A 72,089-nucleotide genomic window follows, 5' to 3' on the forward strand; every position below is an offset into this window, starting at 1 on the left:
TGTCTTAATGAACATATTTCCCTTACTCCAGGGAAGTTTGAAAACCTCTCAATTCAGTTGCCAAAATGCTCAGCGAGTGCGATCAAATTGCCTTCTTGTTCTCTATTGCAAGGATGCATAAGATAATGGAGCAGGCAGGGGTGCAGATGGGAGCTGTGCATTAGTGCCCAATCGTAAGTGCGATGTGTGCATCAAAACCATCAACAAGCTGCATTTTGTTTTGTTTTCATAAATAATGCAAAATATTCCAAGAATCAAGTAAATTTGTACAAAATATGATAAGTGTGACCAGAAAAGACTGAGGAGTTGGATTGTCAATTAACAAATGAATAAATTGTTTCAATATTTCAGGCAAACTTTTTTTTTAACTGAAAAGGCTATGCTGGGGCCGGCATGGTGGCACAGCGGTTAAGTGCCCACGTTCCACTTTGGTGACCCGGGGTTCGCCAGTTCGGAACACAGGTGCGGACGTGGCACTGCTTGGCACACCATGCTGTGGTAGGCGTCCCACATATAAAGTAGAGGAAGATGGGCATGGATGTTAGCTCAGGGCCAGTCTTCCTCAGCAAAAAGAGGAGGATTGCCGGCAGATGTTAGCTCAGGGCTAATCTTCCTCAAAAAAAAAAAGGCTATGCCTTGGACAATGACTGTTAAGAATGAAAATTGTCTCCATATTTCACACACATGTTTGAATTTCATATCAGGGAGACAAGACAACATTATTTTTGTACAGAAACACCTGTGATTGAGGTTTGCTGTATATCATTAAAAAATCATTTAGCTTTTGGAATTTGAATATAAGCTGAAAATTAAAGGGTGAGTTTGCTGTATTTTTAGATTAACTATTAGTATTTCAAAGAACTTAGAATCTTTTCAGCTGTAGCCAGACACTTTTAACAAGTAACATATCTTAGTTCATCAGAAAACAACTCCTTTGAGATACGCCAAAAAATAATAAACATGACACATTTCTCTCAATTATGGACAAGAGAAGAGGAAGCAAGCGTAGAAATCTGCCTCACTATTGTGACTCTCGCATCACAAGGATCTTTATACAAAGAGGGCACAGCCTGCACTGCCTTGGCTTGAACGCCCATCTTTAGTGCAGAATTTCCCGTGCTAAAGCAGATCTGGTCAGTGGACTGTAGTCTCTACAGTGTGGAAGAGCTCAGAGACAATCCACTTATACCCTCTATTATGTTTTATCATTTGCTGTTGTCTTCATTTCCTTTTTCTACTTAAAACCATTCTTTGCGGGGCCAGCCTGGTGGCCTAGTGGTTAAGTTCAGCGCATTCTACTTCAGCAGCCTGGGGTTTGGTTCCAGGACACGGACGTACACCACTTGGTGGCAGCCATGCTGTGGCAGTGACCCACCTACAAAGTAGCGGAAGACTGACACAGATGCTAGCTCAGTGCAAATCTTTCTCAGCAAAAAATTTTAAAAAAACATTTATTTGGATAAGGAAGTAACCATGTAGCCTCGGGTATGTCCACCCAGCACAGCAACACTAAAATATCCCCCTCAATAATCTTCCTGATCCATTTCAACCTCTTTGGGGTCACGTTATTATTATTACCACCCCTAAGGGTTTAGGAGAAATTCCTTGAATTAAATTCACTGTCCTCCTTCTCTGCTGGAGATTCCTTAAAGATCCGGGCGACCCTCAGACCAGCTTGTTTTCCACACAGACTTGTTTGTGCTGTTGAAGAAAATGCATCTTCTAAATTTGCCCAGGGATGTTGCTGGTAGAGCCTTCCTATAAACACTTCACTTCTTTATTTTCAGTGTGTGAAATCTTCTGTTCTATTTAGTTGGCAGATTTAAATAACTAAAGTTGATAACCAATACTAAAGTTGATAAGCAATAATTAAACTTAGTGCCGGTTTTAAAGTTATTTTTATTAGATCAAAACACATAAAATTGCCATATTTAAACTCAAAGTTTATCCAGTATCAGTCGTTTTATGTTTTGACCTAATAGTTCCTTCTTTACCATGAGAGAGACAGAGCAATCCGAGGCTTGGGTTCAGGAGTCAAACAGACTCCTGGCCTTCAAACTATAGCCCAGTCATTTACGAGCTTTGTGATCGTGGACAATTATTTAATTTTGGTGCAGCCTCAGTGTCTTCGTCTGAAAATTAGGGCTATTAATAGTATGCACTGCATTAAATCCTTGTGACTAGTAAAAGCATTAATGCGCACACTCTCCTGTTGGAGAGCGAGTGCTCCAAAAACATCAGTGAAAGTGATTATTACTAACATAGGATTTAATTAATTTTTTTTTTTAAAGATTGGCACCTGGGCTAACAACTGTGGCCAATCCTCTTTTTTTTTTCTCCCCAAATTCCCCCCATACATAGTTGTATATCTTAGTTGCAGGTCCTTCTAGTTGTGGGATGTGGGACGCCGCCTCAACGTGGCCTGACGAGCGGTGCCATGTCCCCGCCCAGGATCCGAACCCTGGGCCACCGCAGCGGAGCACGCAAACTTAACCACTCGGCCGCGTTGCCAGCCCCCTAATTAATATTTTGATTGTCTTTGCCACTTTTGCTTTTTCCTCTTCAATTTCCTGACTGGAGCTCCTGGTTTCTATGCACTGTTTCTGCACTCCTAGCCCATTGTGTTTTCTGGATTATCTCATTTGACGCTAGGAACACTCTGAGGTTTATGGGGTAGGATTTACTATCCCCTTTTCCAAACGAGGAAACCGTCATGTTACCTCTTCAGAGAGCACACAGTGAGTGAAAGCAAAGCCACAATGAGAATTCACAAATCTTTTCACCATGCCGGCTCTTATAAGGTCATTTGAAATGGACATCCCTGGGCTGCAAATATTCTAACGTTGATGGCACTGGGTCGACATGATCATTCTGAAGAAGTCTTCTTTTCATTTGTCATAAACTTCCATAGTAGCCGACATTTATTTAGGAATTAATTTGTACCCCACACGATATGCATAAACTATGTGCTTCTACCGTATACAAAAGAACTCCTTGAGACGGGCACTCTGATCATCCTTTCTTTAGGAACAAGGACACCCACCGAGAGCTGGTAAGGGGGGGAAGCCAACTCCTGACCGAGCAGCCCGCCTCCTGGTCCTGTGCTCTTAACCAGAGTGCGGTTACCTCCTGGATGGTCAGCTACACCGCAAGCTTTACTGCCTTTCAAGTTTCCACTGCTCCTCAAGCAGGAAATGTCAACACATCACATGGTTTCCGAAAAAAAAACAAAAACAAAAAATGAAAACTTGGCCTCATTGAAATTTGACACGCTGAATAGAAATCGTGTCCTAGGGGATTTGTACTTTCACGGGCAAGACTGTTAGATAATTTGCAGCGCCCAGAACTAAATGAAAACACAGGGGCCCCTTGTTAAAATATTATTAAGAATTTCAATTAGAATGCGAGTGTAGAGCAGTAACTGGAGAGCTGGGTCCTCCAGGGTGTGAGGGCCTGTGTGACGGACAGATGGCCCTGCTCACACAGCCCATGCTCCTGAATCTGGCCTTGCCCCTCTGCCGCTATCTTCTGCGAACCTGAATAAAGCCTCATCATACGAAAAGAACAGAAATACTGGAGATCTTTTATGAAGTCTGACCCAGAATCACTCTGGTTTCTCCATCGAAAGCATCCTGAGGCAATGGACTTTTGCTAAAGTAGGAATTGAGAGGAAGCCAGGCTGCCAGCCCACAGGTCTGATTTCACATACTGAGAGTAAGGAGAAGTACGGGACCAAGTTTCTTCTCAGCAGTCCAGAGTGACACGTAGTCAGGATGTGGGGAAAAGAAAGAGGAAGCTCTGGGGAACTCCCACCACTCCACAAAGATAGCCCTTGTTTCTTATCAGAGTGGTGGCAGGAACACGTAACACATGTCCGTGAGCCTTGCTTGTTTGGAGGGGTCTGTGTTAATTTACGTTTAAAATTAAGCCTGGTGTTGACCATCCAAATGCTTTGTTTTTTTTTTCTTTTAAAATTATAGACAAAAATGATGTTTTTAGTCTTTCTTCCTTTTAAAAGTAAAAAATATTTGCATTTCTGAAAAACAGTTGTCATTAATTCTTGGACTTCGATTCCGTCTGTGGTGTACAGCAAAGGTGTTGTCTTTCGATCCTGTAAGCAGTCAAGAAACAGAGCAGGTGCTTTTACAATCAAAATATACAGATTCAAACTCAGGTCCCTCTCCTTACAGATTCTGTGACCTTGGGAAAGTTAATTAACCCCTCTGAGGCTCAGTTTCCTAATCTGTAAAATGAGAAAAAATTTGAAAATAATGACAACCCCAGGGAGTTTTTGCAAACATTCAATGCATAGCAGTGCTTAGCACAATACCTGGCATGTTATGAGAACTCAACAAATTATGGGGACGTTATTTCATGTAAACACCATACATTTCATATATAAATACATTTATATTTCGTACATATGTGTAGTTTTAAGTCTATAATATACATATGTGTGTGTGTACCTATACAAAACAGGTTTTTTAAGTTTCTAAGTTTTGGGCTCGCACATACTGGATGGGGGAAGTGCTTGGCCAGGACAACTAGCTATAAGAAACTTTCTCTTCAGGTTTCTGTCTGTCACTGCTAACTCAGCATTCAACTTTTACGGCATTCAGATTAAATTACCACTGCCTGCACAATTAGGGACTTTCTCAGCATAAACCCTACGATTCATATCAAGCAGATCGAGTGTTTACCTGAATGTAAATCTAATATAATCTTCAGAAAAAGCCAGGTGTGCTTCCATCCGAAACGCAGGCAACGTGCTTGACGTGCTTCCAGGTGCACGCAGGGCGTTGATTGCGATGCCTGAATTGCCCCTGAGTGAGGTTATCTTGCTTCGACACCGCCTCTCTCTCTAATCCCGAGCCACCTGATGTGTTTTTTATGTCTCTTGATTTTAATCACAGAAAATAAAATGGGAAATAGCTGAAGCTCTAGTGTCCTGTAGCTAGTTCACCGACAGAGCATATATCCAGGTTTGCCTCCAGAATTTGTTTCATAATTCCCTCAGAATTGTTATAACAGCTGTTCAGTTATTATACGCCCAACATAGAGTTTAACACAAACTGTCAACTTGAAAAGTGAAGAAAGAGCAGAAGCCTTTCTACATCCAACATAAACATTGCTAATCGTTAACTATGCAAATAACCATGACAATAACGAGCGCTTCTCTGTTGCTTTGATAGTGAATAAAATAACTTCGACAGTTGTCTTTTCAAAATCTATTTGTGAAAGGAGCAATTTGCTTTGTGTCTCAGCTCCACAGGAAGTTCACTTGGAGGTTTGACGGAACTAATTATTTCTGAACTTTTGAATTATTAATATTGGCTCCGGATATGCAAATCAGACTGTGCTAACTTCGTCCAGCAGCACCGCACTGAGTCAGAAGCTCTGCCAAGCTGCTGGCAAAGAAGTTCTGCCAAGCTGCTGGCAAAGAATTTCTGCCAAGGGATCGGGCCCTTCCACAGAATGGTAAGTTACAATGCAGCTCACGTCGCTCGGGTGTGTGAGGCGATGCCGGACCTCCTGTTAGTTAGGGGTTTCTTTTAAAAGAGGCCTGTGAGCGGTTCAGGTTTTAAGTAATGTTTAAATAAACTGTCTGAACTGTTGTTCATAAGTCCATGTAGAACAGCCAAAGAAACTAACAGGAAATCAATTTTTTTCCTCTGCGCTTATTTTTTACCAAATTTAGTGTCTTAATTGCCAAATACTAAATTTATTTTATTTAAAGAGGTTTGCTATATTTGCTAATGTTTTAGTTATTTATATTTCAACAAAAAGAGTAATTGGATTTGTTTAAATAAATATAACTATTTACGGAGAAAAATTAAAGTTTCTAAATCATATGAAATAATCTATAATATATATTATTTATATATATTATTTTATATATTATTTTATGTTATTTTATAATTATTTTATAAATTATTATATATTATTATACATATATAATATTTTCGTTTATAAAATACAATGTTAGAGGGAATTTTAAGTCATTCTAAAGATGAAATTCAGCATTTATGTTTGTAAAAATTATGTTATTCAAGAATATAACTCACTAAGAAAAAACGGAAAATTGCAGAAACCATTGCTATTATGACTTCTAGAACTTTTTATAATTAGTGAAGTATTTCAAAGAAATTCATAAACACATAATTTGATACCACAATATCACTTTTTAATACCTTGACTTCTGGTGTAATTTCTGGAATATGTAAACAATGAAGTCATCAACATTAAATTATTGTATCTTTTCAATGTGAATATATTTTTTATTCAAATTATGAATGAAAAACTAAATTTGTTAAAAAAAACTCTTATTATCATGTAAATTTGCCTTAAGGAAGCAGTTAAGAATTAAAATTTCATAAGTGTTTTTTGATTAATTGTGATGATTATAAGAAAAAACAGTTTAAAAGCTAATAAAATATCAGATATTTTTTGTTTCAAAAATGTACATTTTAAAAAGGATGAAAACAATTAAAGTGAAAGAAATATTATTCTCAAATTAAAAATGAGTACTACTGATCTGCTTATGTGAGTAAATTAAATACTGTTTGTGGCTTAGTAACTCTAATGTGTTTAAATATATTTTTGGATGTATAATTAAAGGTTTTACTTTAATTGCCAATACCTAAAAAAAAACTGTTAAAAATAATTCATCTGCATCACGTATAACCTATTTATCATAATTTCTATTTCCTAAAAACTAAAATTGAACCACTAGAAAGCAGAAGAGATAATATTAATTTCACGAGGGAATTTCCCTTCAGTTGGGGACTTTGTGTAAGGGATCAGCTCACTTCATTAATGGAGTGGAGAATTGTGATGGCTGCTCTAAAAACACACCCACATAAACATCATCCAATTTAGAATTTAATACTCTAAAAACTGTGGGTCTTGGGCAGTTAAATTGGCCTGCAAATATTAGACAGCCTTATATTTATAAACCCAAACAATTTGTAAGTATTATGGATTTAGGAAAATTATTTTAAGAATGAAATAAATGCACCCAAAAAACAGATTATAAAACTTAATATTTTTGTAAAAATAAATTCAAATAAATATTAAACTGTAGGAGGGGATCCAAATATTAGGAGTGGTAGGTTTACAGACGATTTTGCATTCTTCTTTTTGCCTATCTGCATTTTCTGAGAGGGCGTTACATAATAACATGCATTTTAAAAAGCTATTTTTTAAAAAATGAAGGCAGAAATCACTCTGAGAGGCAGGACAGCGGTTACTAGGCATTCGTTTTCCTTGTTCCAGTCCTTCATTCTCTGTGCTGACCAACTCCCTCACTGTCAATGCCAGTGGATGACTCAGAAACAGCAGAGCTCTCTGTGGCTCCAACACAGCCCCTAACTCACCTGAGTGTAGTTATTGGTAATCTGCTCCTAGGGATACAAGTCTTCACAGCTATATTTTCCTCCCATGGTGGTGAAAGCTTTCTGCTGTGCATAAGCTACTGACATAAGTCAGTACATTTAAGAACCAAGCAGGCAGAAAGATAAGAGTTATGAATAGAAAAAGAGGAAATTCAAAAATGAAACAAATGAATTTCTTGCCTAAAGGAAACATTCTATTGCCTTAATATGCACCTGAGTGTGTGCACCAGCTTTTTGAGTATTCCCAAAATAACAAATTTGCCCAGAACTAAGCCTTGAGAGACTCCAACATTTAAAGCTGGGACAAAGAAGGATTAGACCACAAAAGAGACTGCAAAGAGAGAAGGAGGACAAGAAGGTGATTGCCGTGTCATAGGAGACAAGGAAGACAGTGCTTCTGGACGTCGCAGAATTGAAAGCAGCTGGGAGAAGAGTTAAAAATAATAGTGAAAATTATTGATCTAAAAAATAAAGCCCATTTTTTTGTGTGTGTGAGGAAGGTTGGCCTTGAGCTCACATGTGTTGCCAATCCTCCTCTTTTTGCTTGAGGAAGATGGCCCCTGAGCTGGAATCCTTGTCAATCTTCCTCTCCTTTGTATGTGGGATGCCACCACAGCATGGCTTGGTGAGTGGTGTATAGGTCTGCTCCTGGGATCAGAACCTGGGAACCCTGGGCTGCTGAAGCAGAGCACACAAACTTAACCACTGTGCCACTGGGCTGGCCCCAAAAGTCCACTTTTTAAAAAAAAGACCATTGAACTTTTTGCTGTATTTCTAGGAATTTTAAATTTTTTAATATTATCAAATACATGCTGACTTGGGGGAAAAAAAAAATAGAAGGTCCAGATAAACTGAAAGAAGAAAGGAGATAATAAAAATTATCTGGAATCTCATCACTAGGGATAAAACTATTAGTACTTTGGTACATGTCCTAGACTCTCTGATGTTTACTAATTTCAGATGTAGATTTCTAATTTTGGTGGGTGGTGGTGGTGAGAAAGATTGTCCCTGAGCCAACATCTGTCACCAATCTTCCTCTTTTTGCTTGAGGAAGATTGTCCCCGAGCTAACATCTGTGCCAATCTTCCTCTCTTTTTTGTATGTGGGATGCCACCACACCATGGCTTGATGAGCAGTGTATAGTCCACATCTGAGATCTGGACCCCGGGCTGCCAAAGCAGAATGCACAAACATAACCACTATGCCACTGGGCCAGCAGTTAAATTAACCTTAATTTTTAAAATTAATCCTAGAAGATACATACTAAATTTTACCTTCTACAAATGTGTGTGTAAATCACAGCTACCACTGCTGCAGTTGTCGATTTTGAATATTAGTCATATTGTATTTAGTGTCAGCTTTTATAGTGAAATACAGCAATGGGCTTAATTTGCTGGACTTACTATTTATCTGACCTTGGAGGAAATATTTATAAAAATGTTTCATAAACAGTCAAGGGTTTCTGTTCATCTCTCCGCTCAGCAGGCATTTACAGACCATCTACTATCCGGTAGTCACTGTGCCAGATGTAGAAGATAAACTACGAGTAAGATAAAGTTGTTAGAAATGCTAACAAGCTCTGTCTGCAATGAGAGCATAAAATGGGGGGACCTACTTTAGACTGAATGTGTCAGAGAGCCTATCTTGGGAGACCTACGCTTTAACTGAGTTCTGAAAGAAGTATAGTTTGAGACAGTATGTTATGGGGCAAGGATCACAGGGGGAAAGGTCAGTGAGAAGAGATTCAGTGAACTGAACATCAGGAAAGGTCTCTGTGCGTTCAAAGAACATGAAGAAAGATGAGCAAGGAGGAGAGTAATGCCAGGGGAGGTGGATGTGGAGCACAGGACCCAGATCATGAAGGCCTTGAAGGCCCCATCAAGGATTTCATACGTTATGCCCTTGACAGTGGAAAGTCATTTAAGTCTTTAGGTTGAGAGAGTAAGATGATCAGAATTTTGGTCGCAGTTTTTCAAGATTGTTTAGCTATCGTGTCAAAGGTAGATTGAAAGGGGGCCAAAGAAGTTGTGAGGAGACCATAAGAGGATGTGATGTAGTCCAAGATAAAGAGGTTGGTGGCCTGGACTAGAACGGTGGTGAAGGCGACGGAGCAAGAGTGACGGATTTGAGAAGTATGCAGCCATTCTAGCCAACAGGCCTTGGTAGTTCATTCGTTATTGGAGGTAAGCTAGAGATGACGTTGAGGATGTTGCTTAGATCTCTGAGGTGAGCACCTGGGTAAATGGTTGGCCATCGACTGACTTAGGTGGGGGCGCAGCAGGATCAAGAAGGAAGTCAGAAAGTTTAGTGTCGGATTCCTGGAGGCAGAAGTGCCAGGAAGAGGTCAATCAGCAGTCATGAGTATAAAAATCTAGAGTTTAAAAGACAGACCCAGGCTGGGATATAAATCTGAGAGTTGTTGACATATATGGTCATTAAAACTAGAAAGTAGATGAGATCATCCAGGCCGAGTCTAGATGAAGAAGGAGCTTAGTACTGAGCCCTGAGGAACTCAACATTTAACACTTAGGCCAAGAAGGCTTAGGCCACAAAGAGTCTGCCAAGAACAAGCAGAGAGGAAGAAGGAAAGCAGCAGATGGCCATGTTAGGGAAGGCAAAGGCAGGGGGTGTGTCCAGAAGGGATGGTGAGAAAAACAGCTGAGAAGTCCAGGAAGGAGAGGAGAGAGAAATGACCATCGAACTGAGCAATCTGAGGCTATTTTGGTGAGGGGTATGTCAGAAGACAAACCGGAGCAGGGGGAAAAGGGATGGGAGGTCAGATTGTCAGTGAAGACAGCTCTTTTGTAAATTGAGCTATGATGAGGAGAGAAACGTGTGCGAAGAGTGTTAGGAATAGCTGTCTATGTCTTCTTTTTCTCAAGACTGATGAGACCAGAGTATTTAAACGCTAGTGAAAAGGATGCGGTTGAGATGGAGAAGAAGGCCGAAGAGACAGGAAAGAGAGAAGATAGATAACATAGGAATCTTGAGAATTTGAGAATGAATTGGATCTGGAGTAAGCCCAGAGGAAGAGACATTCTCTGTCATCATGAGAAGGGTGGAGGAGAGGATAGGTACAGAGGCAGGAACCGGAGAGTGGACACCCAACAAACGGGCTCCATCTCAGGGAGCTTGAAGGCAAAACTATCTGCTGCAGATGCATAGGGTGGAGTAGGCGGAAGAGATCTGAAAAAATTGCAAAAGACATGAAATTGAGAAAGCTAATAAATGGCTGGGGATGTGAGACAGCAGTTCGACTAGACAACCTCAGAGGTGTCTGCTTGGTTCGTCAGCAGCCTTCATGTGTCCACTGCCTGAGGAGGTTTCTGTCCAGCTGTGTCTACAACTGGACTTAGTGGCAGGGTGCCGTGGCAAGACTTGAGGAGAGGCTCAGAGCAATTTAGGATGTTTTAAATTAAGTGATTAAAATTAATATCAAATATTGAATTCATCGTATCTACAATTCCATGAATTATTTTTGTAAAGAAAACACTCTCAATATACCAGCAATCTTTAACTGAAGAAACCACTTAAATTGGACAAAAGTAGCTATGAGTTTTCCAGATGCCTTCAGCACCCCAGATTCTGCTCAATATCCACACACTTCCCAGAGAAAGCAGCTCCGGTGCATTGTTCATATTTTGCTCTATTTACCAAAACACAATATTGAAAGAATCATTTGACTGCAACTAACACTCAGAATGCTATTCGCCAAAGATATTTTTATAAAATTTTATTTTCAGCTTTGCTTTTTTCTCACTACAAGTAAGTAGGATTTAACACTTAACAATGACAATCTAGTACATTTTTTAAAAATTCAAGTTCTTTAAATGCCCTATGTAAACACAAACAATCTGGCCTCATTACAAGAGAGAAGATGACAGGTGAGCAAGACGTGAGGTTTGAATGAATCAGATTGCCTATTTTCACAGCCCCTATTTGGAAGGTGCTATGATGGAAGGCTTTTTTCTAGATGTCTGACCTCAGGAAGATATTTAGTTTTCCAAAACTCAGTGCCTTCATGCGTAAAGTGAAAGTAGCAGCAATTCCCACTTCATTATGTCGCTGTGAGTATTAAATGAGATAATCCTTGGAAAGTGGTGAGCATAGTGCCTGGTTCACTATAAGCTTTCAGTAAATAGTGGCTGCTGTTATGATTTCTAAGAGTTTTCAACTTCATATTTTAAATTGTAAAAAATCATGTTTTAAAACTGGAATTCCATTTAAAAAATTTAATAAAATAAGCACAATTCTTTGACAATATGGAACAAAATAAAAGCTATTAAAATGGGAAGACTGGAGTTATAAAAATCCCTGTTTCCTCTTGTAGATTATGGTTCCATTCAGTTTAACTCAGCAGAATTTGTCAAACAACTCTGATTCGCTGGCGACCATGGTACGTCCTGGAGACACAGAAATGAATTAGACTCTCCTCATCCCTTACTTCACTGCACTCTTCCTTAACCTCTTTGCTGTTTGTCAAGTCCTCTATGTGTGTTTCCACCTCAGGGCCTTTGCACGTGCCTTTCTTTCTCTCTGGAACTCTCTTTATCATTATACATGTATGTATTTTTTTATTCTTCCCAAGAGAGGATAAACCATTTGAGATTAGGAACTTCACTTTCCTCTCTGCTGTTACTCCCAGCGCCTAGCATGCAGTTCAAAGGTACTCAATAAATATTTGTTGAAATAATATATTAGTGACATATATGCGTATACTTATATGTCTATATATATATATGCACTCCTTGCTAATGTAACCTGCTCTCCATAGTTCAACTTTGCAGGGGTTTTTTTTATTATTATGCCAAGCACGGTTTTCTCTTTAGTCACAGTCTGGTGTTTCATCCTTGTATTTTCTCTCTCCTTTAGGCACTGAATACAACTTGCACGAACTGGCTGGCTGCAGAGGCTGCCCTGGAGAAGTACTACCTTCCCATTTTTTACGGGGTTGAGTTCATTGTGGGGCTCCTCGGGAATACTACTGTTGTTTTCGGCTACCTCTTCTGTCTGAAGAACTGGAACAGCAGTAACATCTATCTCTTTAACCTCTCCATCTCTGACCTGGCTTTTTTGTGCACCCTTCCCATGCTGATGAGAAGTTACGCCCACGGGAAATGGATGTACGCGGACGTGCTCTGCGTGATCAACCGGTATGTGCTTTACGCCAACCTCTATTCCAGCATTCTGTTCCTCACGTTCATCAGCATCGATCGGTACCTGCTCATGAAGTATCCCTTCCGGGAACACTTTCTGCAAAAGAAAGAGTTTGCTGTCTTAACCTCTTTGGCCATCTGGATTTTGGTAACCTTAGAGCTATTGCCTATGCTTTCTCTGATAAACCCTGTCACAGATGACAACGACACCAAGTGCAATGATTATGCAAGTTCTGGGAACCCCAGAGACAACCTCAATTACAGCCTGTGTCTAACCTTCTTAGGGTTCCTCATCCCCCTTTTAGTGATGTGCTTCTTCTATTTCAAGATTGCTCTTTTCCTGAAGCAGAGGAGCAGGCAGGTGGCGACTTCTTTGCCCTTAGAGAAGCCTCTCCACCTCATCATCATGGCGGTTGTGATCTTCTCTGTGCTCTTCACGCCCTACCACATCATGCGGAACGTGAGGATCGCTTCCCGCCTGGGGAACTGGACGCAGCACCAGTGCACCCAGGCCATCATCAGCACCTTCTACATTGTGACCCGGCCTGTGGCCTTTCTGAACAGTGTAATCAACCCTGTCTTCTATTTCCTCATGGGAGATCACTTCAGGGAGATGCTGATGAGTAAACTGAGGCACCTCTTCAAATCCCTTACATCCTTTAGAAGATGAGCTAACAGGCTGATGTTTTCATTCAGGGAAACGGGAGGTGCTCGTGTAACAGAGTGTTATACACATGCAGCTATAAGCCAGCTAGAATTTGATTCAACGCATAGACATAAACCAGAGAGGGCCACTTCATTGCTCCTGTTTTAAAGACATGTTGTACCCAGCGTATGTGAAAAGAAGAGGATGGGAAGTCTTCACTGGTTTCTTCACCTAAGATTTGAAAGGAGTTGGACTAGCACTGTCTAACGTTTGAGCATTTAAGTCCAAAATCTTAGGTGTTGTAAGGACATGGTCAATCGGTGTAAAAGGACTGGAAGATTAATAAAACAGAAAGTTGTCTGCATTTAATCCAGATTGTAAAAAAAATTGCATTGGCAACATTCTGTATGTTGTTCTTATGCATACGATCCTGTAAGTTTACGTGAGAACTGAGTAACAGAAGATTAACATGCATGATTAAATGTTGTTGTTAGCAGCTGTGCTCTTGAGCAAGTTTAAAGCAAACGGTAACAGCAACAAGCAAGAAAGAATATAATGAGTTCAAGGATGCTTGTAAGATATTTCTTTATATTGATCATGAATTCGGGTCCAGTTTTAATTATAAGTCCTTTTTTTGTTTTTAGTGCAAAGAATCATGTCAAATAGACCCTAAAGAGAGAATTCAACAGAGAGGCATGTCTGAGCTTGGCTCTGAGGGGTTTAAGTGTAAAGGATTTTATGAAAATACTAGACAGAGATACGAAGGAGAGTTACAAAACCCTCAGAGTTACAGAACACAAAGTGTCTATGAGGAAGCCCAAAGCAAGACAAAACAAAGCAAAACAAAATGAGTATGTTGTTTTTATGATGATTGTACCATCTAGCGCTTTATTATCACAATTTTATTTTTGGTGCATGGAAATATATTAAGTTCCTTGGCCTTCCTGCTCTTGACTACATAGTAAACTTTAAAATATATAAATATCATCGAAACAGCAAACAAAAGGAAATGAAATGTAATAGCAAAATTTGTTGGGTTGATTTTCCCTTTTGGAAGGAAGTCACACACAGTTTCTCCCCCATACACAGTTTTTCTAGTGAGCAATAGATACTTTACAAGGACAAATTTGTCTTAGAGAGAGTGACTCGCATCTGGAGTGAAGCTCGTTTTCATTGAACACTATATATGACCATTGAAGGAAATGTTCTAAACAAGATGCACTTCATGAAACTGTGGAACACAAGGAATATTTATGTGCATATAAATGTAGATTATCAGAGGAGGGTTAGTTAGACACCATTCTATGCCACAAACCAAACTAAGGAAAACAAAAACCAAGTGCAGCATTAGCTTTTTAACGTCAAATGACTATCATATAATAATTCACTTACTATATGCAATAAAATGGGTCTGTGGCCACTTGTCTACGCTCCTTTTCTTGAGGTCATTATCTGTAACATGAAAGATAAAACAAACATGCGCAAAGACATGGAAGTCCATTGTCCTTCCCGTCTGAGATAATATTCCTGTTCTGGTGATATCATATTCTGATATTGCCAAAACTCAAAATATTCCCAGTTAATGCTTCTACAGTGCGAGCAACTGAAATATTGTAAAAACACATTATTCACAAAGGACTTATTTTCTTGCCAGCATTAGGCTTTAAGATATTTTTTTCATGCCTTGTCTTTATAATCAATATTTTAAAAATCTCAATGTAATTTTATAACTGCCTGATAATAAACTGAAAACAGAATCTCCTGAATTTCCTCCTCAGAAAAGGCCCCCAAAGGGCCTTAGGAAAGGAGTATTTGATTGTTTCTGCAAACTTATCAACATACAATTTAAGGAGTGGCAGTGGTGGACTCTTTCTAATAGCATGGTGAAACATTTTGTAAAACCATATACTCTTACATAGACCCTGTAACCAAAATCTTAAATAATTTCATAGCACATTTCTTAGTTCTTTTCTTGCTCTAATCTGTCATGTGGTAACTTAATCCTTAACAGACCTGTACTAAAATTATAAGAGCCATTTCATCTGCTTTTTAGATGACTAAGAATCACGGACAATAAATAATGGAAATCCTTTCTGGGTTTGTGATTTTCAAAGGAAAAACTGCTGGGCTTTTGTATCGTGTCTTTTCACTGGCTCCCTAGTGTCTTGAGAATCACGTCTAAACTATTTGGTCCAATATTTTGCCATCCGAATCCACCTACTCGTCATGCATTCTCACATTGTTGTCATAAACTATACCCTCCAGCCAAAGGTAGCTACTTCACTTCATTATATTCAGAACTCTCTTCACTGTGTACACCTGGATGCTCACGCCTGTTCCACCATGCCCACATAGAAAAATCCTAAGCATCTTTTAAGGCCCATCTCATCTGTCACTCTTTCTTAACGTCATCCTTTAGATCTTCTCCTCCAAAAATCTGGACATAAATCCGTCTGCCTCTGGGATTTCAGACTGCTTTTAAGTACGATTTTTATGAAATGTATTTTTTTTTTTACCCTATATTACACTTGTTTACCTTCAAGTCAACTCTAAGTTCTGCAAATGGAAAAATCATATCTAATTTTTTACTGTCTTCATAGCGCCTAGCAAGGTACATTTTAAATGATTGTTTGTTATGCATGAATATCTTAGAGAACAAATTAGAATTCAATGCTCCTTTTTCGTGTGCATGATCAAGCTGTTTTTGTCATCACCGCTTCTGTAAGTAATACTATTTTACAGGACGAATAGAGCGTATATACACAAATACAGGCGCCAGCCATTGCCCTGTCCCTTGTATTATCCTCTATACTTTTGAGCATAGTTTTAATGGATGCTTAAAAATCTGTGTCTGCTAGTTCCAAATCTGGGTCATTTCAAAGTTGGTCTCCATTGACTGCCTTTTCTCTTAAGGATGGGTCACAACTTCCCGTTTCTTCATATCTCATAAATTTGGATTGTATTCTGGACTTGATGAATAACATGTTGTGGAGACTGGATTCTGTTCTGCTCCATCGAAGAGTCCTGATATTTTGTTTCATGGCTGAACTCAAACTCCAAACTCTGCAATCTCAGTTCAGTTATTTTAGCCTTAGTTGGGCTGCTTAGAATCTACCCATCACATCCATAGTTCAGAGGTCAGCTAGACACTTGAGCAGAGTTTGTATACAAGATGTAGGGTTCCCTTTCTAAGTCTCTCCTCTCAAGGATCTCCCTTTACTTTTGAGCTGCTGAGTACACCTTGAATTTGTCCTTTGCTTTCTCGTGCCAGATAGAGTACAGGTTTCTGTCTGAATTTTAGCAACACTACATAGGCTGATGAGGACCTTTGCCTAGACTAAAAGTTGTTAACAACATAAATGGGAGTGCCACTTAGCTCCTTTTACTTCTTCCATTACTGACGCCCTCCCCGTGTCTGCCTCCTTTTGCTCACTCTTTAGTGCCTTCCTCTGGCTGGTTGTTTATTCATTGCTGGAGGTTACAGATGTTACTTTCAGGAAGTGAGGTTCCCCAGGAGTTACTACACCATTGCTAGAAACAGAAGTAAATATGCTTAACTAGATTATATAACTCTACACCCTAAATAGTTTAAATGCTCACTCACAGTTTCTAAAAATTCCTAAGGCCTGATTTCATCTTGACCATCTTTTGACTTTAGCTTCTGCATTCGTTCATGTTTCCTCTCTTTTCCCTTGTGTCAGCTTTGGTTTTAAATTTAGCCTCTGCAATGATTTCCAACAGAAGGCAGTTAAAAGAAACGCAATAATTTTACTGAAAGCAAATGTCACTCACCACCCATTGTCTTGCCTTTTGCTGTCTATCAGCCTTCCCTCAGCCTAGGTCCCCACTCTGCCTCATAAAAGGTAATTTTGCCCCACTTTGAGACTTGGGCACTGAAAATATTTGAATGCCCCAGTGGTCTTACCAAAGAATTTTCTTCAACAAATGTAGGATTGTCCATAAAAGAAATTCTTATTTCAAATCCAAAGGAAATTGAAGTTTCTCCCATCTTACAGATATACTTCTCAGTTTTTTATGATAAAGATTTAAAACATTCTTATCTATTGTAAAAGGAAGGGAAGTGTGTAGGGAAAACCTCCATTCTCCTGGAGAATTTTCCCCATCAAGCAGTTCTCTGCAATATCAGCTGAGTGTCCTACAAATTTAACTCCATTCTGACACTATCTACCTGGAGAGAGCATCAGAGCCCACAGATTAAGAGGTCAGTCTTATGAGACTCATGAGACATTGTCCCACTTCAGCTGCCCATTGAAAGTAGTAGGTCCCCAGGTTACCCACAACGTCTGTCTGACTTGGCTACAAATTGCAGCTTCTCAGGACTCCCTCATCTGGTCTGATTAGTTTGTTAGAGTGGCTTGTAGAACTCGGGGAAACGCATACTTACATTTATCAGTTTATCAAATGATATGATAAAGGGTACAGATGAACAGCCAGGTGAAGAGAAACAAAGGGTGAGGTCTGGGAGGGTCCTGAGCACAGAAGCTCCTGCCTCTACGAGGTGGGGTGTGTTATCCTCCCAGTACATGGATGTGTTCACCAATCTGGAAGCTCTATTATCGCCATACTTTTGGGATTTTTATGGAGGCTTCCTCATATAGGAACGATCAATTATAACTCCATTTCCAGCCCTTCTGCCCTCTCTAGAGAAGTAGGGGGCAGGCCTGAAAATTTCAAGCTTCTAATCATGGTGTGGTCCTTCTGGTGACCAGCCCCCATCCAGGAGTCCAGGATCCCAGGAGCCCACCCAGAGTCACTTCATTAGAACATAAGATGCTCCTACCATTCTTATCACTTGGGAATTTACAAGAGTTTTTGAAGCCCCATATGAGAGATGGGATCAAAGACCAACATATGAGTCATGCATAGCTTAACAATGGGGATACATTCTGAGAAATTTGTCGTCAGGTGATTTTGTCATTGTGCGAACGTGATAGAGTGCACTTACACAAACCTAGATGGTATAGCCTACTACACACATAGGCCATATTACAGGCCATCTTACAGGACCACCTTCATATATGCTGTCTGTCATTGACCAAACATCATTATGCAGTGCGTGAATGTGTCTACTCGCTATTATCTCACAGGAAGGAAGGCAGTGGAGTAAGGCACACTGGACAAAACACAAGAGTGATGAGAATTCAAGTAGTTAGACCACTTCCACAAACACTTCAGTGTTTACGTGCTAAGATGGTAATTTTGAGCCCCGCATAGCTTCTTCTCACTTCTGTCTAGCGCCTCTCTGCTGTTGAGTGTCATCAACAGGCCACATATTTAGTCAGCTAACTATGAACAAGAGCGATTAACTATAAGCGTTGAATATGTCAGGATATAAAATAACATTTACAAATGTGCATTTATATAAAAATACATATTTTTTCCCCCAGAGCTGTCTACCATCACGTGAAAGGGGTTCTTTTTTATGTCCTTATAATGTGGAAGAATGTAGAAGAATGTATAATGCGGAAGAAGGGTTAGGTTCCCAGTTGTCATATCTCTGACTAGATTCGTATGTCCAAATTAGTGCGGAAACCCCACTTTGGTCTTGAGTTCAAGCTCACATTCAGATCCAGGCTTACCAGTAACCACGCAAGTGCTTCCATCCCCATTTGCTGTGGATTCCTGTGGGAATACTAGATTCGTTGGAGCCTAGAGGAAAAGAAATGGGATAATTCAGGCACCAAATCCCATCCTAAGCCATCAAGACAATAATGGTAATAGCAAACACTTAGGTAGCACTTAAAGTGTACCAGCCACAGTTGCTCTAGCATGTTATATATTTTAATTTCTTCAACTCTCACCAAACCCCATGAAGGTTACAGATGAAGAAAGCAAAGCATGGAGAGTTAATGCCTTGCCGAAGGTCCTACAGCCAATAAGGGACAGGGACAGACTTCAGAAACCACACTCTTGGTCCCCAAGCAGTAGACCAGAACTGCATGGAAGTTCATACACTTCAGGGCCATTTTTAGATTCTATATAAGGATGTTTACTTCATAATTTGTCATATCATTTCACCCCAGTGTTGTCTTACGACACAGTTCTAAGGAAGACAACTCAGGGGCGATGTGACAATGAGTTTTAGAACGGGCTCTTGAGTCACAGTCTCACTGTATTTACTCATGCAGGATACTGCGTTCATTTAGAATCTTGAATTTAATCACGTGGTATGGAATCCATGGGTAATGTTTTCACAAGATACAATAAGCTTAAGCATATGTAATATGTCAAAATAGAAATTTCTCTAAATAACGATGAAGCGTATAACGTTTATAGGAAGCTGGCTTCTTGAGTAATGCAGTTTTAAATCCTATGACCCAGAACCCTGTGAGTATCTTTTAGGGAGATTTCCAAACAGAATCAATGACTCATGTTCATATTTTGACTAAATGCGAATAATATGGAGACTATTTCATTAGAAAATTTCCTTTTCTGGAGCTTCCTACTGAAAGTAACAATGTATTCAAATACAAAATTTGCTCTTGTGCTATATAACATGTAATTAGACTTATTAACTCTAGCTGTAAATATATTGATTTGAACTGATTCCTAAAGGTAGTAAATTATAATCCTTTCCATGTCTCATTTAAATCTATGTAGATCAATACTTGAAATGCATAATGTCATACTGATGTGTGTGTGTATGTCACATGAAGAAAAGGAACAAGGAATGTGCTGTATAAAATTACTGGCTTTGTCTTGATAACTCGTTAGATCCCTGAGAACCTGGCCATATTGGCTGTATTGTTGTCTCCAATGTACTATTGGGGAAAGGCTTTCGGAAATGAAGAACGCAAACTCTCAATGACAATCTCTTTTGAAATTAAGTCCAAGGGATGACCCAAATTTTAATCCACTAAGACATAAACAAGAAAGCCATTTAAAAACTACTGTAAAACATTATTTTCAGTGAGAAAACACTGACATGGGGAGGAGAGATTTTAAATTTGTTTTCCTAAAAGTGTAGCTTTCTTCATTTAAGATTTAACTCTTAAGAATACAAACTGTTTAAAGTGAATTTAATGAAAGCTCATTTCAGAGCTTTCCATCTAAAGTGCACTGAGTTAAAATGGAGAAAAGTACATGTTTTAAAAGTCTGCATTCAAGCTAATTTGTGGTAAACTTTAAAATTATTATCACAGGGGAAAGGATAAGGGGATACATTCTGGGACTTATTAACAGTTGCTGAAAAAGCTGACGTCCCAGCTTGTATTTATTACCTTGCACCCACTTCCTGTGGTTTTCAAAGGATCAAAAACTAAGTAATAATATTTGATGTGTTAGTAAATTGGCACATTCTACAAGACTTCTAATGTATACAATAGAAACTATTACCTCGACTTTAAGCTTCAGTTGTGTCCACAGCTGGGAAAAAGGCTTGCGTTGGTGAGCTGTGGAGCAGGGCAGCGTGCATTTTATGTGTATGAAGAGCTCCACAGAGGAGAGTCCATCACTGATGAAAGAGGGTAAATTCAGCCCATTCTTGTCCAGGACAAGGCCTTAGACACAGGAGATGGGTGATTCTCCGTGCAACACAATGTGGGTCACTTAGATTTTTCTTCTGGCCCAAGTCCTGCAGATTCGTGCAGATTCCTGTCTGAGTTCTACGGAGAAAAGTGGATATAAACTAATTCAAGGGGTGTTGTTTCATTAGAACCTTTATAAAACATGGAGGGACAAGCAGCATAGCTTTTGAGCAACACTCCTCCCACACACGGACATTAGCCCAAACCCCCATATAGTGCAAGATAAACATAAAGAAGAAAGATTCTCCCACGCTTAACCCTCGGAACATCAAGCTTAAACTTAAACGAAATAATATCCTCTGGCAACGGTGGTGGTTTCTGTTAGAATTTATGATGCCAGATCTCACCGGAAGTACCCATCAGGAGCAAAGTGGTTAGTCAGATCAGATTAGCAATTAGATTCAGCGGTCTCAGCAGGATGCCATGAAAAAAAAAATCTGCAACAGAAGCAGAGAAGGTGGAGCTGGCCCAGTGGCTTAGAGGTCAGGTTCACTCGCTCCACTTTGGCAGCCCAGGGTTCGCCAAATCAGATCCTAGGCACAGACCTACACACCACTCATCAAGCCATGCTGTGGTGGCATCCCACATAGAAGAACTAAAAGGACTTACGACTAGGACATACAACTATATACTGGGGCTTTAGGAACAAAAAAAAATAGAAGGGGAAGATTGGGAACAGATGTTAGGTCAGGGCCAATCTTCCTCACCAAAAAAAAAAAAAAGAAGAAGAAGAGGAGAAGGAAGCATGAGCATAAATGAGACAGATCCCAGTGGCCTTACATAAATAAACCCTGGGCAGGATTTTAGACATGCTGAGGTGGTAAAGCATAAGCAAGAAAAAGTGTTGGTATTCTGTGATTCCATTTATGCTCATAAATTGGTGGACCTGGAGAAAATCTTGACCTACATATATAAATTTGCTGTATAGAGAGATAAATACATACGTTTAATACATTCAACAAGAAAGTAAACTTCACTACATCAACCATGCAATCATTTAGTTCCTGTCACATTTTCTCCCATGACAAGAATCCCAATTCTCAACAACATAAAGAATGATAGATTTACAATATCACATAATTTCTCTTTCTCTTCCAGCTTACACACAAAAAGCGTCAGAATGTCAATATTGACACTAGCATAAATAATGTGATTTATAAAATCGTTTTAAGATAGATATTTTATTTTTCATTTATTTTTGTCCTTAGAATATACTTACTAAAGATGGATAGTCTATCTCATATTTTAAAGTCAGTTAGAATAGTTTCTCTCAGTGTAGTTATATCAGTAACTGGATTCACTTTTAGTTTCATTCTTTGCACTTTTAATATCAGCATATATGGTAGGCAGTCGCCAACGACCTCCACCTGTCCTTTTCTTCCTTGACGTGTGTGCCACTCTCCGCCTTAGAGATGGAGCTAGTCTCCCCACATCTTGAATCTGGGTTGGCCTTGTGCCTGCTTTGACCAGTAGAATGTAGCAGAGGTGATTTCCTGGGATTTCTGAGTCCAGGACTTCAGAGAACTGCCAGCTTCTGCTTTCTGCTTTCTTCTTCTTGAATCTTCTTGGAACCCAGACATCAGGCTTGAGGAAGCCCAAGAAGCCTTGATGATAGACCCATGTGGAGAAGAATCATGACCCCTAGTGAGAGTCTCAGCTAAGCCCCCTGCAGACAGCAAGCGCCAACGTGAATGGAGCCATTTGGACCCTCCAGCTCTGGAGCCTACTCTTCTGTGATTTTGTAAAGTAAATTTAAAAATGGCCACATATGTCTTGAGATCTCCTGGCTTTCCTACCCACTCACCCATTTGTTTAACCTGGAACTTCTCTTTCCTTTAGTCCCATTGACATACATTGTCCTTTTCCATTTGGATGCTATGCCCAGAAGTTTCCCATCAGAATGGGACTTTGTCCTAGAAGACAGCTTCAGCTGATTAATTTTGAAAATTCATAGGACCCCTAATTGTTCCAGGAACTGCACTCTTGACGGTGGAGCTCCTGAGCTCACTCAAGATGCAGGACTTTACGATCCACCCCCACCCCACCCCACCAGGTTGCGGCTGCTCTTCTCTAATTGGCCCGTCACTCTTTCAGTGAGTAATTGTTGGCAGTTTGGGAGTCCTCCTGTTTTCAGGTCCATCAGACTTCATTCCTTCCATCTACTTCCTCCCTCTCCAGCATTGTCATTATTTTCCCAGTTACATGATTCGGTTTGTGGGGATCCTGTATCTCCTAATTTGACTGAAGATGTTTTGAATGGAGTTTTGGTTTATTATCCTAGTTGCTCTGTCTGTTTCTATGGTAGCAAATTGGGCATTTGCTGTTGTGAATATTAATCAACTCATCCCACAAGTGAGGGAAAGGTAACCTAGGGGGTCTAACAGAAAATCAGACAGATTTGGATTATAATCTTAGTTGTGCCACTTACTAGCTATGCGCACAAGTTTCTTAGGATCTCTAAATCTCAATTCGCTCTTCTACAAAACGGGCATAACAGTGCCCTTTTGCCTTACAGTATTACTGTAACGGAGACAGGACGTGGCGCAACTAATGTAGTTAACACGGGGAACAAACATAATAAGCATTCTGTAACATTCACCACATTTATTACTTATAAGTGACTTCAAATGTCTCTATGAGAGTCCTAAAATCTAAGATTAGACCAAGTCTAGGAATAGCACAAAAAAGGGAAAGTAATTATTTTAATCTCTTCCGCATGTTTTCACATTGAACATTTTCATCAAAGAAAGCACAGAATAGCAGGAGAAACATTCTCTGTAAAACAATAGTTATCAGGACAGTTACTTGTCATTATTGAGTGCCTGTGCTGGGTCTGGTGATCTGCATATGCTCATCCATTGAATCCCTAATGCAACCTTTAAAGTTAGGTGTTCCCAGTCCCACCCCCATGAAGCAGTAAAGTATCAGAGGGCTCTAATAAACCACCCAAGTTCAGCGCATGGAAATTTGAAGTCCACTCTAACTGATTCTGCAGGACTCTATGTTGCTGTTATACAAGCAACAATGGAAGGAACTTAGCTTCAAGAAAAGAGGAACTCAGCCTGACCTACTGGGGAGAGGAGTAGAGATGGATGCTCTTTGCAAATATTTGAATAATTTTCATAAGGAAGAGGAATTATATTTCATCTGTGATGCTTTACAGGGCAGAACTTGTCCAGTGGGTAGGAGGTAATCAGAGTAAAGTTCAGCTCCAGACAAGAATAAACTACGACAGTCTGAAAATTGGATGGGCCACCTTGAGAAGTGATGTGTTCCCCATCACTGGCTGTGTGCTGTGTTATTGGTGGTGCTGTAGAGTGTGCATGTCTTAGACGGCCCTGGATGACCTCTGGGTTCCCTCCTACTTGGAGAGTCTATGACTGTAAGTACTGCTCCAAGCATAACAGAGGCCTGAAAAAAATCAAACCAAACCTTTAGGTACCTTAGGTTAGTTTGGACATTCACACAAAAAAGAAAAGCAGCCACACGTCCACGCTTAAATCACCCTCTCTTACGTTCAAATTGCCACTGCTCTCCTGTTCAGAGTCCCTTCACACCATTTAAAGTTATACAGATGGAAAATCAGCTAACATCTACTGAGAGCTTCTTATTTGCAGGATCTAATGGTTCAAATATGTCCATACGTATTAAACCACTGAATCCGTCTAACAAATCCATGAGGTAGGTATATTAGCCTCATTTTACAGATGCAGACATCAAGGCACATCAAGGATAAACATCCTGCCAAGGGTTACAGAGTTAGTAAGTGAAGGAGAAAGGATTTGAACCTAGAGAGGCTCAGAGTCCACACTCCTATCACGGAATGGAGCTGATGATGGTAATAATAGAATTAATAACAGCTGCTAGGAGCTAAATGTTTCCTGTGTTAGAGCTAAACCCTATACTCTGCTCACGACACTCATTATCTTCTCTAATCTTATCCACAACCCTAGGAGACAGCTGAGGAGACTAAGCCACAGCACAGTTACGATCTTGTGTCCACAGATGGTAAATGAAAGAAGGATTTGAGCCCAGGAGGATGTAATTCCAAAATCCCTGTCCTTATATTCTGTGCTCTCCATATAATTTTGTGCAGCGATGGTCTACACTTCTTTTGGTGTGGTCCAACTCTATCCTGATCTCTCTCTCTCTCTCCTAGGCAAACGTGTCTCACACTTTCATTCATGCTGGTGCAATGAACTGGCAACCCCCCCACCCCCCAGGGAAATCAGCACATGTGGACCTGAAAGGCGACTGTGCATCCTGGGCTCACTCATGCCACCTGCTCTGGGTCTCCCTTAAGCAACTTTGCACCAGTGACTGCGTGGCATCATCTTTCAGGGAGAGTTATCTGCAGTGACTGTTTGCAGTTATTAGAGTTCAAAACCCTAACCTGACGGGGAAACGAAGACGGCGTGAGATTTTAGGCATGAGTTAATTTCTGATTTTATTTTCCCGACACCAGAGAATTTACGACATTTAGACCATTAATCATATATAAATCTAGCTCTAACTGGAAAATTCCATCTCGATGCCACCTTAATAGGACTTGATGATATTTATCTCCAACCATTTTTCCTTTTCACCATTCCTTGGCTCTCAGTATTTAATAGCCAATGCTTAGTCAAGCTGATTTAAGGATTTACCATCTGGATGTTGCATTTCATGAAAAATGGTAAAATAAAATAGAGTTCTCATTTCTTTCCTAGTGTACTTCCAGAGGCCGTGGTACTAATGACTACTCACAGAACATGCAGAGTCCCACAGAGACTCTGGTGGCCAGGACAGCCATTATCATTACCAACCATTACCAAACAACCATAACTGTGTTGGCCATGCAAAGTACATTAATAAGGAAAGTGCTGATAAGGCTTTCTGTTTTACCTTTTAATATTTGTCTTTTATCCAAATATGATGTTGAATAATAATCTTTTGTAGACAAAATCTCTCTTCCTGATTTTTTTCCGATACATTAACTCTTCAAGGTCATGACTAATGACTTTCTCATGACCCTGAATTTCCTGGATTCGTTTACTCAGTGCAACTGAACAGGTCATTTCTTCACATATCTTTGAGTCTCAATAATACAAACTGTCTCAATTGGCAATGCTAAAGATTATGAATGAAAGTGATAAGGAAAATTTAAAAATGTGAATATATAAACACATCTCTACCATCTGTGCTACTGGATGAATACTATTCAAAGAGGAATACAAATGAGATTTGAATTCCATGATGTTTTAAGAAGAGATTTTCCTTTCTTGAAAACACCTCAATCCAATATTAAAATTACTTTGCATTCTCAGAAAAATAAACAGACTGGCACAGGCAACAGCATATTATATTAGATGGGGATGAGAAATTGCCTCAGAATTTGTAATTGATCTTGAATAACACACACACACACACCCTCTTGTGAAAATCAAGAATTGCTATATACTTTTCTTAATTTATATATCATTTATCTTCATTTCTGCATCATTACATAAGTCCAAACTAAATCAATGTTTTACATACGTTAAATGCTCTATTAGGCACCACACCAAGAGAACGACTAACAGTGAATCACAGAGCTGGGGCTCAGACTCAAGTAAATTTTGGAGGAAGGTGCCCTGGTGTCTTCTTGTTCTCTGCATTTTTTTCTACATCTGAAAACGTCCTCATTAAACTTTCCTCTCAGGTGTTTTTTTAGTAACTTGCCCCCTGACCCGGCGTAAACTGTGGCTGTTCCTGTGGTTTATCACCAGTCACTCCAGTGGCACGGACTCTGTTCCGCTTTATTCGTTGCCCGGAGCCCTGGGATCAGGGTGCGCGAGGGAGGCAGAAAGCTCCCATTCTCAGACACACACAGACCTCTAAGGTCTGGTCCTGTGTCCTGTGCAACTCCCCTTCTAGCTGCAGGTTGAACTTCTCTCTTTTGAGAAAACGACACTTAAATCATGGCGCATTCTGCCTCTTGTGATTGCTAATCTCAAAGCTTGGTGGTCTTTGCATTTTAGAAAACTGCTCCTTATGTATCCTTTATTTCTCATAACTCTGGCTCTCGCTCTAGTAAGCGTTGGCCTTCGATATTCTTATTTATGCAATAAGGATACGTAGGAACCAACCAACCATTTGTTTTCAACTCAGTCTATTCCCCTTCTGCGGCAGTAAATGCCCAGATCCCACTCCTTGGCATCGAGGCCATGTGGGAAGGCGGTGGGAAGTTTCAAGTGTCACCCCCAGGGTGTATCTTACCACATTTCTCCCTCTAGGTCCTCTTCAAAGAGTATTTACTTTAGTCCATCTTTAGCACTTCCTTAGAATTTGGCAACTATTGTCCTTGTCTGTTTCTTCAAAACATTCCCAGGATTCAGCAAGATTTTGTGGATAATTGAAAGACTTCTCACCTCCCTCCTCTGGAGTTCACTGTGTATTTAGGTAGAAGGCCTAGGAGGTTTCCTCTGTCTCTTGTGGGTAAATAGTCAATTCCAGATTGTTTTCGTATTCTTCTCCTTTTTTCTCTAGGGGATGACATAGTTTATTTCTTGGAGGAGATTCAGCATACATTGGCATACATTGGCGGGCAGACGCGTCTCCTTCTTTTCCTCACTTTCTCTCAGTCCTGTGCTGGGGTCTACTGCTACTTGCTCATCAGCCTCTAGCCCACTTTGACCCACAATGGTGGGTCATCCCCCTCCACCTTCCCTCTGCCGTGTCTAAGGTCACTTCACATCCTGTTTACCCCACCTGTAAGGTCAGTGCAAATTCCCAACCGGCTCTCTTGTGCTCTTCTTAGGAATACATAAAACTTTGGAAAACTCTTGAAAACTCTTCTGTGCTGGTCCAAGATCGTGAGAGACTTGGGGTGGGGTCTCTGTGGCCGTTTCTAAGAAACATCTCTGATGTAGTTTTCTATTGCTACATGATGACGACTGGTTGGGAACATGCACACCAAAAGGACTTATCTTTGAGGCTTGTGCTCCCTCAGGCTCATAGAAAACTTGTGTCCTCTGTTCCAAGACCCCCACCAAATCCGTCTGCGGTCTGCGTCTACACCATCCAGAGGGCGGCTAGGCTGAGGGCAGGGCACAACATGCCATCTCACTCACCCTCGGTTTCCAAACTCTAGTCACTTCCCCTCGGATAATGCTCTTCCCACTCACTCTTTAAACCTCATCTCCTTTTGTGTGGGAAAATACTCTTATCTCAGCGTGCATTTATCCACAAATTTATCCTTAAGGCTCTATGGCTAGCAGTCTCCAGAGGCTTAGCCTTCTGTTGCTCAAAAACCCTTTGTGATCTCAAAAAGCTTGGCTCTTCCAAGCCTTGGCTTTCTAAATGCCTTGCTCACAGGAGTTTTAACATATCTCATCGGGAACTCAGTTGATTTCCTCTTTCTCGGCTGCGTGTGCCCTCCCCCAGAGGAGGAAAGCCACCTGCTTGATGGGTGGAAATCGTGGCAGAAACCAGAAAGTGCAGGAGGAAAAACGATGGTTATTTTCTCCAAATTATATCCTACAACAAGAGGAATAAGGCAGAGGTTCAGGCACTTGGTAGCTGCTTAAAAAGTATTATTCTCACCCACTCCTCAAATCACTAAATAAGACATCTGTATTATTCCTAAGATCTCTAATGCTTTCCGTAAGAGTCAAATGTCCATCTCTTCTATAGAACATTCTCCCAGAAAACTGGGAATATTTTTTCTTAATAGATGGCCATATATCCTAATCACAATTCCTAAGCTTATAAACAAAGAAATTAAAAGCAACATCAATACAGGAAAAGAAAAATAAATCAACGTATATTCTGAATTCTGCAACTAAAAAAAATCAGAGTAACCTCAAGCCCTACCAAGTCCCAGAGTTAGTGTGACCTACGAGTTAGCTGACTGCTACGAAGGTCCCTGTACACAGATAATACGTCTCTTTTGAGATGTGGTCTGTTTCCTTCTGTCTGCCAACATCATGTATTCATCGGTTTCTACTACTCTTGTCTACAGCATTCTAAACCATGGGGGTGTGCCGTCTCTCTCCTATAGTGCTACTCTCTCCCAGCCATCATCCGGAACAATAGAGACTATATCTGGTTTGTATTAGTCAGGGTGAAAGCTAAGCTGCCATCACAGAGGATTCAAACAATACTGTGGTTCAAAGAAGTTTACTTTTTTCTCATGTGCCAGTCCAGCAGGAAACAAAGGACAAGATAGGTAGGTGACTTTGCTCCATAAGGTCCTTCAGGGACACAGGTTCCTACTATTCCATGGCTCCATAGTCAATGCAATTTTATCCATATCTACCTGGACAAATATCATTCACACCCTCCACATCCTTGTTAAAATTTGCAGGAAGGAAAGAATGGAGCATCAAAGACCTTCTTTTCTAAGGACACAAAGTACGCATCGCATCTATTCCTTTCTATTGGCTAGAATTTAGTCCCATCCCCAATCTTGACTATAAGATGAGAAATACAGTCTCTTGTTGGTAACCAACAGCCCAGCTAAAATTCAGGACATTCTATTATTGAGAGAAATAAGGGGAGAATTGCTATAGTGGGACAAATATTCTGGCACCAGCTGTGGGTGTGAGCAACTGAAGCCCAGAGGTTTTCTCCATGCGCCCGTGAGCTAGGAAAAGTCTTCGAGCAGAGGAACCTCTGGCTCTGTGCTTCTCAACCTTGGCACTTTGACATTTTAGGTAATTCTTTGCTGTGGGGGCTGGGGAGTGGGGCTGTTCTGGGCATTGCAGGGTGTTTAGCAGCATCCCTGGCCTCTAACCACTCCATATTACTAGCACCCGCCACCCCCAGGTGTGATACACAAAAATGTCTCCAGGCATTGCCAAAGATCCCCTGGGAACAAACCAGTCTGACTGAGAACCGCTGTTCTGGCTGCAAGACGCATCTCAGAGAGTGTCTTCTTTTAAGGTGCGTTCCTTTTGTTTTCAAATAAGCTACCCCGGTGTCAGAATTTTCCACAGGAGTCAAGCTAATTGTATTTCCCCATCATTTTCACTCCTTCAACAAATATCTCTTAAGCACACACTAGATACTAAATCACAGACTTCATGAAGCTTGATGGGAAATATGGAGATGAATTAGCAACTGAGTCCTCAGAGCTTCGTAGTCTCATAAGAAAGATAATACGTGAAAAATATTATATGAGCTAAAAGATATATAATACCAATCATACATGACAGAGAGTGAGATGCGTCCCTCACATTGTCAGCTTCTTTAGAACGTGCCTGCTGTCCAGTGAAGCTGAGATGACAGTTTTTCTTTTATTTGCTGTTGGGATGACTGAGTTATCACTGAACCTTGTGTTTCCCCCACATTTTGACCTCCAGATGTCCTTCCATAACCATCCAGAGGCAGACATCACTACCAAGCTCTTCTCTACTAACTTCCCCTAGACAAGGACAAGAAAAGGGGAAATAATGTGGTTGTCCGACAATCTACTTAAGACTAGCACTTCATATTTTAGTCTGGGGTCGTTTGGTTCAAGCAACAGAGTCGCACAGGAAGTACCTTAGGCGAAATGGAGAAACTTGTTAGAGGGTGCAGAGGGACTTCATGGAGCCTGCAGGAAGAAAGTATGTCCAGATTTTACGAGAAACCTTTCCAGTGCTCTCTCTCTAAAGGCTGGTAGAGGACTGCTTTTGCCAGCTTTCATCAAGTTCAGCATGGATAAATCTAGTGTTTATCTTTAGAATGTGGAGACAACATGTATCTAGTGACCTCAGCTTTGGGATTTGAGCTGTAATTATAAGACAACATGAAAATGGCTATAATATGTCTTGTTTTACTTGCTAGTCTGTTTCTTTCACTGTGATATATTGATCTTTAAAATCTGAAATAAAATTGTTTCATTTAGTAGCAGGATAATTTTTGTAACTGGCCATGCAGATGTTAACTACTATATGAAACTTCCATTTTCCATTTTATTTTTTGTCACTTAAAAAATCTAATCAGTATGCTTCCACTAGTTTTACTTATCTTGCCAGACGAGCGAGTGAAGCCGGTAAAGAATTTGTAATAACCAAAGCGTAATTATTAAAGAGCTTCTCTCTTTTAGGTATCCCAGTTTCTGAGTTCTTCTCTTACCCTTGACATTTATACCTTGGAGAATTAGACTCTGGAGATATGGTGGACATGGAAATATCCCTTTCCACTGCACCCCACTCACCCCTAATAAATCATCTCAAGCCCTGTGATTAGGGACTCTGCTCCCAGAGAAACTCCTAAATGGGCAAGGACCACAAAACCCCATCTTCTTGGCCACAGCAGAACGAACTAGGGTTTAATATCTGACCCAATCAGTTTCTCTCTCAAAGAAAGCTCTTGGAGTAGAAGACCAAATAAGGATAACAATCACATGACAAAATTTTTTGTTACGTGATCAGCAAAGAAGACAATGGCCCTCTTCGGGATAGAGCAAAACAAGAGAGTTCTTAGGATACCGGACATATGCCCCTAGAAGTTTGAGTACATATATGAACAGCATGACATAAGACGTTTCTTACCCTGAAGATTGAGCAGATGAGGAGCTTGCTGAATTAGTCCACATCAGTAGACGTGTAAGAAGAAGCCACAGCAGTGTAGCCTTTATCAGCTGGCAAGGACATGTGAGTTTCCCATCAGTCAAGGACATTAGGTTTGAGCCGTTTTACTAGTCTCCAATCCAGAGGGCCATCCTCTAGGTAAGACGATCCCAGGAGCAAGCTGGAGCTGTGAATGATTGGAATAAGTCTGCCAGAAAGCACATGACCCACACGAGACAACTCTATAGTGAGGGCGCTCCCTACTGGCTCTCCAAAGGACTCGTGCTGTGGCCACACAGGCCTCTAAGGAGGCTTGCCACCCCAGGACATGCAAGACCAGGGACTGCTGCAGGGTGAGTTAGGCAAAAATTTGTTGCTTCTTTCTTCTAATCCCATCTCTCCACAACCTGATTTTAGAGGACTCTGAAGCAGAAGGGGGAAGAGAGTATAGTCATAAGGCAGGCAAGGCTTTGAATCAGAATTTCCAGTGAAATTTTTATTTAGGTTGGTCTAAACTTTTAATATTAAAAAGTGATTATTCATTATTGTGATAATATATTCTCATAACAGAATATGACCATACTTACCCATATGATTGCTGACACTAACAGATGTCAGAAGGCCCAAAGAAGTCATTTCCAAAATGTCCTAGCTAGCATTTCCAAAGGAGAGAAGCCTGAGAGCTGAGTTTAGGTGATGCTGACTTCAGTGACTCCTTAGATTGCACGCGATGGATGGAGAGAAGAATGGGAAAACTGCCCGACAGGAGTGTGATATTCTTCAAGAGTGAGGTTGGGTTTTTGGAAAGGTGTAGAGTCTAGGTGATAATTATGAGACAATTGACCCTTTAAAGAGTACGGTTAAAAAGCCATCAGACCATATTAAAGACCTTGTAACCATCATAGTACTGAGTTTGGGGATCCAATGAGACTTGAGAAATTAGAAAGATTAAAAATAGATGTGATGGTCACATACTAAAGAAATGGACTAAATCTGACCAGTATACCTTGATGGTAGTGTGCCCTGGGCTTTCTGGCAGAGTCAATGGTTCTTCGTGTTAGATTTAAAGAATGGCTATTACAAGGCTGAAGGGGATAAAAAGAGTTTACTATTCATTTGTCCAGAGGAAATTTTTTACAGTCTGAAACAGTACATCAGGATTTCTCCAGATATCATCTACCTACCAGTGACTGATGTGGATGGTATTTACATATTTAGATAATCTGATTGTATTCGGAAAGACTTGGGGAGGAAAAAACTGAATCCTTAGAGTGTTAGACTTTCTCCAAGAGGCAGGACAGGGAGTGTTCCCTAAACCTCAGTTCCAATGTTCCTAAGCCTCTGTTAATTATATAGCAGATGTAGTTTCTCATCAGGGGAAATTCTGTCCTTATCTGCTGGCCTCCTCCTAGTAGATTCAGAGACCCGAAGATGCTTTGGAAGTTCAGCTGGGGTTTCAGGCTGTCAGTCAAGGATCACACCTGGATCTGCCTTTCCGGCAGATTTCACTCGTGGGCATTTGGTTAGCACTGAGCTCCCTCCCACCTGTGGGCTGACGTCCAGGGCAGCTGTGGGAGAGAAAGGGCTGACCCACCGCCTCCTGGGGACCCGGGAGCAGATCTTCTAATCCCTAGACCAGCGTTTCTCTCCTTGGCTGATTATGGGAACCGCCTGGGGAAACTTAAAAATCAGAAATTCTGATTCCAGTAATCTGTTTTCCTTTTAAGAGCTTCCCCTGATGACTTTGCTATTTGGCCAGGGTTGAGACCCTCTGTCTTAATCAAAACATCTCCACTTAAATTCGACTAATTTCAGTAAACTTCGCACATCATACATTGATCCCGGCTCATAAGTCTTACGCGTGTACTATATTTTAAAGAATTAAGTAAACAGAGAAAGAAAACTGGCGTTTGCTAGTCCATGACTAAAGGCTCAGTCCTCCATTTGTGAATAGACTTTGCAGCACTGAAGTGGACTACGTGGTTAAAGTTAATCTGTGTGCATCTGGAGGGTCTTTTCAAGAAAAGACTGTTAACAACACTCTCACTCTCACATATGTACTCATTTGTCCTAAACTGGGTGGGATCATGCTGTAAGGTTAGCTAGCCACGAGGGTCTGATTTAATCATGGTTCCTGGCGGCATCCAGCCAGAGAAGGCACACGCTCTTTAAGGCAGGATTCACCTCAGACCGCTGACTCCTCCATTTCATCACGCGTATGCTGGAGCCCCGAGACTCAGAGATGCGGACTGGATCTTTCAAAGAGGTTCTTAACAGCAATCCACCCACCAGGCTGCTTCAGGGAAGAAGCTCCTCAACCCTGACTCCCAGCCACAAGCTCGGGAAACTCACACAGACTCCACGACAAAAGTCTATTGTCACCCATCTCAGTTCAGAAAATGGTCTATTCATGTTCCCTGGTTTCTGACTGTGGGCTCCCCAAGACCGTGGGGCTGTCCTAATAACTCATGTATCAACAGAACTTATTACAGGTTCCTGCACAAACGAGATGAGCACAATATTTGTTGAATGGAATTTTTCCCTCCTATTGATAAAGGTACTAACATCTTCACAGAGTTGTGACTCTTTTAAATGTTTCTCAAATATTTTAATTTCAAAATCTCTAATTTTGAGTAAACTGTTGTCACTGTAAATGCTGTGCCTGGGCCCTATATTGGCAGGCTATCTCTGTTTCTGATAAGTTTCCTCAGGGGGCAGGCAGGGGGCAAGAACTTGCAGCTTCCAAAGGGAGGCTGAACCCCCCCCCCCCCCACCATGCAGACCCTGCACAGAGCAGCCCAAAACTGAAGTTTTGTCCCTGAGCTCCTCACCCATCCTGAGGGTAGAAAAGAATCGAGGTCTAAGAAGTCAGGAAGTTAGAGGAGGAAAGGATTTGTCAACAGTTATCTGGAGGAGGAGGGGCTTCAAGGAGCTCATGGAGAGCCTGGATGGGACGCTTGTTGCTTAGGCACGCGATAGAAGCGTCTGACTGGCGCTTGAGTTGAAGCTCTCCGCAGAGAAGCTGGTGAGCAGGCTTGTGCATTAGCACAGAGGTTCACAATAGCTGTTCTCCAAAAAACGCTCGCTTCTCTGGAGTAAAAGAACCTAATGCTGGTATTGACTTGGGGTCTTATTCATGGGACCCCGCCCAAGGAGATTCCTGCGAGGGAAGTAATCTGACCAGAAGGAGGCTGAGGGAAGATCATAGATTGTAGCTGAAGGAGAGGCACCACCCTGCGGTGGAGCTGTGGGTGGAAAGGCTTGGTCAGGACCAGTTTTGTAACTTGTGGGGCCCAGTGAAAAATGAAAATGCGGGGGTCTCTTGTTCAAATATTATTAAAATTTTCAAAGCAGTTACAACAGAGCGTGAAGCCAAGCATGAGGCCCCTCTGAGCATATGGTCCTGAGCATCCACATGGGGCTCACACCCATGAAGCTGGCCCTGGATCCAGTGGTGGAACCACACAGCTTACAAACCCCCAAAAATTTGCCTCAAGAGAAACAGGCATAAACGTCTGTGATAGCTGGAGAAAATCAAAGTCAGCTTGCAGAAATGTCAATGAAAGGCATCTCTTTATCTCTCTTCCCTCTTCCTCTCCAGGAGTCAGAAGCAGCCTAGTGAGTGGGAAGATGCGTAGGATCCACCTGAAGGTTTGGGACCGCCCCACCAATTCTCCCCGCTGCAGGCTTTGAGTGGGAAGCAGACAAAAACGAAGGGAGAAGTTTAACTTTACATGAAGTTTGGTATTTTAACTATTATACAAGGTGGACATTTTAATTACTGAAATGAAGTAATTTTGGGGAGGAAACAAAAGTAACTTGAAAACGTTTTTTAAACATCTGAGAAATTATGAGACTTGCCCAAGATTTTATCCAAAATGGCAATGAAAAAGAAGCAGATGTACTGCCATAGATAGGTATGCAGGGTGGTGACGGGAAAGAACAAAGGTACTTTATGAACGTGCCCTAAGACTTCTGCTTGTTCAGTGTAATGTTGCAACTATTATTTATTTACTCAAACTTCTCTGGGTAAACACACACACACAAACATGCATGCCCACACACATGGATTGACATTGGGATATACTTACATGAACCTAAAAGATTATTTGAGGTGAAGAAGTTGAACTCCTGATTTAATTGAGCAATGTCTCATAATTACCTGATTTAATTGAGCAATGTCTCATAATTACGTCAGTTATAAGCCACTGCAAAAACAGAACTGATGAAACAAAAAAGTGGGCATTAAAAACATGTTTTTGTTGCGCCACTTATATGACAGAAACTTTCTAGGAATCTGAACTAGAGAGTGGGGGAAAATAACTCTAGACCAAGGAAGAAGTACAATAAAGGGCTTTTTGGCGAAGTGTTTAAATTTGAAGTTATAGTTAAATGATCTGCAAGGTACAGGCAAGAAATGTGCTTTGACTGCCCTCCAGCGGTTTTAACTTATCACTGCAACATCTCTAACCGCTTTAGAAGTGAACGTTTCCATCACATGCACATCTTAGAAGCTATTGGACAAAGGAAATCTGGAACGATGATCTTCTATTTTGAAATATTTTCTAAATAAATAATTAAATGGACCAAGTAGCTCTGTGTATTGTGTTGAAATATGTCCACGCTACACGGATTTGCAACATTGTTGCTTTTGTCTTCTTTTGAAGTTTGTCTGTAACTTCTTCCCGAGCTCTGTTAGCTGGTCAGCTGGTCAGGGTTTGGGCAGGGCGAGGGTTTGGAGAAAATTTTATCTTCCAAACTAAGCGTTGAAAACGATCTTATTCCAAACAAACATTGAGAGAGCCCCGCTCGAGCGTCCGAGTGGGGCTTGCCTCCGCCGCCTGCGCCTTCTGCTCTCGCCGCGCGGGCCCTCCCAGCGCGCTGGGTCTGTGCGCACCTGGCAGCTGGGTGCACCGGGTTGCTGCCTTGGCTTCTCCTGGGCTCGGTCTGATGCTGCCAGCCCCTGAGTTCATCTGTGCCCTCCCCCGCCGCCCTGCCTGAGGACGTTGCTTGCAGCTTCTGCTTCTCGGCCCTTTATTCCCGACCAGGGCGGGGCTGTTCACGTCTGCCGGTTCTCAGTAGCCTGCTCCTTCACACCCCACAAGGAAGCACAAAGAAACGTCTAGATGCCCTCACATCACAAGGGAGAGCGTGTTGATGCAAGGGATGTGTCTTGGGCCCTCTTTCGTCTGAAACCTCCTACTAACCGAATTTTAGCTGCATCAGAATCTTCTGGAAGGCTTGTTAAAACACGGATATCTGGGTCCACCCCCAGAGTTTCTGATTTAGTAGTTCTGGGGTGGGTTCCAAAGACTTACATTTCTATCAGGTTCCTAGATAATGCTGATGCTGTTGGTCCAGGACCACCCTTTGCAAACCACAAGCCTAAACCAGCACTTCTCCCAATTGTTCACATCAAGGTGTACATACAAACCAATAAGATTCTTACTTCACACAGGGTCACCCTAAGGCGCAGGCGAATGCTCTGGGTATATGCTGTCTTGATTAGTCTTCTCTTCCCCCTGCCAGAACCACAGGGCATCTTTCTTAGCTCTTCCCCGTGAGAATCTAGTGGGATTCCAGGAGATAAAAACCGGGAAAGAATTGCCCTCTCTGAGCCTGTGGCTCCCAGGACTCTCTCACTCTGCACTAGTCTACATTCCGCCTCCAGCAATTTGTTAAAATTACCACTTTGGGGTTCCTACCAGCCATCGCTCTAGTGACTTCTGCCCCAGGTGAACTACTCAGCTGTGACCATCTGGATTCTCCTGTGTATCATTTTGCTATGGCTGCTGTAACAGGTCGCCACAAACTTCACGTCTTAGAACAATTCATATTCATTTTCTTATGGTTCTGGGAGTCAGGAGTTTGCATGGGTTTCACTGGGCTCCAGTCAAAGAGCCAGCAGGACTCATTGTCAGAATGTCATTCTGCACCCTCTCCAGGAGAATCTTTTTCCTTGCTTGCACCTTCCAGAGCCCGCCTGCTTTCCTCCTTGGCTGACCCGTGCCTCCATCTTCTGCACCATCACCACAGGGCTAAGGCCCCTCCCCTGCCACCTTCAGGACTCTCTTCTATCTCTCTCTTCCACCTTTAAGGTCCCTTGTGATTACATTGGGCCCAACCAATAATCCAGGATAATCTCCCTATTTCAATGTCAGTAGATTAGCAACCATGACTCCATCTGTTACCTTAGTATCCCTTTGCTGTGTAAAGTAACATATTCACAGGTTCAGGGATCAGGACGTGCACTTCTCTGGGCGGCCGTCATTTGGCCAACCACCGCCTGTCTGTCCAGATTTCAGGGGCGGTTTGCCCTACAACCTCAGTTCTCTGATGGATCCAAGAATGGTTGCCAATTTTCCATTTATTCAGCTTTCTGTTATTTTAAGGACAGGAGTGATGAATTCTAAGCTCTTTACATGTCGGGGTAACACCAGAGGTAGTGGGTACTTGATCGCACTAGATCTGGAGCCTTAAATAGAGTAACTGAATCACTTTCATCTTCTGTCTCCAGCGTTAGACACACAAGTTTTAAGGGACAGGATGTGGAAGGAAGTTCATCTCTCCATTATAAACACTTTGCTTTAAATTTGAAGAATTCAGAGAAAAAGTAAAACGTTTACCTTTCTCGGAGAGTGTTCATGTAGTCTTTCGAAAGTAAGCAAGACGACAACTGCAGCAGACACAGAGAAGGCTATCACTGAGTTATAATCGGAAAGCCATGCCTTCTATAATGTTGGACATATTGTGCACTTCAGCCAAGGTGTATATCCTATTCCAATTAATTAGGGCACTCTGGAAAGTCAAAAAATCTACAGCATATTATTCTAGGGGAGTTAAAATGTGTGTGTATATCACATAAACTACTTTCTTGCCATAGTTTAAGAGTATGTATAAATACAACTCTAAAAGCCAAGGGTTTAATATTAATCTTTTAGGAAAAAAATTCCTGAAAATTACAAACTGCAATGTCTAGACATTGTTGCTGAAATGTACGTGATTGAAGAAGATAGTTGCAAAATGACACAGGAGTGTGCTGGAGGATTTAATGTGCTCTCAATCCAATATGAAATACATTGTTGCGCTATTATGTATACATTATTAATCACTAGGGTCCATAATTTCATGATACTTATGTTAACTCTTTTTGGAATCTTTTAGATAAATGTTAATGTGCATTTTTCATCTCTCTCTGGCAAAAAGTCTCAAAATAAACTCTCCCCTCTCTTGCCTTTCTACAGTATAACTACATAGTTGGCTGGGGACATAGGGAATGTGATAGGTTGTAAGGCATCTGATTCTTTACCAGAGTGTATTTCCCATCCTGTTACATCAGAGGGTGCAAACTGGCAGCCTCAGATAAAGTTTGGTCTGCAGACACCTTTTCTTTGGGCCGTATCTTTTTTTAAAAAAAAAAAAAAAATCAATTTCCAGCAGTTAAAAATTAGAAGAGTTAAATTTTAAAATGTGGGGTTTTCGACTTTTTTATTGGAAGCGTATTTCCATCAGTCGACAGAAGACTGAACTGAGGAGAAATTCCCTGCTTGGGGAGGAGCCAGGGAGGCACCGGACAGCGCGCCTCATCAGCTGGCGGAGTTCCCGCCCCTCTCTGTTGCATTACACGCAGCCTGTGCTTTACTGTCCTGGGAGGCAGATGAGCGTGCACCCTCTGACACTGTCCTCTGCCGCTTCCGTCATTGGCTCAGATGGTGAACATCCAGCAATCTCATTATAGTGGCCATGAGGACGCAACTACACAGGAGTGCCTATCCACACACGTTCCAGTGTCCGTAAACAGCGGAGTTTGCTAATCAGTGTCTATAATAATTGGTATGCTCTAAAATATGTAAGCCACAGTTGAAAGGAAGTCCCATAGGCAGATAATATCTGGCTCATTTTTTGTAGCATGATTAATTATACCACAAAAAGCGTTTTTAAAATCCATTCGGCATTCTTTGAGCTCCTGAAACATAAAGAACACTCAGACCCAAATGGATTTAAAGCTAACAGCCAAGAGTGAGGGTTGGAATGTAGAGACCTTTAAGAAACCAGGAGTGAGAGAGGCAGCCTTAAAAGGTGGGCAGAGTGCTGAGCACGCTGGGCTCTTCCCCTCACTCTTCTCAAAGCATCTCTGCTTCTGAGTGCCTTTCTTACAATGCCTCTTCTTCACTCACCTTCTTTCGATTAGTTTCCCCTCCTAATTTTAACCCTCACACTGCTACACTGTGGCCACTCCAGCCTACGACCTCTATCAGCCACCCTTGGTTGGTTCACTGAGAAAGGTCTCTGAATGGTCTAGTCTTTCTTTTGAAACCAGGCCCAGAAGTCATAAGACAACGTGCAGCTTCTGGGTTGGTGGCTTTTAGCTAGGAGCGAGCCTTGCCCAGTTAGTCACAGCCAATGATGTATTAACAACGTCGTGATCATCATCGCTGTCATCTCTTCTCATCACGATCCATACCATTGCTAGCATTTCATAGATGCTTACTGTGTGCCGGACAATGTCCTAAACACTCTAGACATGATTCATTTAATCCCAGTAGCAACTTACGAGGCAGGCACTATTTTGACCGTCTTTTATGAATGAGGCCAGTGAGCATGGTTGTGCACGCTCAGCAGGGACTTGAAGGCAAGGGCAGCTTCCCTTCCAACTAGCTGAGGGTGGGACAAGCAATAATAGATGTGTCTAGAACAAACTATTTTCCCTTTGGTCTTGCAAAATAGGAGGTTCACAGAGAATGACAGGATAATCCCTTCATTGAGAAATTACTAAAACTGGCTTGCGATTTGCTTCGTTTGCACAGTCGTGCATCTCTCTAAATGTTTTACAGGCTAGTACAGTCAGCATTTGGGACAGGGCAAATCCGGAGCCAGATTTTAAAATACAGAGCTCTTCCGCTCCCGTCCCCCTTTCTGAGCTCCTGGATCCCATGGAGCTCCTTTCTTTCTAGTCTCTTCGGCTTTTCTCACTCTCTGCTGTTGCCGTCTCCTCACAGTGGACCCTTTCGTTCCCTCCTCTGAAGACTTAATCTCACCCTCAAATTTAGACCACACTGAGAACATGGGACTTGACAAGGTTGGGCAGGGGCCAGATGGGGGCATACCTGAGAATGAAAGCTTGCTGCTCCGTCTGAAACACCTGGATAGTCACAGGTTTTCTGCAGACTTGGTGTCTAAAGGTCAGTCGCAGGCCCTGTGATGAATTCCAGGAACAAAGGTGGGACCTCAGTTGAGGACCAGCAGACACATACAAGCCAAAGGGTAGCTTGATGGTGGATGCAGACACATCTAGTGCTCCAAGAGGAGGAACTAAGCAGAGGGAGTGAGTCGGAAGCCAGAGGGAGCTTTGGGGAGAGTGAACATGGCACAACAAACTTTGCCCAGAGGATGTTGTGTCAGCGTTCTTGTAACCACACTCCCTTGGGAGGAGGGGAGGGGAAGGGTTGTAACTCTATTTGTACACAACACAGACAGACTTCTTGAAGATAGCTACATGCTCACTGGACCACCGAAAACCACATGCTCCACATTCCTTCCACTAGGTGGTCTCAGTGGGCCTCCGCTTGTTCCCTCCTTCCTACAGCAAATGCTTGTTGAGTCTTTATCATGTACCAGGTACTTTTCAGATGCTGGGGGGCTAGTGGTGAATAAAACAGTCATGCTCTTCCACCCAAGGAGTTCCCACAACAGAGGTGAAGATAGGAAATAAACAGAAAATCTACTGGGATTTCTATTGCCAACATCTACCTGATGTGCTCTGCAGACATAAGGCCACCCTCACCACGGAGCCCCCATTAAGACAGAAGTTGCCTCCCAGCCTCTCTGCAGGCCTGGTGGGTAAGCATCAAGCCGGCTCAGCTCCCTCTCTAGGACCTCCTAGCCCATGTTTCTTCGGGGATGAGTTATGCCTCCTGCCCAACTTCCAAGATTTTCTTTATTTTTAGACTCTTGGTGTCTCAATGTTCTTTTCTTTGTATCCCAACCAGCCTTCAGAAAATAATCTAATGTCAGTCATGTGTCCCTTAATATGAATTTAAATCATTGTACCACCTCTCCTGGGGACATGGCCATTTTACTCCTTAGTTTGAAATGTTGAATGAAAGTGGCTTTCCCTTACTAAAGAAATTTGAAAATCAGGATATAAATAAAGTAAATACCAGAGAAAGAGCCTGTCCAAATACACACCTTCTTCATTATGTGTAAGGCTGGCCTTCTTTCAGTGTTTCCTCTGGTTTTAATTAGAAGCAAAAAGTACCTCACGCCTTCTACAAATGCTCGAGGGTAACAGAACCATGCTGCCTTTTCCTCCTACTCCCAAGCTTGCATCTTCTAATGACAGCTGTTGGCCAGTGGTTCTCTGTTCATACAGTGTCAGCTTCCAAAAAAGGGAGGACTCAGGCAGCACAGGGTAGCCGGCCTTGTACGGAGGAGAGAGTCAGCTGGAAGTCCGCAAACCGTTCTCACTAAGGGGATGTTGACTAGATAGGAAAAGCTTCCAAAATAAACCTAAGTAGCTGAAAAGAGCAGTGTCTGCCATTGCCTCATGTTGAAGTTAGGGCAGAGCACACCTATTTATCCTGACAATTTAAGACCTCATTAACTAGATACTGCTTAGGGCAAATTAATTATGTAGAAAGAGAAAGCAGCCGTCAATGCATTTATTGAGTGTCCCTATTATTAGAACCTTTATGTTTTATACTCTGTGTAGGGTGGAGACAAGACCTTGCTCTATAAATGATCAGGAAGGTGTTTCTTCTGTGTTTAAGTCAGACTAAAAAGTGTCCAGCTATGTACTAACGGCAACCCAGTCTCTAAAAATAAACTCTGTGTCTGTTACTTACAATGCTGGCTTCATTGAGAGTCTATTTTACATGGTTTTTCCATGGCCAGAAAAAAAAGAGGTGTGGTTCTCACTCCAAACACTTTTGAAATCTGTTTGATGATTTGGAAGGACCCATAAAACGCCTAAGGATTACTCATGTGTTGCCGGCTTCAGAGTAACCGACATGATCGTAATGATTGTTTCTTAACTCCCTACAGATGTTGGAAAATTACAAGCCTAGTGCTTCATAAAAATATCTCTCTACCTATGCCTGGTTCCTTTATTTTAATGAATGGAATTCTTTAAAAACTTGGACTTGTGCACGTTTGGTTTCTCTAGGCAATAATTAAGGTTAATTGATTGTGCAAAGCTCCAGAAAATTGAAACGGAATTGCTATATTTAATGACCTTCTATCAAAAGAAAACAAGTTTTGTTTTTTTGTTCATTTTTGCTTTTACTGCCTTATTTTTGTCCTTATAGTTTATTGAAGGATGGATAATGATGCTTATCTGGGGGAGATGGGGAGACGAGAACAGGGCAAATTTTCCCAGGTCCCAACATTTTCTTATAGAATCAGATTCTTTGAAACGAGAAGTCGTACAAGAAGAAGCAATACAGGCCACCTTTTGTAGGTTTCCTTTCCCACTTTTCACATGTTGGAAACTGATGCCCAGAAATATGAAGTCATTTATGATAGTGACAAATCCACGGGGAAAAGAGACTAGGATCTATGTTCTCCAGCCTTCTGGTCTGGTGCTCTTGTCACTTAGAAAGAAAAACGATGGGACGGAGACTTTTATGAATATAAGGAAAATTTAGTAAATTTCTTTAGATCGTTATGTGTTCATAAAGTTTTATAGTAAAGCTTTTGGAAAGCTTTCATAAATGGTGAAGAACTGAGCCCACCATGTGAAAAAAAAGAAAAATGAGAGAGAGAGATGGAAACATGTTTTACTTGTAATATTTTGCTGATAGGGTCGGGAATATTTTGGAGAGGCTAGAATGGACAGCCAGGACATACTGGTAGTTGAGAAATTAAGCTGACCCTCAGTACAGCTCCCTGCTAGTGAAATATACACCAAAGCAAGCATATTCACTGGATATTTCTAGACCCAGAAAACAAAACCTACTTTATTCAAACCGTGTAACTACCAGGGGTCTTCATTGGAAGTAACTAAAACTAATTCCAGATGAGTTACATCCAAAAGGAATTTCTCAAAAAGATTATCAGATACTCACAGAATTTCCAGAAAAGCTGGACTGAGGCTCAGAAAACAGGCAAGAACCAAGAAGGACTGAGCACCAGGAACACAAATAAATTTCCTCCTCAGGAAACAATGGGATGGACATGGTGGCCACAGCTGCAGGAGGCCAGATGCTGCCCTTGCCAATCTGGGACATTGCCTGCTACTGGCGCTGTGGTCAAGTGCTGACTCTGGAACTGTGGTCCCTGCTACCTGCACTAGGACAAAATCTCCTTTGTCCCTGCATCTTTGCATCACTTGCTCCAGAGTGGATTTACTGGCTGACAGTGTCTGACTGGCAACATCAAGGTTGTTCGCCTTTATCCTAGCTCCACAAAAGCCGCAGATGAGGCACCTGCCACTTCTTACTTTCATGGACATCAAGAGTAATGAATAATTCCTTACCCCATTCCTTGCCCAAGAAGGAAGGATGTGTACATGCAGGCAGCCAACCCCACCCATGATATCAGCCTGACAGATATCCAGAGCAGAGCGTGTTTATATTGTTCAGTTAGAAGGGAAAATTGGCCATTTTCAACATCTACATAATAAGCAGTTAAAATGATTAAGAAAAGAACTGCATAACCCAATGGATGTACAATAGCATCCTTCCCTCCGAACTCTCAACCAAGCCACTATCAGCTAGTTGCATTACCTTGAACAGGTTCCTTCCCATCACTGATCCTGTTTCAACATCTTACAAATGAGGGAGTTGGACGAAGTGATCTTAAGGTCTCTTCTTGCTGTGATAGCCTGTAACTCAAACATGAGCATATCAAAGGAGAGTGGGGGCTTAGCGCTGTGGCCTGGTAAACTGGATCCCAAATGAGAGAGAATCAGTGAGGTTGAAAGCAGGTTTGTGCAGACAGACACAAAAGAAATCCAGGCTAAATTATTATTTTTTTTTAAAAAAAAATCATCATTCACACTCTGATCCAGAAAAGGAAAAGATTTTTAAAAATTCTTCTCAAGGAGTAAAATATTTCTGTCACTAGCTGGAAAACAGGAAGTCATATGCTACAAAGGCAATTGGAGTAGCTGATGTGGATTTGTTGGTGAGAATTGGTTCTGATAAAGCAAAATGGACACAAGAGAGCTTGGTGGACCAGGACTGTATTTGTTTCTGCATCAAGATAATCACGGTTGTCATTTTCATTGATATTGTTGGCATCGTCTGGAAGGCTTCCATTTCTAATTCCTAACTTGCCAGCTACTTCCTATAATCTGAAGCTCTTTTTTTAATCCCAAGAGGCTCTGAAGATGATAAAAAATAAAAACTTGTTGAAAAAGAATTAAATATCCAGCAGTTACTTTCAGATTGATTAATAATATATAACAGAATGCCTGATTGTGACATACTATCGAAAGGGGTCTTTTTTATCTTTCTCAGATGTTTTTTCTGTTCATCTTTCATTGTTTACTATAGGAATCCTGTGACTCTCATGAGAATGTGGGGCCAGGAATCCTGTGACTCTTTATTTTTATAGAAAGAATATCATTTGGAAGAATGGACTCTAATTTGATCTCTGTCTCAAATCCTGAAATCCTGAATAGAGTTTGCTTTAAAAGGCAACTTGCTGTAGGTAAAGCAAAGTGAGAAAAATGAGGCCAGCCTTTGATCACAATGCTTAACACTCGGTCCTGTGGATAGATAACCAACCTTGAAGTTACTGAGGGGTTCTCCACTATTAGGGAGCAAGAGGAATAATCTTCACATCTCTATTGTATTTACCGAGCTGTCTCCTGACCATGATGTGTTTTTTAAACAATCTTTGCACAGTGTTCCACTTTTAATTTGCCTTATCATCAAAGCACATTTCACTCTGAGCCTATTTTCTCCAAATGTGAAATTTTCAAATTGGAGTAGTCAATACACCCACTCTTATGATCATGTGTCGAAGATCATCATGTGTTAGTGTATTAATAATCAGTTTCATAATACTGCATACACAAATCAGCTTCAGAGAAGAAAATCTTGGGATATGGTGGCATAAATTAGAAAATGTATGCAGAGAATGATTTATAGACATATCAACATTAAAACATTTGAAAAACTTACACATCTCTGTGGACCATCTTAATTCTCTTTTGGACCTTTTCAGGTTAAATGCTCTTAGTGGAAGAGAGTGGAAAGAAGTGTGAATGGTCAGCAATATTCACGGGAGTTTTTGAGGTAAAGAAGCTAAATGGCTTCAAATAATTTTTGAGCAAAAATGACTATGCTTTCCCAATCATTAGTCACAGGAAAGGGGAATAAAAATAGAAGAGAATTATTTAAACAGAACTTTATATTCAAACATTTTAATTAAAAATTCATCAAATATTTAAACCGAAGAAGTATTTGCAATCTAAGCTCTAGGCAACGAAAATTTAGTTATGGGATTTCATTTACCTGTCAAATTGTGGATAAAAGCTGTCGTTTCTTTTTCTGTTTTTTTTTCTACTCATCTCTGGCATTTAGGATAGATTAGCTAATTATTGGGTGTGGATGTCTGTGGCTTGAGCCTTTCTCCTGAGAAATCAATATTTATTTAATGAATTTTTTTTCCAACAAAATTGTCGTCTGTTTTTTCAGGGTGTTCCTGGTACTTTCCAGTTGTAAAGTAAAACTGGCTGAGATTAAAAAAGTTCAGATGTGTTAAGGTTAAACAGAAAATTTTAGTTCTTTTAGAATTGAAACTCAGGCTGATCAGAGGCTCTAGTCTTTCTTTCTGTACCACCCCCCCCCCCCCACCCAAACATAGGGCTGTTTTATTTTGGAGAGTGATCACTATTGAATCTATGAGTCTCTCCAAGGGAAGCCTTAATATGTCTTTACTTCTTCCTATTAAAACTCAAAGGGGTGGCCCTTGTTCCCTAATATCCATTCTCCACACAATACAATATATTGTAAACCAAAATCAAGAAGGTGAATGAACTCAGCAGTGACAAAATGAGTCCTTTGGCCTTTGCAAAATCAAGCCAATTCATCCTGAACCAAGATGAAGAATATATTATTGTTCTGATATATAAACCAGCTTTTTTCAATTATTTTAAAAATACCCCTTTAATTAGAAAAGCATAAAATTCAACTTGAAAACATTTTGTTTTAAACAGCCAATTCATCTTCAGAAAAGCCTAAGAGAACATACATAAGGATTATTATCCTTCGTTTTACAGAGGAAAGTGATAATAATCATTCACTGACCCATTATCCACACAAAATAAAGCCCTGGGGAGACGATTAGAGTGTAGACAATCTTGGCATCTGGGGTAAGTTTAGAAAAATAGGAAAGCCACATTAAAACAAAAAGAAAGAAAAGATTTTAAAAAGCTAAAAACAGACCAGATGTTGACTGCTGGATGTCAATGGCAACAAGAGAAAACAACACATGTGGATTCAATGTTCTTTCCGCAGACAGAATCTCAGAAAAACATATTCTCTGAGAGACCCGAGCAATTATGTTTGACTTTAAACCACTGTCTAACACACCCTACCACATTCCTGTGCCTGGAAAAATAAGAGGGACAGAGATGGACAGGCCTGAAGGATCAGTCCAAACTTCAAGAAGAGTCAGAAAATGATTGAAATAAATAAAAACTCACAGTGCATGGATGTAACTCACCGTCAGCATCACACACGTTTTCATCTGCGGGGAGGAAAACCAACTAGATATTTCATGACCTAGATATCAATTATTGGGATAGAAATGAAAAAACTGAGTCTCTTATTCATGTGATTTGCAGAGCACCACCCAGCTGGAAGGTTAAAAATGAATTTGGTATCAGCTTTGCTTTCAGTCTCCATAAGCCCGCTCCCTCTTATGGGATCCTTACCTTAATTAGGGTCATTCCCAACCAACCAGATTCTAAACCTGTGTGGGAGATATAAAAGGAAAAGCCCAGGAGCTGGCCCGGTGGTGTAGTGGTCAACCTGGGCACTCTGCTTCGGTGGTCCAGGGTTGCAGGTTTGGATCCTGGGCGCAAACCTACACACTGCTTCCTCATCAAGCCACACTGTGGTGGCATCCCACGTACAAAACAGAGGAAGATTGCCACAAATGTTAGCTCAGCAACAAGATTCCTCAAGCAAAAAGAGAAAGATTAGCAACAGATGTTAGGTCAGGGCCAATCTTCCTCACCAAAGAAATAAATAAAATAAAAGGAAAAGCCCAGAATGGATTTCTGAACCTGGGATTCTTCATTAGATTTTGTATTTGCTGATTCCTATCTGTATGATGCTGAAATTAAATTCTCTGGCCCTTTTTTTTCAACCATATTCCAATAACTGATAATTAGGTCATGGGGGTCATGATATAACCTAGTAAACAAAAGTGGAAACACTGAGTCCCTTCTTGGGAGGACTTCACACCTACTGCAGGAAGACAGAAAGGTAATTAACTATGATAACACAGTGTAGGTAAATGCTGAGAGAGAGGAAGGAACAGGAAATCCTGAAAATAGAAATGTGTACATTTGACCCATCCTGGTAGAGTGGGGTGCAGTGGGGTGGGGGCCACAGAAGTCTTCCGCAAAGAGGTGTCCATTTTACTGAATCCTAAAGAACTGGTGCCAGGAAGCCAAGTTAAGACATGAGGAAAAAGGCAGAATGAATGGCCTGAACAAGTACATGGAGGCCAGAGAAAACCTGGGAATTGCAGAACCTGGGAAGTGTTGCTTGAGAAGAGGAACTTTGTCTTGTTCACGGATGCATCTCCAGGGCCTAGAAAAGTGCTGGGATCAAAGTAGGTTCTAGGCTGTGAATGACCCAATGAATCAACCCAATGGTTTATTAACACCCTTTCTGGCTGTTGAATGGAGAGGCAATATAAAGAGGCAGAAGTGGAAGCCGGGAGACCTGTCAGGAGGCTTTTAGCCCAGGAACAAGATGATGGCGGATTAGGCAGGGCATGGCAGTGAGGGGAGGAACGGGGGCAACTCGAGGCGTATTTTGGAATAGAGTTAAAGGGACTTGGTATTTAGGAGCCTGAAGGGTTAGGGGAGGACCACTACTTGGGGAATGAAGCTAAGTCCAAAGAACCAGCAGCTATCAGCGTTAGTGTGCAGGCGCTGGAGCACCTAGCTGACGTCAGCTATCAGCGTCAGTGTGCAGGCGCTGGAGCACCTAGCTGACGTCAGCTATCAGCGTCAGTGTGCAGGCGCTGGAGCACCTAGCTGACGTCAGTGCTTCCTCCAACCCTGCTCTAATTCTATATTACAAGGAAAATGCAAATTAATATTTTGCTTAACCATTTTAGCAGTTATACGTTTTCTTATTTTTAAAGACCATAATTGTATTTTTTAGTATTTTTACTTCCTTCTTTCTGTATTTTGATTGTCTGAATATTTCACAAGGATCATGTAATTACAAGTGGTCACATTTTATGCAATGGATGCATCTCTGAAACTCTTGCATAAAAAATACTTGTCAAATTCAAGACGTTCCAGCAAAGAGGGCTGTTATTTCTGTTTAACACCTACAGTGCTGCCACCATTAGTACAAACACAATTTACAATTCACTACCATTTTCAAAATATTGTTCGGGAGTGCAGAGGTTAATATCACTTTAAAAATGGTGACTAAATACAGACTTTTAAATTATTTTGAAGTAATGAAAATTCATACAAGTCAAAAGGCAACCACACTCTACTTTTTCAGGAAAAATAATCTATTTCCTTTTTAACAATTGTATGTTTGAATAGAAAGTAATGTCTTATCTGTGACTTAGGATTTTTATTTGCATATTTTACACTCTATTCCAACAAAGATGCCTTCTTTAGGCACCATAGCCATCTATTAACTGATATCAAATTGTAGGTGAATTACCTGAGAGAAAAATAAAGCCCAAAATCTACTTGGCAAATCAAAACAAAAATGGATAGTAAATGTTACAGATGTTTATCTAAATTTCTAGATATCTAGCAACTTATGAATTGTGATTACTTTCGTATAATTTTCCTTTAAACAAAAAGTAGAATTTAAATGTTTATTGAGTCCTTAGTTCTTCAGATCATCGTGGTGTCTGAGAAGCCAAAGAAACTCATTGAGTCTATGATTGAAAGATGCCAGGTTCATCTCACTGGCCATCGGCAGACCTGCTGTACCTTCTGTCTCCAAGAAAGGAAACCCAAGGGATCTTCTCTTTAGCCATCTGCGTTGTGTATGTGTGTGTATGGGTGGGAGCAGTGAAGGGTACTTTGAATATTTTCACCAAACTGCATTTCATATAACTGAAGGAATCAAAAAATTAGATCCTGAAGGAAACAAGAGGCGTAGACATCTAGATGTCAGACCCCTACCCTGACACACCACACATCATACACACACAAATGGCTTCCACCCATAATTCCTCCTTCATTAGAACATAGAAGGCTTCTTTCTTGTCCTAATTTATGATCGTCAAAGTTTTCTTTAACTCTTTCCACAGACAAGCTCTAGAATCTCTCTGATAAACTAAGACCACTTACTCTCTTTCATCTTCCAATAGAACGTGAGTGATTTGGAGAGTATCTTGAGAGAAGGCAAGCTCTACTTTCTTTTTATTTTATTACTTTTTCTTTCTTAAATAAATCTGACATGGAACATTGTGTAAATTTAAGGTGCACAGCGGGTTACTTTGATACATTTATATAGTAATATGATTACCATTGTAACGATATTTATCACATTACATAATTATGGTACAATGTTGTTGTCTATACTCCTTACACCGTTCATTACCTGTGTTTGGTCTCAAGACAGAAACGCTTGACTAGAATCCTTCTATGAAGAGCTGCTCCTCTCCACACATACACGCCTTCATGAAATGTGGGAGTCAGAAGAGGGGTTCAGAAAGCTTTTTGTGAGATGGTTTATGGAATAAACCTAGACAGACATACAAATACATACTTGTTTACCCAGATTGAAATCCGGAGCCTTCTCAAGTCCACTATTCATGAGAAGGTATTTCATTATTCATAGACTGGTTACAAAATATGTATTTATTTTCCAGGAAATGTAAGTAGAAAAAGACATGCCCCTGGTGTTAAATAAAACCCTATCTGTGCAGAAGATATTTGTGCCTCCAAAAATATGATTCCTGTTTAGGTGCCAAAGCCGGTCAAAGGCTGGTTTACATGCTACATGGGTACTTTTCTTCTTATACCATCTTGGATATAGTCTGATAAATAATACTGCCTTAGCTATATTATTATTCTTCATTTGGAAAATGTGCATATTTGTATTTACTTCTTTTCAAATGGGATTTTATTTTACTCTTTATCTCCCTATTGGAGCTCTTTGATGCTTTCCTTCTGTTTATAACCAGTGGTTCATAAGAAGAATAAATATTCATAAATACTCATTTTTGGCTTTTCTGGGAAATATTTGTCAGCATTTCCATGCCACAGTGTGATTTTTAGTTTAAGTGAATGAGGTCCATTAAAGTAGTCTAGACTCATCAAAGGCAGGGCATCTGAGTCTGCGCAGAGTTCTTCAGCTTCACAAACACCATGCGATTGTTCTTTAAACCCCCAAGCTCCTTAATTTTCCTTCTATAATGTGTAAAAAGAATAGAAAAATTCATTAATTGGAGCCTTTATTGTATAAAAACTGTGCTGCTCCAGGGAGGCAAAGCAGGAATATTAACGTATAGTTTTCTTATAATTCTTCACCTTCTCTACTAAAATATTACTAGCAATGCAATTTGAGGACAGCTTTCCTGACCGCATTGTTTAACCCAACTCAACATAGTGTATGGTCTCATCGCAGACATAAGCCATATAAGTTGTTCATAAGATGCCATGTTATAAGATAGACTCGAACAATCATGCAATACCCATTGGAATACAGCCAGCTGTAGTTTAAGATATCAGATTTACTTTAAATCAAGAGAAAACTTAGCCTAAAGTTGAATTTATTCTCACTTACATGTAGTGATAGAAAGACAGCAAAAGAGAGAGAAAGGGATGTTTGCTACAAATGAGAACAAATAGGTGCAAACAGAAGAGTAATTAGTTCTCTGTAGGAGGAGAAAGGGACCTATAAATGCTTTTGCACCACCATCCCCATTTCCCTCCCCCGCTGGCCGAGTCTGTGGGAGACTGTTAACTTGATGAGACAATAAACCATTGCAGGACTATGATTACAGTGGTCAACCTGTTTAAAGGAAGATATAAAGAGATATTTTCTGTTACTGCTGGAATAATAATCTTGTCTGAAGTCTGTTGACCTCTGGCGGTTTCTGCTAGGTGTTTATCTTACAGTCTACACTACAATTACCCAGTGGACCAGGAGGAGTCTAAATAGTAAGATATTTGAATGTTTGCTCAAGTTACGCTACAATAGCAAGAAATTCACAACGTTGTTTTAAAGAAACAAAGCATCTGAAAGTATTTCAGGTGTTTGATAACTAGGCATAATTCATCCAGAAGATGGACACCCAGTTTTTAATCAGGATGTTGTTGTTTTCCAAGAAACCAATGTAAAATGCAGCATATCTCCAAGAAGTGTACTTCAATGAATGTTTCTATCTTGATTATCTGGATAAATGGTGTATCAGATATGCTTTTAGCTGCAATGATGGAAAGCTCAAGTAACACAGAGTTAAGTCACAAGGAAATTATTTGCTTTACCGAACAATGAATCTAAAATTGCTTCAGCACCACAATGGTGTAATCAAAGTTTCTGATTATAGTATTTTGGCTTGACCACTTTAGTGTGTTACCTTTTCATTTTCATGTTTGTTATTTCATGGTCCCCAAAGGGCCACTGAAGCTCCAGGAATCATATTCAGAAGCAAGACAAGAAGATGAGGTAAACAATGACATTGATCATCTCTCCTCTTGCACTTATCTCTTTTTTTGCCTCTTTTTTTTTTGTTTTATTTATTTATTTCACAGACTTTATTTTTTAGAGCAGTTTTAGGTTCAGCACAAAACTGAACAGGAGGTACAGAGATATCCTGTATACCCCTTTCCCCAACACATGCACAGCCTGCCCTGTTATCAACATCCCCCACAGAGTGGTACATTTGTTACAACTGATGAATCCACATTGACACATCATAATCACTCAAAGTCTGTAGTTTACCTTAGGGTTCACTCTTGGTGTTGTGCGTTTTATGGGTTTTGACAAATGTATAATGACAGATATCCATCATTATAATATCATACCTAGTAGTTTCACTGCACAAAATCCCCTCTGTGCTCATAGAGAGAGACGAACTCTGCATGACTCCACTCATAGGTGGAAGTTGAACATATAGACAAAGAGAACTGATTGGTGGTTACCAGGGGAAGGGGGGGTGGGGGGAGGGCACACAGGGTGAAGTGGTGCACCTACAACATGACTAACAATAATGTGCAACTGAAATTTCACAAGGTTGTAAACTATCATAATCTTAGTAAAAAGTTAAAAAAAAATCCTCTGTGCTCCACGTATTTAACCCTCCCTCACCCCAACCCCTGGCGAACACTGATCTTTTTACTGTCTCCATAGTTTTTGCCTTTTCCAGAATGTCATGCAGTTGCAATCATACAGTGTGTAGCCTTTTCAGATTGGCTTCTTTCACTTAGTAACATACATTTAAGGTTCTTCTGTGCCTTTTCATGGCTTCAAAGTTCATTTGTTTTTAGTGCCGAATGATATTCCAATGTCTGGATGGACCACAGTTGATTTAGTCATTCACCTACTGAAGGACATCTTAATTCCTTCCAAGTTTGGGCAATTATGAATAAAGCTGCTATAAACATCTATGAGCAGAATTTTGTGTGGACATAAGTTTTCAACTCCTTGGGATAAATACCAAAAGCACATTTGCTGGATCCCATGGTAAGAGTAGGTTAATTTTTGTCAGAAACTACCAAATTGTCTTCCAAAGTGGCTGAACCAATTTGCACACCCAGCAGCAATGGGTGAGAGTTGCTGCTACTCCACATCCTCACCAGCATTTGTTGTTGTCAGTGTTCCAGATTTTGGGCATTCTAATATGTGTATAATTGTGTCTTATTGGTTTTTTTAATTTGCATTTCCCTGATGGAATATGGTATGGAGCATCTTTTCATTTGCTTGTTTATCATCTGTATATCTTCTTTGGTGAGGTGTCTATTAAGCTTTAGCCCATTTTTCAATCAGGTTGTTTTTTTATTGTTAAGTTTTAAGAGTTCTTTGTATATTTTAATATAGTCCTTTATCAGAAGTGTCTTTTGCAAATATTTCTTCGTAGTCTGTGGCTTCTCTTCTCGTTCTCTTACCATAGTCTTTTGCAGAGGAGAAGTTTTTAATTTTATCAAGTCCAGCTTATCAATTAGTTCTTTTCATGGACCACGACTTTAGTGTTGTATCTACAAAGGCATCAACATGTCCAAAGTCATCTAGATTTTCTGCTGTTATTTGCTAGGATTTTTTTTTTTTTTTGAGGAAGGTTAGCCCTGAGTTAACATCTGCCCCCAATCCCCTTCTTTTTGCTGAGGAAGACAGGCCCTGTGCTAACATCCGTGCCCATCTTCCTCCACTTTATATGTGGGATGCCTACCACAGCATGGCTTGCCAAGTAGTGTTATGTCCGCACCCGGGATCTGAACCAGTGAACCCTGAGCCACCGAAGCAGAACATGCGAACTTAACCGCTGTGCCACCGGGCCGGTCCCCAGGATTTTTGTATTTTTGTGTTTTTCATTTAGGTCTGTGAGTCATTTTGAGTTAATTTTTGTGAAGAGTGTAAGGTCTGTGTCTGAATTCTTTTTTTTGCGTGTGAATGTCCAGTTCCAGCACCATTTGTTGAAGAGATGACAAATGTTTTTTCTTTTGTTCCTTTGTCAAAGATCAGTTGACTATATTTATATGGGTCTATTTCTGGGCTATTTTGTTCCATTAATCTACACGTCTGTTCTTTTGCCAATGCCACACTGTCTTGATTACTGTAGCCTAAGTCTCGAAGTTGGGTAGTATCAGTGTTCCAACTTTGTTCTTCTCCTTTGATATTGGCTTCAATATTGGCTGCTCTGGCGCTTTTGCCTCTCCATGCTTAGCTCTTTAAAAAAAAAAAAACGGGCAAAACCTTTCCCAGAAATCTCCAAGAAATCCCATCTTAAATTTCATTGGTTGGTGCTGTATCACATGGTTACTTCCAGTAGTAAGAGAGGTTGGGAAAAATATACATCTGGCCCTTTCAGCCTTGTAAAGGAAAGAGGAAAAAGCAACCGTTTTAATGGCTCTGGGATTAGCCAACCAACAGGGTCTGCTAAATTAGAAATAAGGTAAATTCCAATTGCCTAATAATGGAGGTTTCCTATATGAACTGAGGAGTAAGCTCAGCCTTTCCAATATAGGGTGGAAGAATTAAAAAGAGTTTCTGCTTCTAACTTTCCTCCAGCTCCTTTGACTCTAGATTTTACACCCTGTTGTACACTAGATTTGAGCCAGTGACCCTCAAAGTAATATTTTACTAAATACAACGTCTTTAACACAGTGTATATAGTCATGACAGATGATGCCTTAAAAAACATTGTTTTATGCTAAACGGTACTATGAATTAGAAAAATATAAATATATAAAACAGCACGGATAAATCCTACAACATAAAGTCAAATAGACTAAAAAGACACAAATGAGCACATGCAATATGGTTCCACTTATATAAAGTTCAAAGACAGGCAAAATTAATCTATGGCATTAAAAGTCAGATAGCAGCTTCCTTTGGGGACAGAGTAGTGACCAGAAGGGAATATGAGTGAGACTTCCAGAATACAGTAATATTCTGTTTCTAGATATAAGTCCTGGTTGCACAGCTGCCTTTGTTTTGTGAAAATTCATTAAGCTATATAGCAATGATCTGTGCACTTTCTTATATATATATGCACTATATGTATATATGTATATAGTACATATGGAGAGTATATATATCTAGTACTTCAATATAATTTGCCCCAAACAAACAACAAAGACATTTGATTTGAATTATCATGGCTTAGAATTTGCTAAAGTAAGTTTTGGAGATTTTAATGTTTGGGTTTTTCAGACCTACCTTCATGTATTACCTGTGGCCAACGAAAGCTGCGTTTCTCTCAGAATCACACTGACTTCATCTCAATTGATTTTTCAAGGTGATTGATTAGGAAGAAAGGAAAACAAATAAATACATACACATTCACAGTACATGGGTGTCAGTTTAACAATTGTTAAATCTTAGCTCTAAATATTTTTAGTTCCCACAGAATGCTTGCCGAGAACTTGATTCAGTTTAGGTTACATGTTTTAAACTGTAGCTTCAAGAAGTCTCTGAGCACATTTTCAGGTAAATTTCTATATGTGGAGTTAGTAACCTCCATGGAAGAAACGGTGGTTTCTGCCAAGTTGAATTAAACGTACAGAGCATGACTTTTCAGAACACGGTAACTATTGTGTGACTTGGGCAAAACACTGCTACTTATATCTTGACTGCAAAATAGTCTTTAAATATATTCACAACTTACACAAAAAGGGGCTGGAACTTGCTAGCCCTAGCCAGGATCAAAGTAAAAGTCCGTTTTCCATCATATTATAAAAAATAGCGATTAATTTAAATCTTAAGATAAATGTGCCCATTCATAAGTAGATAAAAACTAGCAAGAGAAATGTTTTACCAGATGTCGCAAGACAAGCAAATCTTCTAAAGTCTGCATTTGATCTGTAATCTACACAGAAATGTGTACGAACTTTACCTACTTATCTAGGGAGGAAGACTTAAATCTGATTTCCAGTTTTAAAGGATAGAACAAAGTCTTTTGGATCACGAGAAAGACGAAATGCTGAGGTGTGTAAACATAGTGGGTTAGTCTACAAAAGACAATGTGGTGGAAAATAAACAAGTGGAGCTATAATTGGTTCCTACAAATGTCGCCACTTAAACTCATGTTCTAATGTACAATTTTCCATTTGTTTTATTAAAAGTAGATCATCCAGAAAAGGGTACTGATGTATATGTCGGCTTAAAGAATTTTAATAAATGTTGCACCTGTGCGGCCACCACCAGTTCTTTGGAGGTCCCCTGAGCGCCCCCCCTCGACTGGGTCACCTTCTCACCCTCCGCCGGGAGCCTTTCATCCTTCTGACTTACAATGATCGTCTCATTTTCTCTGAATTTCAAATAATTTTACCACTAATGAATATACTCTCCTATTCTTAAACTGAATGAGCATAAACTCCTACTCTGCACCGTCTCCCGAGTCAAGCTTGTTCCGTTCAGTCAATAGCTGCTTTGAGGGAGATTCATCCGTATTGCGTGTTACTGTCCTTCATTCAGTGTCCCTGCTGAAGGGGATTCCATTTTATGAGCATTTTGCAATATATTTTCCATTCTACTATTGATGGACATTTTGGTTGTCCTGTAATTTGTTATTAATAATCTTATATATTTATTCCAGGTAAATATATAATTTACTTATATATTTGCTCCGCAGTCCCCGGATCATACAGTAAGTGCACGTTTACCCTTCTGTGGAATGTCAGTCTGTTTTTGAAAGCGTTTGGGTGCATCACACCGCCAACGTACAGAAGGTCCTGTCTTTCCACATACGTGCCAATTTGTGATAGTGTCAGATTTTTAACTTTTTTACTTAAAGTTTGGGTGAAACATAGTAACTCTTGTGGTTTTAACTTGCTTTATTCTTTATTACTAATGAAGTTGAGCATCTTTTTATGTTTATTGGTTAATTTGCATTTACTTTTTGGTATATGCTGTTTAGGGCTTTTGTCTAATTTTCTACTGGTTGGTTGTCATTTTCTTAAATCTGTATAATCTGGATACCGGGGTTTTGGTGGTTATAGAGAGTAAAAATTATGTTCTCTAATATATTTTTTTTTTTTTTGCTTTCTTCATGGTGTCTTGATGAAGATAAGTTTTAAATTTTAATGTAGATGGGTATACCACCTTTTCCGGTGGCACTTGTACATTTTGTGTCCTGTTTAAATCTTTAAAACCTTATTTGAAATACTTTAACTCAAAATCTTTAAGATGTAGCTAAGAATTTTCCTCTAAAAGAATTTATACTTTGGCCTTTCACATTTAGTTCTTTAGTATACTTGAAGATGATTAACGTACAGAGTGAGCCCAGAATTCCATTTCTTTTTTCTTTGTTTCCTTTTCTGATAGGATAAGCAATCATTCCAGCACCACTTACTGGAACATCAATTCTTTCTGCACAGAACTACGGGTGATCCCTGTAATATGCCCAGTGTCCATAAATGCTAGGGTCTGTTTCTGGACATTTATTTGGTCTCCTTTGTCTGTTGGTTTATCCCATGCCCATACCACACTGTCAGGATATAATTAGTATTAATATCTGCTAGGAAAACCCTCTCAATTCTGTCTTTTTCTTCAAAATTTTCTTGGTTATTCTTGGCTCTTAGACTACCAAATAAAATTTTCTGACTGCATGTCAAATACAATAGAGAAAAATTTGGCAATATAACTGGAATTTGTTGATTAATTTGAGGAGCATTGACATCTTTGCCATATGAAATCTTCTAGTCCTTGAACATGATATATATCTATATTTGTTTAGATCTCTTTTAAGTTGTTTCACTGAGGTTTAATAATGCTGCTCACAAAGTCCTGGCACATCTTTTGTTAGACTCATTCCTAGGTATTTCATATTTTGATGTCATTGTAAATGTTTTCTTTTTTTTTCAGTAAATAATTTTAGAGCAATTTTAGATTCACAACAAAATTGAGTGGAAGGTAGAGAGATATTCCATATACTCCTTCCCCTGTCACATGCACAGCGTCCCCCATTATCAACATCACTCAGCAGAGTGGTACATTTGTTACAACTGATGAATCTATGTTGACACATTATAATCACCCAAAGACCATAGCTTATATTAGGGTTCACTCTTGGTGTTGTACATTCTGTGGGTTTGGAAAAATGTATAATGACATGTATTCAACATTATATCATCATACAGAGTGGTTTGACTGCCCTAAAAATCCTCTGTGCTCTATTTATCTCTCCCTTCCTAACTCCTCGTAACCACTGATCTTTTTTCTGTCCCCATAGTTTTGCCTTTTCCAGAATGTCATGTAGTTGGAATCACACAGTTTGTAGCCTTTTCAGATTGGCTTCCTTCACTTACTGCTATGCATTTAAGGTTCCTCTATGCTTTTTAGTGGTCTTGATAGTGTATCTCTGTTTAGTACTGAATAAGATTCCAGTGTCTGGATGTACCACAGTTGATTTAGTCATTCACCTACGGAAGGACATCTTAATTCCTTCCAAGTTTTGGAAGCTATGAACAAAGCTGCTATAAACATCTGTATGCAGATTTTTGCGTAGATATAAGTCTTCAGCTCCTTTGGGTAAATACCAAGGAGCACATTTGCTAGATCATATGCTAAGAGTATGTTTAGTTTTGTAAGAAACCACCAAACAGTCTTCCAAAGTGACTGTGCCATTCTTCATTCCCACCAGCAATGGAAGAAATTTCCTGCTGCTCCACATCCTCACCAGCATTTGCTGTTGTCAGTGCTCCAGACTTTGGCCTCTCTGATAGGTATGTGGTGGTATCTTATTGTTGTTTTAATTTTCATTTTCTTGATGACACGTGATGCGGAGCATCTTTTCATATGCTTGTTTGCCATCTGTGTATCTTCATTGGTGAGGTACCTGTTAAGGTCTGTGGCCCACTTTTTAAAATCAGGTTGGTTGTTTTCTTATTCCTGAGTTGTAAGAGTTCTTTGTATATTTTGGATACAGTCCTTTTTCAGAAGTGTCTTTTGCAAATATTTTCTCCCACTCTGTGGCTTGTCTTCTCATTCTCTTGCCATTTTCTTTCACAGAGTAGAAGTTTTTAATTTTAATGAAGCCCATATTATCAATGATTCCTTTTCACATATTGTGCCTTTGTTGTCATGTCTAACAAGGCTTCACTGCGTTCAAGGTCAGCCAGGTGCTCTGCTAACGGTGTCTTCTGAGTTTTACAGTTTTCCATTTTCCATTTAGGTCTTCCATCTGTTTTGAGTTAAGTTTTGTGACGGGTGTAAAATTTGTGTCCTGATTCATTTTTTGGCATGTAGATTTCCAGTTGTTCCAGCACCACTTTTGAAAAGAATATCTCTGTTCTTCTGTATTGCCTTTGCTCCTTTGGCAAAGATCAGTTGACTATATTTATGTGGAATATTTCTGCGCTCTCTATTCTGTTCCATTGATCTATTTGTTTATTCTTTTGCCAAGACCACACTCTCTAGATTACTGTAGCTTCACAGTAAGTCTTAACGTCAGGTAGTGTCTGTCTTCCAACCTTGTTCTCCTCCTTCAATTGTGTTTTGGCCATTCTGTTGTCTTTTGCCTCTCCAAGTATATGCTAGAATCAGTTTGTCGATATCCATGAAATAACTTGCTGGGATTTTAATTGGAATTGCGTTGAATCTATATGTAAATGTATTTTTAAAGTTGAATTTCTAATAGCGTTCATTCTTAGAGTAGCGAAATCAAATTGGTTTTCACAAACTGATATTGAACCCAGTAAACTTGCTAAACCATGCTAAGCTTTTGTAATTCATCTGTAGGCTCTTTCTTACATTGGAGCATATCATTCATTCATTGGGCAGATATAAAATGATTGCCTGTATGCACCATGGGCATTATTACAGGTGCTGTTGATACAGCTATAAACAAAATAAGCAAAAAAGTGAATATATTTCTTAATACATTAGAAGATAATGAGGACTGAAAAAATAATAAAACAGAGAAGGAAGATAGAGAGTGTTACAGTTGTTGTGTGGGGGGTAGGGGGAGTTTAGAATTTGAAATAAGGTGGTGAAGGAAGGACTCATTAAGGTCTTATATCTGGGCGAATACTTGAAGTTGGTAATAGAGTAGGTCATGTAGCTATTTTGGCAAAGAGCATTTAAGCAAAAGGAACAGCAAGTGCAGAAGGCTTGAGGTGGGAAAATGCTTGTCATGCTTGAAAAACAGCAAAAAAGTCTAGGGTATGAGGGAACTAATAAAAATTGGAGTCAGAGAAGCAATAGAACAGAGAGATTGTGTAGGCTGTTATAGAAAACTTTAAAGACAAGGTTTTACTCTAATGAAATGAGATACCACTGGACAAATGAAAGACATAATGTGACCATCTATTATCTAAAGGATCACTCTAGCTGCTGTGTAAGAATGGACTTAAGCTCTCAAGAACGGAGGCAGGGAGGCCAGGAAGGAAGCAACTGCAATAATCCTCGTGATTTGGGATCGTGGCTTATTCCAGAGTAGTGCTGTTTGTAGTCAAGAGTGATCAGATTCTAAACCTGTAATGAGAGCAGATCAACAAGGATATACTAATGGTTTAGATACAAAGTTTAACTAAAAAAAGGATCACCAATGTCTTCAAATTTTTTAGCTTGACTAACTAGAAGAATAAAGTTGCCACTATCTGAGATGGAGAAGTATCAGGTGACATAGTTATAGGCAAGGGTGGGGGTGCTTAGGAGTTGAGTTTTAAACATTAGTATTAAATGTAAAATTTTAGATCTTTATTTGACATGCAAGTGAAGGAGATCAGGATGCAGTTGGATATATGAATCTAGATTTCTGAAAATAAGTCTAGGCTAGAGATATAAACTTGGAAATAATTCCTATCTGGATATTTAAAGCCATGGGATTGGATGAGACCATTAAGAGAGTGAATATAGATGGAGAGGAGAAGAGGTTCAAGACTGAGTCTGGAGGATGTCCAATGTAAAGAAGTTGGGGAGATGAAAGGGAACCAGCAAAGAAGAATGGAGAAGGGACAGTCAGAGGTGGGAGGAAAACCAGGCAAGTGAGGGATCCTGGAAGCCAGATGAGAACTGTTTAGAAGGAGGGAGTAAATTTCAAATGCTACTAGAAATTCAAGAAGCATGCAGACGTGTAATTGACCTTTGGAGTTTACAATGGGGAGTTAATTGTAGAAATTGATAAGAGCAACTTGATGGAATAAATAAGGATGAAAGCTTTATCAGAGTTAGTTTATGCGAGAATGAGAAGACAGGAATTTGAGACTGTGTATAAGCAACTATTTCAGGAAATTTTGTATGAGGAATAGCAGAGAAATAACGTTATAACTCGATTTTGAATATTGAGAGTTTTGTCTTTTTTGAGTTGTTAAATATTTTAATCTCTCTTGCCATTTTGTTCTGGAGATTCCTTTCATGAAAGGCTTTTAAATATAAATCCAATTTCTTTAATAGACATAGGACTAGTCAGGTTGCCTATTTATCTCGGATAACTTCTTATTTTCCTTTTAATGTCTGTAGATTTTGTAACAAAATTTCCCTCTTTCATTCTTGATATTGGTCATTTAGGTCAGCTCTTTTTTCCCTTTGTTAGTCTTTCTAGAAGTTTATCAATTTTATTGATATTATCAAAGAACTGAGAATTTTTTTCTTGAATTTTCTCTATTTTTTTTGGTTCTTATCTTTATTCCCCTCTGCTAACTTTGGGTTTATTTTACTCTTGTAATTGTAGTTTCTTAAACTGGAAACTTGGATTATTGAGACTTTCCTCCTTTTATAAGCATTTAATATTGTAGATACCCTGTGAGCACCACTTTGAGTGAATTCCACAGAGTTATGGTGTTGCATTTTCATTTTCATTCAGTTCAGAATATTTTCTAATTTCCCTTGAGAGTCTCTTTGACACTAGATTATTTTGAGTCATGAACTTTGATTTCCAGATGTTAGGAGATTTTCTTATTATCCTTTCGTTATTTATTTCTGATCTAATTCCATTACGGTCACAGAGCATACTTTGTATGATTTCCATTGTTATATATTGGTTAATGCGTGTATTATGATCTGGAATATTATTTATCTTGGTGAATATTCTATGTGCTGTAGGAAAGAATGCATATTTTGCTGCTGTTGGGTGGATTTCTACAAATATCAAGTCAATCAAGTTGGTTTGATGATATTGTTTTGTTCTTGTATCCTTGCTGACTCTCTGTCAACTACTTCTATGTATTACCGAGAAAGGAATGTTCAAGTGTCCAATGATAATTTTGAATGTGCCTACTTTTCCTTTCAGTGCTGTAGATTTTTGCTTTATGTGTTTTGAAGATCTGTTTTTTTGGTTCATATACATTGAAAACTATTGTCTTTTTGGTAAATTGAATCTTTTTTTCATTATGTAATGTCCATCTTTATTCTTGGTAATTTCCTTGCTCTGAAGCCTGCTTTGTAATATTAGCATAGTCACTTTAGCTTTCTTTTGATTAGTGTTTGTGTAGTGTATCACTTGTCATCATTTTACTTTTAACCTATCTATATCATTATTTTAAGAGACTTTTTTTAAGGCGGCATATAATTAATTTTTTAAATCCATTCTGACTATCTTTGTCTTTTAATTGGTGCCTCCGGATTATTTACATTTAATGTAGTTATTTATAGGTTGAGATTTAGGACTTGTTTTACGTTTTGTTTTCTGTTTTTTCCCTTTATTTTACATTATTCTGGTTCCCATTTCCAGATTCCTTTTCAGTTAAAGAACTCAAGATAAGAAGACAACTAAATTGCATATCCCACATATTTACTCTTTCTGTTACATTTCCTTTCTGATGTTCCAAGGTTTTTTGTGGAATCGTTTCCCATCTGTCCTTAGAAATTCTTTACAGCACATTTGATGGCTATAAATCCTCCTACTTTTCTTTCATCTGAGGATATCTTTAATTCACTTTCACTATTGAAGGGTATTTATTTGGATATAAAATTCTGGGTTAGTTTTTTCTTTCAACACTTTACAAATGTGCCATTTCCTCTTGTTTTCCATGGTTTCTGATGAGAAATTCTATCATACGAATGATTGTTCCCCTTTAGTTAATGGGTCATTTTTTTTTTGACTGTTTTCAATGCTTTTTCTTCATCTTTCGTTTTCAGAAATTTGATTATGGTGTATCTGGGTATAGATTTCCTTGAGTTTGTCCTGTTGGGGTTTCCTTAGCTTCTTCAATCTCTAGGTGTATGGCTTTTTTGCCAAACTGGGGAAGTTTTTTCAGCCATTATTTCTTCAATTTTTTTTTTTTTTTTTTTGTCACTACTATACTTCTCCTCTCTTTCTGGGACTCTAATTAGGCCATCTGGCATTCCCCACTGGTCCCTGAGATTCCATCCATTTTTTCAATCTTTTTCTCTCCATTGTTCAGACTGGATGATTTGTAGTAATCAATCGTCAAGTTCACTGACTCTTTTCTCTCTCATGTTCAGTCTGCTACTGAGCCCATTCAGTGAGACTTGGCAGGGCTCTGGGCTATATTTTCCATGCTAAAGTTTCAATTTAGTTCTTTATATCCTCTATTTCTTTGCTGAAACTTTTTTTTTTTTTTTTTGAGGAAGCCTGGCCCTGAGCTAACATCCGTGCCCATCTGCCTCTACTTTGTATGTGGGACACCAGCCACAGCATCACTTGATGAGTGGTGCATAGGTCCGCACCTTGGATCTGAACCTGTGAACTCCAGGCTGCTGAAGCAGACCGTGCAAACTTAACCGCCATGCCACCGGGCTGAGCCCTGAAATTTTTTATTTTAACATTTGTTGCAAGAGTGTTTACGATTGCTTCTTGAAGCATTTGTATAGTAGCTGCTTTAAAGTTCTTGTCAGATAATTCCAACATTTGTGTCATCTCAAGATTGATGTCTGCTGATTGTCTTTTCCCATGTGATTTGAAATGTTTGTGGTTCTTTCTGTGCCAAGCCATTTTCATTACCTTAAGAGACTTTAAGTGTTGTTCAAATTTGTGCAGAACGTTGACATTTTTGTTGTAGTAGGTTTGGGCCACAAGTTTTAACCCACGTCCTGTGGGCTATGGTTTCAGTGTTGGTTCAGTTTTCAAAATCTTTGTTATGTTTGTTCTCTCCTGGGTGTTTGCCCCAGAGTGGTTAGTCTCAGACCTGATCTATCTGTGAGGTTAGTTCCGAAAATCTTTGAGATATTAATTTGGATCAGATCGATGCATATTCAAGTTAAGGACAAGTCCTGAAGTTCCTCAGTGACTTTATTGGGTCATATTTTTGAGCTCCTCCCTCCTCTCCCCAGTACTTTGGTTTCCAGGATTTTGACTTTCCTGTAAATACATGTCCATATTTAAGATTTTTTTATTTTACCTGATATTTTAGTTGTTTTCATTGAAAGAGTCTATCTGAGAAACTAACTCACCATATAGTTGGAAATGAGAATTTCTATGTATTTGTTTTCATAATAATTTTTTTGTATTTCTAGAATAATTATTCAGTTGGTTATATTTGTGAATCTAATTTTTTTTCTTCTAAGTGATAAAGAACTTTTTTGCGTTTTTTCACAAAAGATAAACTTGTAAATATATTTTGTTTTCTTGCCTACTTACACCAAGGAATTTTGACATTATCGCTCAGTTTACTTTTTTTTACTCCTAGTATACAAATTTTATCCTAGCATCTAACTCAGAATTCTATTATTTTAAAACTGGTACAACTTATAAAAGTAAGCATACTCTTACAATATGATCCATCAGTCACATTCCCTGGTTTTTACCAAAAGGAGAGGAAAACTTACGTCCACACAAAAACCTGCACATGGATGTTTACAGCAGCTTTATTCATAATTGCCAAAACTCGGAAGCAACCAAGATGTCCTTCAGAAGGTGAACGAGTAAATAAACTGTGGTACATCCAGACAATGTAATATTATTCAGCACTAAAAAGAAATGAGCTATGAAGCCATGAGAAGACATGGTGGAAACTGAAACACATATTACTAAGAGAAAGAAGCCAATCTGAAAATGCTACGTACTGTATGATTCCAATTATATGAAATTCTGGAAAAGGCAAAACTATGGAGACAGTAAAAAGATCAGTGGCTGCTAGAGGTTGAGAGGGGAGAGTTGAATAGGTGGAGCACAGAGGATTTTTAGGCAGTGAAACTGCTTGTATAATACTGTAATGGTGGATACATGTCATTATACATTTGTCCAAACACATAGAATATAAAATACAAAACACAAAGAGTGAACCAAAATATGAACTATGGACTTTGTGTGATACTGATGTGTCAATGTAGGTTCATCAATTCTAATAAACGTGCCACTTTGCTGGGGGATGTTCTTAATCGGGGAGGCTATGCTTGTGTCGGGGCTGGAGGTATGTGCAAACTCTCTATACCTCCCACTCAATTTCGTGATGAACCTAAAACTGCTCTATAAAATAAAGGCTGTTACAAATGAAAACAAAAAGCACACATGCAAAAATTCTGTTACAACCACACGATGTCAGATACTACCTTCCACCGACTGTTGAATGAGAAAGTATAAAGTCATTTGTCATATAAATATCTTTAAACTTGATATTAGATACCAAAAAGAAAGTTTGAAAGAAAAAAACTTGCTTATCTTGTTGTATAGGTATTCATTCCATCAAGAAGTATATCCTATGCTCCAATTAGTAGCTAGAGAGGGTATAGGTTGAGTTATTGCTTCCCAAATTAAAAGTTTTGATTATTTGTAGAATTGCAGAAGAGTCTAGAACATCTCCAGTTGATGTTTCTGGGGTACCTGATACTTCTTAAAATAGAAATTGTTAATTTTTCGTAGCTCTGTAAAGCTATTCTTTGAGCTATAAAATTGTTATTAATAGAAAAATGTGTTTTTTAAACTCCATTTTCTTAAATTTATTTGTAACCTATTTTAGTTTTTATTATATGCTCTCTCCATTTTAAATTTCTGGTTATTAATGGAAAACTATTTCTCAGTAATGCAAGAAAGACTGAAGAGTGAGTTTCTGACTTAAAATATTCAGAAAACTCCAATCCATTTAAACATACTCCATGCTTATGAATAGTTTGTTACAGTTTTCAACAGATTGGCACTCCTTCTTTATAAAGCAACATTTCACTTATATTTTGTTCATCCTACTCATTAAAAATCTCCTAATTTTGATTATTTGAAGGCAGTTAACTCTGAGGATGTCTGAAAATCTAGAATTGTAAGCTATCATATAAAATATAATTTGTAATGATTTGAGCATATATATGTAACAAACCAAAACATAAAGTAATGATTAAAGTGAATAATTTCTCAACTTATACACATATATTATATATCATAAACATATATCAATATATATCTCACAAATATATATAAGTGTGATATAAACTATTCTATTAAATATTATAATTAAATGTAAATATTATGTCCTAACATATTATAAATATAACAATATCTTAACATTTCACAATCAGAAGATACAAAAGCTACACAGATATTGAAAGCTGATTAATTTATTGAAGGCTTAATTTGAAAAAAGCTAATGAAGTTAAGATTTCAGTCCTTTTTTTGATGATAGAAAAACTTACAATTCAGTGATACATTTTAGCTTATGTACCATAAAAGTTATAGTATATTGACAATTGCAAATTCTGAACTATGCTTATTGGCATATTGAATAACTTATTAGGTTATTCTGAGCTCATTAATGGCAATTATTTGTAGCATATCATTGTCTTTTCTTACTATATAGTCATTAGACCTTCTAGCTTATTTTTTACTACTTTAAGCTAAATACGGAAATTTGAGAGTAAGCTAATAAAGAGAAGGCACTCACAAACCCTAGAGATTTAACATTTTAAATGCATATAATAAATAATAGGTAGCAAAATCCTCAGAGGTTAGTGATTTAGTAACGTCATTTTTTAAACTTACTACGAAAGGTGACTTTAAACTCACAGAAGGTTTTGGTCAAAAGCATTACAGTTTGACTTGACGACAGTTAAAATCTTTCCTTTATTTAACTATATCACTTATCCAAAACAGAAATGTATGGAAGGAAAAAGAAAGGCACTAAGATCTAGTTAATGACTGTGAGTTCACTGGTTTCACCAAAAAAATATTAAGTGCTTGTGAAAGATTGAGGAGAATGTAGGGGAAGTGATCAACTTTTCTAGTTGCTGCCATCATTTCAGCATCACTGTGAACAGCTGATACATAATTGCCTACTTACTTCCCAGATTTCTTCTTTGTCTAAAAGAATCAAATTTCATCTATTAGGATAATACGTTCATGGTAAAATGCTTAATTTTCATCATAAAAATCAGAAAATAGAGTTTGTGTATGTAAACAATTTAAATTCAAGTTTAATGGAACATACATCTATAAAGCACAACATATTTGCTTTGAGAGTAGAGAACATGACACAGATATTTGAAAGATTTTTTTTTAATAGAAAAAGTGTCACTCACTTGCCGTCTGTTTCTCCACTTTCAATAATTTGATCTCTGGAAAATATCTTGTGGACTAGTTTAAGCACAAATTGAACCAAAGCCTCATCTAACAGGTTTCTAATCTTTTGTTTTTTCAAACAATAAAATGAGAAAAAGATTTGATAATCTTTGCAGTGTCTCCCTTGTCCTGGTGGAACACCCACACTAGAAAACTCCTCCCATCTGCCTATCGGAGAACGCGCTTTCCCAGCGTTTCCTGAATCAGCTGCTGCTGCATCCCAGTTAGTCCTGTCTGAGAGGGGGGCCTTGTTTCTACCTAACAGAAGCAGAAGCATTTAAGCAAATGTGTATTTCTTTCATAGCATATATTGTGTGTATGCTGTAAAGAGATTTTTTAACTCCAAGTTATAGAGAATTACCACATCTTAACCGTGTATTTTAATGGATATTATAAACTGTACATTTAAAGTAATTAACATATGTAATTATCACTCTTTTGATCTGTTTCCTTTTATATTTTCTCCATTTAACTTATATACATTTGTGATATGCTACCCAAACCACCAAACAACTCTCTTTTTTCTCTTTTCATCCGACTCATTTTCTTCATTGAAAATTTAGCTCCATCAAGAGATTGCAAATTATCCTTTATTCCCCAAGATGTTAATTCATTGCATTATTTTCTAATCCAAACTCATCTGAAGATTCAGACATGTGGATTTTTATCAATTTTCTTCCAACAGGAATTGTTTTCTATATGACTAAGCATTTACATCCTGAGAGTGAGTTTGCCAATCAGCCTTATTTTTGTTTATTTTACATAAAAGACGTCTGCTTTCCCCCTATAACTATTATCACCTCATCAAATATATCCTCACGGAAGCAGTAACAGAGCCGAATGTCTTCATCTGTACTTCCGGGAGCTTGGGCTAGGTCCTAAGAGAACTCTTCAGGTCAATTAAGAAAACAGCTTCACTTTCCATCCTGCCTCTTCTGGAACAGTGTTGCTTCCTACGCGATTCCTTCTGAATCCCTTGTGAAATTGCCTCCAAGCGTCTCCTCATAACTTTTGTTTCTTTTCTGCTTTCCGGAATTTAATTAGTAACATTGAATTGTAAGAGATGCAAAGCACAGGGAGACTATAAAGTGAACCCAAAATGTGTTTCCCTCAGAGCAGAAATCCCTAAATTGTATAATTTTTCCTCACTCTCTGATTTGTAAAAAAACAACCTAGAGTGCACTGACAATCAGCTTGCTGCACTTTCCCAAAGATTCAAGTCTGCGACTCCTCACCCTCTCTATAGCTTTTGATAGCTTCCTCCTTTGAGGGAAAAGAGTGGAGGACTTTTTCAACTCCCTTTCCCCAGGCCTCCTACCCTGTCCTTCAAGAGCCCCCACTTCCTAATCAGCATTATCATGTCAAGTCCCCTTTCACCCTCTGCTCCTGGTACACAAACTTGATTGATTGTAGACAGCATTAGTTAAGCTGACCTGACTTAACTTGGTAAAAGGATTCAAGTCCCAGCATTTCCAGTTAGCTGTTGACCCTGAACAAAGTTGCCTTGCCTTGCACAAGGAAGCGCATCAGTAAATTGCATGCGAGACTCCTCTGTCACCTCCAGGCTTTACCGAGCACCACCGGCAGGATTTCCTGTTTGAACAGTTGGGACTCACCTTCCCTACTCGTAACTCTCCTTCCCTTCTTCTCTCTGGCAAAGACTTTCTGAGGACAGGAGGTGAAGGATTCAGTCTCTTTTCCATGCTGCCCTTGCTAGCGCTATAATCTCATATAAACTTATTACATAAGATAATAGAGCCAGACAGGGCCCAAGCAGGGGCATCCACAGCCATACCAAGCTCTGTGTTCATTGCACAAAGCCTTGACACAGGAGGACTCCCCAGATGGTGATGGAGTTACGTCGCGGAGCGGAGGGAACCCTAGGACTGAACTACTGAGTTGAAGAGAAAAGGAAAAGACATCGTTTTGGGGGGAGCTCAGTTTGGCAGCTTTTATTGTTTACTGTCTACAGCCACATTGAGTTAGAAAGATGGAACTCAACATTTTCACAGAAATTTTTTTCTATGTTAATATTTACGGATTTGATAGCTAAAGTAAGAAAACAAGAGCTGTTAAAATTTGGATTGATTGAGTGCAGTAGTATTTATTTACTGGCTGGCCGAAGCGCCCATGGTTGTGGGGCAAAGCACATCCCTCCAACTTGGAGGTTAACTAGTTTTTATTTTCCTCTCTCTTTGGTGGATGAAACTGCCGAAGAGCCTACATTATAAGCAAGATCAGAAAAAGTCCTGGAAATCGTTGAGTAAAATCTTTCTTAGAACGATCGTACAACGGTTGCCCTGAGGAAAAGAGGGTCCCATCCTAAGAGTGTTCAATTACCAGAGACCAAGGGAGAGAGGGCATATGGGTCTGTGCGGGAGTGAAAACTTGAACCATGACCAAGAGCTCCGAAGCACGCTTGCCCTGGGAAACAGACTCGGGTGAGAAAGGAGAGGGCAGGTTGCTAAGGGCTGCAGCATCAGTAAGAGGCTAGAGGAACCCATTCGCAAAAACAACTGCTGCCGAAGGCTTTGCTTCTGCACTCAAATCCGCCGCAGTCAGGGCTCAGCGCTGGCCGTTGCTCTAGGTGTACTGAAAAAACAAAATGTAAAACTCCGAACCTCGGACTTTTTTGAAGAAAATATGGCAAAATATTTTCATGTTCTTGATCTGGGGAAGAATTTTTTTTAAGACTCTGATGGAATACCTATTCGAGAAAAGATTGATAAACTAGACGATGCTAATGTTAGAAATTTTGTTCCTCAAAAGACCTCACAAAGGAAGTGAAACGATAACAGGGAGAAGTTATTTGACATTCATATATTCCACAAAGAATTGCTATGCAGACTACACAGTGAACTCTTACTAATCAGGAAGAAAAAAAAAATACAAACCAAAGGGGAAATGGACAAAGGGCATGAAAAGAAAATTCAAGAAATAAGAAACCCAAAAGGCCAATAAACATAAAAGATGCTCCAACTCATTGAAATACAGGAAAATGCAAATTAAAATCACAATTAGAAACTGTCACACCAATAATATTAGGAAAAATTAAGCAGTCTTGCAATCCCAGATTAATGAGGGTACTGCAGCTGAATGGGGATTCTCATTACTGGTGGTGGAAAAGTAACCTGGGACATCTACATTGGAGCACAATTTGATAAAATCTAGTAAAGCTGAATATATAAACAGGTCTCATAAACCAGCAATTTCACTCTTTGGTATATATCCCAGAAGACTTCTTACATACGTGGGCAAGAAGATTTGCACAAGAAAATTTATAGCAGCATTGTCTGTAATTACAAAAACCTGGGGAAAGAACCCTAAATATCCAACATGAAAAACGGTTTGGTTTATTCAGACCACAGAATACTATTCATCAGCAACAATGAAAAAACCCACATGGGTAAATTTTACAAAGCTAATGTTGAAGCAAGATGCTGCAGAAGACTAGATACTGTGTTCCCATTCATATACCATCTACAGATGAAATGATCAACACATTGTTCAGGGATGCATCCACGGAAACAGCGAGAGAGGTTGAATGAATATTTCAGGAGAGGGAGGGACTGCCAGGAGCATGCTCTCGGAGCAAATTCCATAAAAGGGTGTCAACTCTGTCAATAACATTTAACACTCTTGGCTTGAGGGTGGAAAACAAGTGTGACTTCATTCTTTTCAACTTTTTGTTCCTTACAGACGACTGTAACAGGAGTTTTACAGTTATCGAAACTGATATCTCTGCCTTTTAATAGGTAAATTTTTTAGTTTTTTTCCTTTTTACTCTTTTTTGGGTTTTTTTTTTGTTTTTTGTTTTTTGTTTTTTTTGCTGTTAGGGCTTCTTTGGAGTGACAACGTTTTCTAAAGACAGCCTTGTCTGATTTTCCTTTGGTCATTTGGAAGCAGTAAATTCCATTCTTAAATTCTTGGAAAACATATTAACTGCAAACTTTTCTGACCCCAATCTTTTAATTCAATATTTCAGTCTTTCTCCTGAACATCAAAAGGACTCTATCATTTGTTAACTACCAATTAATAAGCCCCTTTTTATTCTACTATAAAGCAATTAGCCATTTATTCATTCACTTTTGTAAACAAACACTGCAAAGTAGATTTTTTAACAACAAATCAGGTTTATTACTATAATCTCTCAATGTCTTTGCTCACTGCTTTTCCTCGTATCCCACAACTTTCTTTTGGGTTCATTTTTCTTCTGGCTGAATGTGTCAGAGTCTCTTTATTACATACCCAAGAGCCATTTCCCTTTTCCTTAGATGTTAACATAACCTTAATTTGCCCGGAAAGTGAGGGGGGGGCAGAGGGAGGAGGCTCGGCCCGTTTCCATCTCCATATTACAAGTGATGATGGATCTAAGCCAGTTGAGATAATTGCATTCCCTTTGGCTGGCAATTAGTCTAAAACTGGGTATTTGTATTGGTCGTGGTAAGAGAAGCATATCAGGATAATATTTAAGGAGACCTTTCTGTTCTGATTAAAATGAAAGATCTCATGAGGAAAGCCTGTTACCTCTTCCTGCCTTCTCCTTGCAT

At 39.5% G+C, this 72,089-nt stretch overlaps 1 protein-coding gene and 1 long non-coding RNA gene across 5 annotated transcripts; one reads left to right on the top strand and one right to left on the bottom strand.

The window, feature by feature from the left end:
- The first annotated feature begins 5,223 nt into the window (after window positions 1-5,223).
- Window positions 5,224-15,316, top strand: SUCNR1 (succinate receptor 1). 2 transcript variants are annotated; one of them, XM_008521183.2, is made up of 3 exons: window positions 5,291-5,478; window positions 11,725-11,790; window positions 12,267-15,316. In XM_008521183.2, the coding sequence occupies exons 1-3, from the start codon at window positions 5,476-5,478 to the stop codon at window positions 13,218-13,220; spliced, it is 1,023 nt and encodes a 340-aa protein (XP_008519405.1). In that variant the 5' UTR covers window positions 5,291-5,475; the 3' UTR covers window positions 13,221-15,316. The 2 variants fall into 2 exon arrangements, with proteins under 2 accessions (XP_008519411.1, XP_008519405.1); XM_008521189.2 differs by lacking the exon at window positions 11,725-11,790 and having other exon boundaries at window positions 5,224-5,478.
- On the bottom strand, window positions 12,520-40,584 carry LOC103551625 (uncharacterized). 3 transcript variants are annotated; one of them, XR_011527634.1, is made up of 7 exons: window positions 40,368-40,584; window positions 37,887-37,936; window positions 31,243-31,447; window positions 20,553-20,821; window positions 18,797-18,866; window positions 14,589-14,648; window positions 12,520-12,647 (listed from the first exon to the last, which is right to left on the bottom strand). It is a non-coding gene; the product is annotated as an uncharacterized lncRNA (long non-coding RNA). The 3 variants fall into 3 exon arrangements; XR_011527633.1 differs by lacking the exon at window positions 14,589-14,648 and having other exon boundaries at window positions 12,529-12,647; XR_545039.2 differs by lacking the exons at window positions 14,589-14,648; window positions 37,887-37,936 and having other exon boundaries at window positions 12,529-12,647.
- Between the last annotated feature and the right edge of the window lie 31,505 nt (window positions 40,585-72,089).

This window comes from Equus przewalskii, chromosome 15 (genome assembly GCF_037783145.1).
Source record: "Equus przewalskii isolate Varuska chromosome 15, EquPr2, whole genome shotgun sequence".
Lineage (NCBI taxonomy): Eukaryota > Metazoa > Chordata > Mammalia > Perissodactyla > Equidae > Equus > Equus przewalskii.

Bases quoted from the DNA above. Each gene is read 5' to 3' on its own strand.
- SUCNR1 (XM_008521183.2), top strand. The intron at 11,791-12,266 runs GTACGTCCTGGA...TCTCTCCTTTAG, and splicing joins CTGATTCGCTGGCGACCATG to GCACTGAATACAACTTGCAC.